General features: G+C 40.4%; 1 long non-coding RNA gene across 1 annotated transcript; it reads left to right on the top strand.

The window, feature by feature from the left end:
• The first annotated feature begins 16,246 nt into the window (after positions 1-16,246).
• On the top strand, positions 16,247-38,072 carry LOC106885906. Its single transcript, XR_001411531.1, has 4 exons — positions 16,247-16,370; positions 19,401-19,491; positions 33,335-33,547; positions 36,382-38,072. It is a non-coding gene; the product is annotated as an uncharacterized LOC106885906 (long non-coding RNA).
• The last annotated feature ends 34,017 nt before the right edge of the window (positions 38,073-72,089 follow it).

Raw genomic sequence — 72,089 nt, 5'->3', positions numbered from 1 at the left:
AACCTTTTGAAATAAATATACGCTCTTCATTTCTAAATGAAAAGCAAAACCAACTGGGAGGAGAGTTTAAATTTGCCTTTTCCCCCTTTTCTGGGAGAAATTCTGACAGTTGGTTCGAGGGGGCCCAAACCTGGGCGAGAAATGGTCACAATTAAGCTAAGAAGCATCTGCCGAGCCAGAGCGTATCCAATGGCAATCAAGCAGTAGTGAAGGAATTTCAAAAAAAAAAAAAAACAAACCCAACTTCCAAACAGAAAAGGGGAGCCAGCTGTGTCCACTGAGCGTGGCGCGCTGAGGGAGAAAGGCTGTGAAACGGGGAGATTCAAATGATGGTGCACGAGTGTACGTGGGGCTGGGGTGGGATGCTGCCCTGGCAGCGGGGAGGGAGGGAGGGAGGGAGGGAGAGCAGGAGTGCGGGCTCCGTCGAGCGGGATCACAAATAATAGATTATAGACATCTGCCTGTTTGATGTGGGTGTGAAATTCTAAATTAGCTAACAAAATGGGGCTTTGTATTAATAACATGCATGCAAGTTAGTCCATAATTTCCCTGAGAGAATGGCCAAGTTAAATAATTAAGCATGCCTCAAAACAGGATTATTATAGGGATTAAGAGGAAAAAATATTGCTGCTAAAATTAAAAAAGGAATGTAGAAACAATGCCTCCAAACCATGGCTGTTGTACATAGCATTTTACATGTTAGTTAAACTAGAAACAGCTGAAAATGAGTAATCTGGATGCATCTATTAACCTCCCTCTTTAGTGAGAAGACTGATCTCTAAAACACTGCACAAAGATCAACTGATGCTGATGTTAATCATTTCTAGAGTGTCTGCCTCTAGGAAGGTTAGAGCATCTTCTCCTAGGGAGAAAAAAAAAAAGAAAAAAACCTGTGTTTCTTAGAGATGCACCAGGTCAGAGTCAATTTTTTTGCATCGATTTGAGTGGATCTGCTGATCATTTTTCATTTCCTCAGACTAACTGTGCATATTCACTGTGTGTTAATTTAACACCTCTGATCTGTGCCACGTACTTGACTATTCACTTCATGTTTTCCCAATGTGTCTGTGTTCTATTATCACATATATTGTTTGTTTTTTAACTGATGTGTTTTTTTCATATTTCAGTGAATCTGAAAACAGCAGTTTTTAAAAATTCCCAAATACGTGGGCAGAAACCAAACAAGATAAATGTGAATCCAAGATGAATTTAAGATAGTTCAAATCACAATTACAGAACAGGTAGATTCGAAAACCATGATGCTCAGGTTATTCAGTCAATGTGCATACTTCCCTGTTCTGGCCACTTCGTCTGTGTTTCTTAGCTCTATCTACTTTACAGTGAGAGAGAAATGCTCACTGTTGTCTTGTACTTCCTACAGAATGGATCATCTACTCACTACAGGTAGTTCACATCCAGTGTTGCAAAGAACAGCAGCAGAATAATTTTCATGTGGTACATTCCTCTGAAAGGAAAATATTTTTAAAGGGTAATAAAAGGGAAGATTTAGTGAAGTCATGGACCAATTAACCTGTAGAAGTGTGTCACTCTCGCTCTCATGTTCAGAAATCGCACTGGAGGTGCTCACAGTTGCTTTAGCATGTTTAACATGGCAGTGTGTGCAATCACGGCCCTGCTGAAGTCCGTGAAAATTTTACCATTTATTTCAATGGAGCCAAGATCCCATGCTATGTTTCCAAGAGCTTTTCTTTCCTTACTGATATAAGACCATAGGCTTTACATTTGCAAAAACAGTTTTATCTGGGGACCAGAGTGGAAATAATGTCAGCTCTAAGTTTTAGACAATGCAATGTTTCCAAAAGAAAAATATCTTCAACTCAAAACAATACTAATTCTGAACATATTCATATGAACATAAATATTTGGTAGTATTTGGCATGAAGACCAATACTTACTTTTCCAAACTGACCCACATGGCCCAAAACCCAGGAAAAAGAAATTATTTGTCTGGTATATCACTATCTCATTGGTAGAGCCCATGCCCAATTCTGCTTTGAGCATGTTCACCATCTACTGAGCCCTGCACTGTGTAGCAGGGGCTCGCATGTGTGACAACTATGTGTTGTGTGCAAGGGATCTAGTGGGGACCAGTTTCACTCTCAGTTGATGTCTCAGGCATCAAAAGAAAGCATAGTCTTTTACCTACCTTGTGACAAAGCTACTCAAACATCAGTGAATAGGACCGTGCGGTCTCATATGCAGGTGCATACACCTGCACCATATACCTGGAAAAGTTTTCCCCTAGAGAGAATGTTTGGTTTCCAAATCAGAAAAGTGTAAGGGAAGAACTCATTCAGCTGCGACCATCTAAAACTGAGGTTTAGTCTGTATTAGTTATCTTGGCTTCCTCTTCAATTAGTGCAGAGAAACAGGAGACAATTCATCCCATCTGCAGCTAACTGTCTAATAGCTGAGAAGAGTCAACCCCTGGCAGTACCCATCTTTCACTAGGGACTCCAATAAATGAGTATTGAACTTCAAGATCTGAGTGGGCCAAATAATTTGTTACTGCACACGTTTAAAGTACTTTGCAAGGTTGTTTCAGGTAGATCTTTTAATATTCTTTGGCAGGTCAGAACAAATCCTCTTTAATTATTGACCAGATAAGCAAGCAAAGTTTTCCGAAAGATAGCATCCTTAGTAAAAAAGTGTTTTCCTTTTGGTTGTGTACCATTGCAAGCCTGTATCACAGGCCCAGAGGTGCCATCTCCTAGCTTGGTTACAATAATTAAGTCAATGTCATATATTATGATTACATTTCTCTATCATAATAGGGTGGAGTTGAGTTAAAAGCCCCAAACAATTAATTTAACTATCCCAGTTCCTAGAGGCTTTGTCTTTGGTATCAGATGCATTCACCTCAGAAAACCTTTATTAATAAAATTGGTTGAAACAGTAGGAACAGGTTACTGCTTCACATGTAAAACAAATTAGATCTATGCAGTTTTACCAACATACAAGAATATACGAAAGCTACTTTTTCTTTCCAATAACCTGTTACAATATATTTAGGCATTTTTATTAGAATCAAATTTTTAAATTACTGAAACTATTATCCCAATATTTCCCAGCAGTGATATTTTCTGGTCAGTGACCACATTTCTGCCTCCAGCCCACGGGACCATAGTGTAGTTTCTCCCTCAAACAAATTGTGTACAATTTCTGGAAAAGTCAACATTCTTATCAATCCTGTTTGCAATGTGGACATACCTGAAGGTCCCAGTATTCCACAGAAAAACTGAAATTGAGCAGTGACTGTCACAGGTAAGTCAAAAGGGGAGAACTGCTACGTTGCCCAGAGGAGAGACATGCAGAAAGTGATGTCCCTTGACAGTGATTGATTAAAAACAAATCCCCCAAAGCTCTAATGTAATTCAATCTCCTACTTCTGGATGGCTGGTAGCAAGCACCTTCTTAGTTATTCACACACTGAGCATGATGCCATAAACCAGGTCGAAAACTGTATTTGTAACAAGATCTTAAACCTGACCTGTCAAATCCAGGGAAGAATTGTCTGTTCATTTTATCTTTTTTTTTTTTTTTTTTTTTTTTTTTTTTTTTTGTATAATGCAAAAGTCATAAGGAGTTCTGAAAATAGAGATCTGGCCCTCAAAGGTACATCTATATTAATAAATAAATCTAGCTGAGACCACATTCAGGCACTGTTCAATTTACTAGTATATATGTAGTCTAAGATTCTAAACACCGAGAAAAATTTCTTTTTTTTTTTTTTTTTTTTTTTTTTTTTTTTTTTTTTTTTTTTTTTTTTTTTTTTTTTGACAGGAATCACCTGTTTCAGTAGTGTGTGAGCACATGTTCAGCCTTTCTGTGACCAAGTTCTTTGTTCCAGGTAGAGCCTGGAGTTAAGTCTGGTTATTGCTACAATCATTTGTTGTTGCACAGTTCCAGTTGTTTGCCACAGAGAGACTTGGGGATGGGATTCAGCTTGCAGATTTAGACTTTAAAATTTGATGTAGCTTTACAGCTCTTCAGCTGACCAAGTGCAGCAATTGAGTTTTAGGTGTGTTTGAATAGCCCTTAGGTTTCCAGTGACTGCGGTGGTATCTTGGGCACCTCCCTCACATATAGAAGCCTAAGTTTAGGTTTCTTAATGTGGATCCAAATTTCTTTTTGGATACTGGGTTGAGATTTGTACAAAGAAAAATTGCCAACATGCTACCTGCTTCTTTGGTTCAAAGGCTTGCGCATGCATTCCTCAAACGACTAATTCTCAGCAGCCTCAGAGTAATTTTGAGTTATTTCTGATGCTGACTTTATGTCTAGCTCCCATTTTTCCATATGGGTATGGACAGAAGATGGAAACTATCTTTTGGATTCAGAAATGCTTGTGATAACAGAAGATTCAGCACCCAGGTTCCTGATGCCTGAAGGAACACAGCCAATGTTTCGGCTCTATTTTAGTTATTTATTTATTTTCCAGATTCATTATCACTCGGTAGTTGCGAGTGGGCAGGAATTTTCCTGTGTGAGACTGGAACGGAGTTCTCACTCCGTGGCTGAACAGAGCTGCACAGTAGGTAAGGACTACAGTGTTCCCCTAAGACTCAAGACTCCAAGATCAAGAGGGATCTTTGTGCCTATTCTCCTTCAGCAGTATGTGTCTTTGAACAGAGACTGGAGCAGCCATTACTTGATAAAAGGCAGTGGAGATGTAGGCAGGGTTGTTTTCCAAAAGACCGGGGGAGAAATTGCTGTTGCTACAGATGATGCTCTTGGTTCCTCAACAAACTAAGCTTGTAAGCACACATTTAGAGTATGCCTGTGTTGATATTTGGTCTATGCCTTTTGCTGTCAATAGAGACACTAAACCACAAGTTATTTTTTGTGGAAGCTTTGCTGTCAGATTAAGTCTTTCAAAGAGGCCCTGTTTTTCAGTTTTGTGCAAGAAAATAAATTCCAGCATTTTCTTTCCTTTCCAGCTCTGCTCTGCAAGTTGGATTTCACAGTAATTCTGAGTAGCTGCTTCTGTGGAGCAGCACCCGTTTAAAGGCCTTACTTTTATGGGACATATTCTGGGTAACCTTCTTATCCCTCACAAGATCTGGCAGAAATGCACATTTTGAAATCCAGCACAGCATTACAGGGACATGGATAGTTCAGAAGAGCAATTCCCAAAGTTACCGTGCTAATGCGACTGCTGTCAGCACTCAGAGTTTCTTGTGAGGTTGCTGGCATTGATCTCATCTGCTTTTTAATTAAAGGCACTGGTCAATATGAAACAACTTTTGACCACCAGCCAGTCTTCTGGAGTATGGTTTAATATCAGTGACTTAAAGTAATACACCCTGTACAACTACAGTAGTGGTAGAACTGGGAAAACAAAAATTAAAAAAAAAATTAGCACAGTGTCATGTAAGAAATTCCAAACCCTGAAGCACCTTGGATGGTGGTGTAAAAATCAATAATGGAACTAGAAATGCTGGATTTGTGTGAAACTGAACCAGAAAATGTATTTCAAAACTTGCTGAAGGGAACAGTCCAACAATAATGGGGAAACGTGGGCGGATGGAACAAGCTTCCCATGTCTCTTTTGTATGTTTCTCTATCAAAATGACAAAGGACCAATTGTCTCCAAGGAATAGTAGTTGCAAGCTTGGAATGCATTAAAAAACGATCAGTAATACTGGGATTGGTATATATGTAAAATGTGCTGTTTGCTCTTTAATTCCAGTGTCCTCATGCTCAAAAGTAGCGTTCAACTTTAAATACTTTGTTCAGTTTGTTTCATTGCTGTGTCAGACCTGGGATAAGTAACATGTTCTTATAGGCTGGGTTCTACAAAGTTAGCACTCCTGCAGTTGCAAGGGTCCTTATTCAGCTAATGGTAGTCCCTAATGGAATTTTACCAGCTGATCTGAATGAATCAAGTTGTAAACTACAGCATCTAAGAAGATGAGAATTTCTGTTCATTTCTGAAATTTGTACCACCATTTGAAATTACATGACAGCGCAGCATTTTGCAACTTTTATTTACCTTTTTCAAATCCTAGTATAGCCAGTTCCTCTAAGAGGGGAATGAATCCACCTTGTGTGTTTTACAAAACGTATTCTTACTTTACAAGGTAATTTTCATTGCAACACCTGCCTATGGCATGCAGTGAAAAACACATACAAAGTCATGGAATCCCAGTAACATCCAAAGGATGATCAGTGAAAAATCGGGACCCGATAAAGTGGTTAATCTGGTTTTAACCAAATTGCAAGTACTGTGTGCTCCCGGTGGTGTTCCTCTGCCTGATGAGCTAGAAGGGACTGGCTGTGTGTAGAGACTGCTGGGGGGTTGTCTCAAAGAGAGGAGGTTTCAGTAACAGCGGTTGGAGTGGGGCTGCAGGCATCGGGCGCCTGTATGTGCACGTGCCAGTAGCTGAGGATCTAAGTGACAGCTACTGGATAGGCTGCGTATCTAAGGAGGGATTAACATTGTATATATCTGCATATACATATATGTTTTCCACTAACAGGCTTTCATCTCGGTCACCCAGAGAGGGAAACAGGATCGGGCTGCTATGAGGTTCTTATTTGTGTGGGTGTTTCCTGTGTACGTTGGTCTGTGTGGCCAGTGGTGTATATATACAGATATATCTAACACAGATTTTATCTTGTTCATCTTAAACAAGTGAGTTTGCCTAGCCTTTTTTTTTTTTTTTTTTTTTTTTGTGAATAGCATCTCTGCTTGAATACTGTAAAAGTTCCATAGAAAGAAGTCAAACATGGAGTTTCAGCTCTGAATCATTTCCAGAAGAGGAAAGAGAAATGTTTGGGGAGCCTCACAGCCATGGGCTTTGATTAGCCTATCTTCTTGTGGCAAAGAAACTGGATCATAAGCCCGTGCTGAAGTAAAATAAAAGCTTAAATTTAAACAGTAGCTGTCCTGGGTTGAAAGCACCGTGAATGAAGTTAGGGTTAAAGAGTCTGTGGGCAACCACAGAAAGCTAAGTGCCATGTTCAGGACTCAGTCAGGATCTACTCTGCAATGAAGACACTTTGGAATTTTATTTTTTTTTGTCCTAAAAGCTCCTCAAAATCCATAAAACTCTGTCATTTCAAGTATATTGATCCAGCGCTGACATGTGTTGTTTATAGAGATTGGAGCAGACACTGACGCTAGCGAAGACAGATCCATATTACTGCCTCGCTCCTGTCCTGTGTGTAACATGTCAGCTGGCATGTGTTATGGTCATGTTGTAAAAACTCACCCTCTTTCCTAGGTCTGACGCTCCTTTGCTGAACAAGACAGTAATATCTTTCCAGGGAACCTACTCCTTGGGATTATACAAGGCTTCAGTGGGCACAAGCAGATACAAGTGTTGTTCCCTTCAGCCTTCTTTTTCACAGCTCTTTTCTCCTTGATGCTTTGGAGTTTTCTCAGAGCTGTTTAACTAGTGCCAAACAAAAGAAAAGACATGGATATCATCATAGCTGATTACATCCTTATGTAGGTAGTCCAGCGTCCTTGAACCAGGGCTTGGTTTTAAATGCTATGGCAAAGCATGCGGTATATCCAGTATGGAACAACTCTGTCAACCAGAAAACATCTTTTTTCTTGAAAGTCATTAATGACTGGCTTATGTAATTATGGTAATGGAAGGTATAACAGGTGGCTATACCCGATTTGGATAGGCGTAGATGCATTACATCAATTTAATATTTAATCTAAGTTTGGTTAACACATGCACTAATTTATGAATGGAAATCAGACAAGGGTTTTGGAAAACAGCCTGGTTTTACCCACATAATAGCTAACCAAATGGCCAACAATAGAATTTTCAGAAATCTTTTTCAGAGAAGTAAAATGTTTTCAGTGGAACAGCATTTACAGAAGTATTTCTTCATAATAGTTAAACATCTTTTTGCTTGTCACATTTGGGAACAAGAGCAGACCAAAAAAAACCTGTCTCACTCAGGTCGCTCCAGCCGTCTTTTCACAGCAAAGCCTCCATGCCCAGTTTCAAAAACCCCAACAATTTCTTTCTCTCCCTCTTTTCATGGAAAATATTCCTCCTTCCCCCCCGCCCCCAAAAATAAAAAGAAAACCACCCCCAAACAGAACGCTAGTACCAAATGATCAATAAAATACTCACCAAAAATGTGTGACTTATTACATTTTATGCTTCATCCTGAAACCATTATAAAAGTTCTTACAACATTTTGGCAGTCGTTTCTAAAAAGCTGCTCTGTATTGGAGAGGGAGCATATGCACCATGTGATATGACATCTGCCACAGTAAGTAAGCTTTTAATTGAATATTTGAGGAAATAAACATGTAAAACCCATGTAACTTGATGTCAAATAAGTTATTGTTGCCTCAAGGCTTTCTTGATTTTTTCCATTTTTATTTTTGGCAGGAAAGTTTGAAATATTGTACGTATTGGAGACAGGAGCACTTCACATACAATCGTCCATCAGGACAGAAAACATAACGTCATATTATTGCTGCTACAGCAGTCTCCCCCAAAAAATCTTGGCAGTTATCAAAGTGGCATTTGGGATCCGAGATTAACAATGTCTCTGCTCACATCTAAATATATATATTGAGTGAAGAGAGGAAGAAAGGGAATTGACACACATTCAATTGACTGCCGTACCAGTACTAGGAAACATCTTTCTTACATTACCGCTCTGTTTCTTTTTTACTCCTGTAACCTTTCACAAGAAGCAGTGAGTTGTTTTCTCTCTACCTCTCTCTTACAAATGCACACGTACAGGCACGGGAAGCTTGTGCAGCTCAAAAAGGAGCAGTGCTGGTCCATTTCTCCCTAACCTCACCATCTTTCATCGCCCCTCCTCTTTGCTTTCCCCTGTGCTGTCCACTGGCTTCAGGTGGAGTGTGTGAGCAGAGCCAAAGATCAGCTCCTCTGCAAGGAACATATCCACCTAGAAAGACCCTCCTAGCTCACTTTTCAACTTTTCCACTTACCTGCAGTAGGTAGTCACTTTTTATGTCCTCAGACACCTGCCAATGCAACATACTTCAGTCCTGTGGTGGGATCGTAGTTTTTCCCACCCATTCAGTATCTGGTGGTGCTGCAGTTATGGGCTATAACTTGAGTAGCCCACGCTGGTGGCACTTGTGGGTCTCCTTAGTGCTGGGAGTTCACTCTACAGGATCCAGATTTCTCTTAGACCCGCCTCCAGTTCACTGACAATGATGTCCAAAGTGACGGTCTGTGCAGCTTCCATCAGCATATTTATGTCCACATGATAAAACTGCACAAGCCCATTTGAATTAATTTAATGGGTAAGATTTTGTGAGACCCAGGTATCAGATGCTGTAGGAAAAAATCCCCAGGGCCTTGATATCTTAAGCCTTATTGTTACTTCATGTGTACTGATCTTACTGTCTTGTAATTCACTTGGGCCAGGTCTTCCTCTCACTCCAGAGTACTATAAACTTGTTTTCTACAAGCTCAGCTGTGAAAGGAGTGAAAGTCTGGACCAAGGGAGTCCCTCTTCCCATTAATTGTTCCCTTCTGCCATAGAATTTCCTCGCCCATATTTGGCATGGATTTATCTTTTACAAGCCTGTGCTACTTATTGGCCACAAACCCAACATCTTCTGGCTGTTTAAAGATCTTGTCTAATAGTTACTCCATTTTTTCATTGAGCTGTGAAGTGAGAGAGCATATTACAAGGCACACAGAGAAAATCATACCGTGATGGTTCGGTAATACCAAAAGAACAACAGACTCACTGCGGACAAGACACATCAAGTATTTACATCAAGGGAAGGTGCAGACACTGATTACAGTTCTTTGGAGCAAGGTCTTAGTCCTGCAGCAAGATCTCAGATGTTCCCAACATGCAGGGTCCCCTCGAGCTTTGGGGCTACAGAAGCTAACGGAGGGGACTCTGCCATGGCTTCAAGGAGGCTTAACAAGATGACTGACTTCAGTTTGAAAATGAGGAGCTTGCTTATTACAGTTCCCTCTGTAGTATTTAATTGGTTATGAAATTCCATCTGTTTTGCTTCACTTCATATTTTCAACTCAGCTGATAAAGCTTATAGCAGAAACATGTGCCGGTTCTGGAAAAGCAATTAGGAGGTCCAGAGGATTTGATAGGTGCGTTGGTGGAGCATGGGATGGTTGGACTGGCAAACATTTGGTTTTTTCTAGGAAAAGGCCATTAATAGGATGCTAAATGGTCCAGTACTGAGACAGACACCTGAGGTTAGGAATTTAGATATGAATACTGATACTGGGACAAATGAACTATGCACTCACCAGGCCCGGCGTTTCAAATCCTTGTCTAATTTAGGCAGCATCACTGTGACTAAAATCAGTTGTAGATTGGGGTTTTTTGTTTCTTTATAGCAAGAGGACTCAGAAATTGACTTTTCCTAAATGAGAGCATGTGATTGAGAAGCAGAGCTGTGTCATGAGGCATGGCCTTTGGCCAGCAACTACACCAGACTGCACCCTCAGGACAAGAGACCTGTTCACAGGACACTGTTCTCTCCTTCATACAAATTACAGACTTCTCTTATCAAGGCTCTCTGTAATGACAGCAAGCCACCACCTGTGAAAGAGGACAGGTACATCCACAAGTAAGGACCATTTATACTTTCTATTGTGTTGGCAACTGGGGAAGAGGTTGGCTTAGCATCACCAGATGCTTGAGAAAACACACACTTAAACCAGGCTTGGCTGTCCAGACATGCAAATGGTCATCAGTGACCTATGTAATAATGGAGGCTGGTCTGGGGCAAGCAGTGTCCTGCTTTGGTGTGAAGTGTCAGTAGGAAGGAAGGAAATAAACAAACAAGGAAGGAAGCAAGGAGAGAAGGAGAACCCGTTTAACCCATTTATTTGTCTTGTGCTTCTGTTGAGCCTGGAACTCAGAGCTACTCTGTAGGTGGGAGGCCATAGGAGGAAGAAGACAATGAATTCAGCCTTCCTGTGGTTCATCTGGGGTCTTATGTGAAATGAGACTAACAGCACTGACAGAAACGTTGTGCTTAGAGATGTGTGCCTTTAGCTGTCTGATAGGTCACTGCAATACAGATATCTCATTACCAGAGGCACCAGAAGGTGAGCCAAAAAAAAATCTTGTCACCAGCCTTAAGGTTATCCTTGAGCTGAGTTGATGCATTGAACAACAGAGTTCAACTGAGTTGAACAACATCTGAAATGTGTTGATGCATTGTTTAGCCCAGTATATATTTTACCAGGTTTATTTGGACCTTTGCATCTGTATATTGATGGTTACTTCAAAGCAATCTATTTCTGCAGGATACAGTTAACACTATCTAGAAGTGTTTGGTCTGCTGCAAAGGACAACGACATTAAAAGCATTAGTTTGTCAGTAAGGAAAACACTGAAATTAATTTCTTCAGAAGCAAATGTAGATGATGTAGTAGAAGCTGCTAATATCCTAACCACAAAATAAATAAAACGGACATCTACCATACTGATAAGTTTAAAGAGCATCTCTCTTAAACATATGCGCACACACACTTTCTTGCATGATACAAGTGTTAATATGCACTTGAGTATCCTTATTTGCCCACTTTTGCATGTGTGGAAGGGTGCAGAAGACTCTGTGTAGCATAAGCAGACAAACAATAGCCTTACCCCTCTTTATTTTCAGGGGCAGTACGAAAAAAAAAATCCTTGTCTGACCCAGTTACAGTTATTTGTCTTTCCAAAAATATTTTCCATATGGAGGTCTCCAAGTCTGAGTGCCATCTGTGAGGACTTCTTGGGTTTCTTTTTCAGAGAAGTCTCTGGAGGAAGCCCAAGTGCAAGACTGGGCTAGGCTGACAAAATTTTTTTTCAGTAAGAAACAAGGACACTTGTGTGCGGTGGGTCCTACTTCCCAGTCATTCATTTTTGGGTAGTTCCTTAGTCAGGACTGCATGGCTCACTGGCAATGCTGTGCTGCAGATGAACCTTGTACTTCTGTAAGAATATATGTAACCATGTGGTTGCTCTGTGGTCTTCAGGGTGGGTGTTTTACAATGGCAATCAGGCTTTGAGTGGGTATCCCATCCAGTCACCCTGGTATAACTCAGCTCTATTGATCATCCCACTGGATTTTCTGCCTTCTGAGGGGCAAAGCTACACAGCTGGAAACACCTGAATTTATTTTTTTGCTTTTGAGGGGGATAGCTTACTAAAGACTTTTGAGAAACAAGAACTGAGTATTGGATTCATGTTTTGGAAAGAGACGGGGAAGTGTCTGCATCCCCAGATACGTGATGTGGTGTGTTGTATTAGCTGGTGGTACATCAGCTCATTCATATGGGATCACTAATATCACAGTGAACTCTCAGTGTTGAGACAAAAAGTCCATGGCTACATTTTGTGGCATTTGAAAAGCCACAAGAGGAGGAGGGAACTACAGTGAGCTTTTAGCAGAACTACCAACAGAGATCTGGACATCCTTAGTGTGATCTCCTGGGATTATGTCAACCTGATTTGCTTCAAAGGCCTGCCAGCTTTTGGAGACAGCAGTACCTCAACTGTGCTGAATGCTGCAGAGATCTGGCACTACAAGTAAGGCCACTGTCCTTCCTGCAGATGTTAAGGGAAGCTGCCACCACCTGCCTATGTGTCCTATCCAAACAGAAAGCTTAATTGTGAACAAATCAAGAAACTATCAAAGGTGGAAGGGAAAGCAGCTACTTCTAGCTTTCCAGCTATGTGTCTTGGGAGTATGAGATTCTAAGACAGAAGGCGGACGGCAAGTCTTGTTTACCCGGCAATGTATTTGTTGGGATGTGGGCTAGCAGCATCCTGCTGCAAAGCGAGAAGCAAGTGTGTTGTTTGAAGAGGAACCGAGGCCCTCCCTTGGCACAAGCCACAGGTATTACTGTCTATCTTTTCACTAACTTTGGATAACACAGTTTTTGTCCTAGTACTTACAGGAGTGCCCAGTTTGTCAGACTCAGAAATGGAGGATGCCACTGCTTTTGACTCTGCAGAAGGATTTTACTGCCCTAGATTCTTTGGGTCCTAAAATGCCATCCTGACTTGGACTCCTACAGCAGGAGGTAAAGATCCCTGGAGGGGAGAAGAAAAGTCCTGGTTAACCAAGTGTCCAATGGCAACTTCTAGTCACCCTGCTGGACATGACTTAGGACCCACCTAAATAGGCAAATATGTAGGTGACGTTGAGCTGACATTAATCCTGGTGCGGTCATGTTGTTGTTACAGCATGGCTGTGCCTTTTCTGCTCCATCACTCTGTCTGTGGCGGAAGGCTTGGAGATACGGGAGTCCTGACACCTGTCCTTCTTATGCAAACTGGGCCCAGCCTCTAAGTGTGCCACCAGCATCCTTTACACTGCCTAACTGGGTGAATTGGTCTCTTCCAGTGGCTCAGTCGCTGTCCCTGGACCAGGACAGCTCTGCACCTCTCTCGCTGCCAAGTGGCCTCTCACAAGGCACACTCACAGCCACAATAAATAATAATGAATTCAGATGGACAGAAAGGTCACACTGATGTCAAGTAGAATGAAAGGGACCCCAGAAATTTGCTGGTTTTTTTCTAAATAATGTGTATGCTGTTTTGCACAAATTAACGCATGCTGGGGCCACAGAAGAGTAATGATTATACTTAATGAGGGGCAATTGAAAGGTATGAAGTAGTTCTTCCAAACAAGTTCTAATCGAAGCTGGAACCATACAGACACTGCGCTCAACAAGCTTTCCTATGAATAATGCACCTAATTACCATCTGCTTTTTCATAACATGGATAAAAATGTGATCACATATAAAATTCTCACTGTGTTTCCTAGGATACAAGGTGATCCTCATTTCAAACTAGCTTGAAAATGGCAAATGAGCAAACTTAATTTTAATAAAAACAAGGAAACTCACACATGTGAAATATAATCTGGGCACTTCTGATTTCATGAAGAAGTGTCTTTGTTTGCTTTTCATACAAAACCCAGTGAAGAACTTGATAGTATAGCATAACAAGGCACTTCATACCTGTGGTTTTGGCAGTCCACGTGGAGTATGGCAGCACTTCTCCTAATGGACAGTATGAGAAAGTTTCCATATTAAACAACAAAACAGTAAACTCTACCAAAAGCTGATTTTTCAACAATGTGAGTCAAAAGACAAGCATAAATGATTTTCATGGTACAGCTTTTTTTAATTACCAACATAGCTAGCTAGCTTTTATGTAGTGACACTAGTAAGTACACTGCTTAGTGAAAACAGGGAAAGCTAAAATTATACTTGTTTTACTTGCATCAGCCTCACAGTGAAGGGACTGTATCACAGAGTAAAGCTTTTTAATAGTGTGATATCTGCAAGACCCCCTGATCCTTATTCTGTAGCAGAACAATGTCTTCTGCTGGATTAAGGAGGTCAACTGGCTTTTTATAATCTGAGCTCCCAGCCCCTCCAACATCTACTATCATGCATAGCACATGCTATCCAGCAGAGTATTCTTGCTATTTCAGTGAGATTCCTCACATGAATTGAATGGGATGATGGAGAAATGAAGATATTGCCTGCCCATCTCCTTGTATTCGCCAGAACAACTTTGGTATTTGATGTGAGAAACTTGAGAGAGGGAGTACAGCCTCTTGGTGCTCGTGGCTTGTAAGCAGCACTAAAGTTTAAGAAACATCTCAAGACTTATGTCTTCTCAGTACCCTATCTGTTTACACAGTAGACAGTGAAGATGTCCAGTGTGATGGATGGATGGGAGTGGCTTCGGACAATATGATTACTCCATTTCACTTTTCTCCATCACTTGAGCCTGACAAACAGCACTAAAAGCAGTTGGCTGGCTACTGTAATGCCCATTTGATTTCAAACATATCTTGTTTACCAGACAAGACATAGCTCTCTCCTGCTCTTAAATTAACAGGAAGTTCAATCAAGCTATTCCCACCCTGAAGACAGGGAACTGCAGCTCTGGCCTTATGGACTTCCACTGCTGCCTTGGGGCCAAGTGGGAGCAGCTGGGAAGAAAGAATAAAACAGAGTTCCCTTCCTGTAAGTGAAGGGAAACTCAGCCCGTGTGCTTTGCAGAGTTTAGGAAATGTTCCAAAAGTCAGAGCTCCTGCTCAGAGACCAACTGTTTCTGAGGCATCCCATGTGATAACTCTTTCCATTCTTTCCATTCTCTCCATTCCCCAAGGTGGAGAGGGAAGGAGGAAATGACAACCCAGCAGGTCTGATGGGATTACATATTCTGCTGAAGGAGTTTGTTCACACTAAAGGCAAAAAGCTCAGCGACAACTGTGACTGTGTGTATCTCTCGGGGAGGTGTTGCAGATAATGCTGAGTCTGGTTTCCTTCCAGCTCTCCTCCTCTCACATTCTTCTGCCCTGAGAAACCTGCCCTTCATGGGTCATTCTGGAAGAGGGCTGAAGGTAGGGCTAATCACGATGGTGAATGCTGACCCTGGCTTCCCAGGACACCAGGGTGCTCTTTGGCTCCCCTCTGACCCTCGCTACGTAAAACGGCGTGAGGCAGGCACAAGATTCATGTGCACACTTCTGTCCTCTTTACAACCTCTTCTTTGCCAAGGACTGTGTATTTGTTTTAGTTAAAGAAGCTTGTGACTGAAAACAGCTGCAGACCAAGTGGAAAAATAACACCTAAAAATAGCCCCAGCCTGAGAGCACAATGTGCATTGATTTTACTATGAAGAGTACAAGAGCAGGGAGATGGTGACTAGGCTGGTATGTTCTAATACGTCTCACCCTGCCATTTTTAGAGTGCATGTAGTAAGCCAGGCAGCCAAGTCAGTCCATGTAGGTATTTGACTGCTTTGGAAGGGTTCCCGGCAGAGCCACTCCAACTACAACAAATTAGTGTGGTATTTTTATAAGCTGACAGTGAGGAAATCACCCCACAATATTACCATGTTCTGCAGAGAACAGAGAATACGTAACTGCTGAATAAGGAAGACAAATTTCTCGCTGATTGTTTGCACTCGAAACATTTTCCTAGAATAAATTATCAAGTAGACAATATAATTTCCTCCTGTCTGCTGTGCTGGGATGGGACCTGAAGCAGAGACCAGTTCTAGATGCAGATCCCAGACACAGGTGCATTAATTTCTCTTACAGTTTTGCCAACTTCAGCCAGCCAAGCCCATGCCACAGCTCAATAGAAATACCTGTTGAGATTCACTACCACAGACAACAGGGGTGCTAACAGAAAGCACAGCTGTGTTAGAGACATCATTGTTATGTTGTGATGGCTATGACTACCCACTTTAGAGTTGGTGGCAGGATCATGTGCTACCCTCTGAGATGGCAGCTATAAAGTCAGGACACTTGTCAACGAAGACCCACCCCTGCATGAACCTGCCCACTGCCCGGCCACCTCCAGGCCTTAAATCCATGGAAGTTGAAGGTGAGTCTTGAAGAATCAAAATGTAAACATTCAAGGGCTGTCCGCTTTATTGGCACAAAGGAAAGAATGCTTGTGCGTGACATGGGCCAGGGATCTGAAACAAAGTGACCTGACCTTGCTGACTAATTATAGAGTGAAGGAAATTAATTTCTGTTTAGGATAGCTGTAATTAATCCATATAGTAAGAACCAAATTAGTGTTGGAAAAGTCTAAATAATTAATAATTGACAAATAAGTGCAATCTGGTCATAGATTTCCATGGAGGAGATAAAGTGTTTGATGGAAATTATTTGCTCAGCTTTACTATTTTTATAAAAGATTTTTTTACTAAAAGCAAAACCAACTGAAACAGAAATGACTGCATGGTTAATGAGTCAGTCATAAGTGATACTGTACTTACTGGAGCTGATTGTGAAAAAACCACCCAAAATGGCAAAACGTGTGCACACAGCAGATAAAATGAAACCATGTGACAACACTTGTACTGTAGGAGAGACAGCTTTAAGGAAAATTGCTGAAGGTAAGTTAAAACTTGTACAATACTACAGATAATATAAGACCTACGGCTAAAACGAGACAAATGCAGGAGTATTATATGTAGCCAGGAAGTTTTTCTGTGTATGATTTGCATGTATGCACATCCCCAGAATTTCCTACAAGGCTTGGAGATTACTTAAATTTAGAAACTATTGCTCTAAACTGTTTTCTATGAAAATGTCATGAAGCCATTGGGTTCCTGTGGTCTTTGATAATGACAGTAAGCAGTGGTTTGGGTTTGTATGAAAGGACCAAGTCCCTTTAAGAAGGTTAATGAATCTAAGAAAAACTTTGACCATGATCTGAGTCTGTGGTAAAACCCAAAGGCATCTGAGTTTCACAGAATGCTAGACTTTATTTGTTAAGAACATCAGAAGAACGCCCCCAGGGAGGCAGCTTCAAAGCTAAGTACTAGAGAAAAAAGGAACAAGGTACAGAGTAGAGTCATGAAGCAAAGGAGAAATGGTTGTCCAGGCAAGGAGGTGGAAAGAAACAAAGGGAGAGCTGCCAGCAGCATTAGAGGCAAGTTAGTGAAAGCTTCATCAGTGACATCTGAATTCAGCGCCCAAGCAAATGAACAGAAACTTCAAACTAAGGCCTGATTTTAAGCCAATAATGAAATTTTAAATACAAGAATAAATTTATTTCTATGCATTTAACTGCAATACAATATGAATTGTTTCTCCCACGCTGCACTAGACACCACACTAACCTGAATATTGAGTAACAAAGTTAATCAAATGCATATACAGCATGAAAATCCCATGTTCTGAACTAACTAAACAGCCCTCTAGAGACTGAGCCTCTGGCAGTATTAATTGGGCACCTAAATTTGTAATCTGCCATTGGATTAATCTACATATAATGTCTTGAAAATGTCTTTTAGGGGTTTAATAATCCTGATGCAAAAAGACAAAAAAGATTAAGAAATCCTCATAAAACAAATCTTACAATCCCAGTACATGAATGCTTTTTTCCCCCTGTCACAGGACACAACAATTTTGCGCCTTGGGAAACTTATCTTGTGTAGGACTATGGGGGGCAGATCAAAGTCCTGTACATATTTATGCACATTGTTCCAAATATACAGTTTCCTATCTTATTTGTCCCACCCTGTAGAACAAGCCCTGGGCTGGACAGCTGTCCAGAGGGGCTTCCCTGCCATGAATACAAAAGAATAGTCTCTAAAAATGCAAAAAAATAAGGCTTGGGTGATGGCACTGGGATGCTGAAAGAAAGCCCTCCTTTGACAGCAGCTACAAAAGCCAGTTTTCACCACTTCACTTCCACAAACTATTGACTCCAGAAGAAGAGTTGCCCTGTGGGCAGAGTTACTCACCAAAGCACCCTGCAAACTGTTCCCCATGATAGTTCCAGGCACACCTGCTCATGGATGCCAGGTCACATCCTGAACTCAGCACCTGATGGAGGTGATGAAGGAACATCAACACCTGATGGAGGGTCCTGTGAACTGAATACCAGCTTTGTCAACCCAGTTTAATTAACTAGGAGGTGGTGAATTTCTGGTGAAGTACTATGTTAATGCTTATTGCTCTGACTTACTAAGACTCAAATTATCTGGTTTCAGATCCTCAAAAGACCTGCAAAAATATTCTTTTTTTTTTTAATTTAGATTTAGCCTGGTCTCCAGTAATCTGTCTCCTCAAATAACTGAATGAAATATGTCTGATACATGCCTCCAAAAATTTTCATGAAGACAAAGAAAACAAGAGTGTTTTTTTCCCTTAATTTCTCTACGCAGTGCTTTTAGGTAAACACTGACGTACACCTTCTGTTGGACATAACTAAATAAATTGTATATATATTTATGTCTTTCAGTTCTTCAGTTCTAGTTCTTCTTTATTATTCCTTAGTCCCACTTTTATTTACCTTTCATTGAGCTCATTCCTACAGAATTATTTCAGATTTGGTATCTGTTTTCTAAAAAATGTCTAACTCCCGTGCTATTTTAAATCACAGTAAATTGCTAGCTTACCTTTGTGGTTTTTTATTAAACTTGCACTTTCTGTAATTTCTCCTCAGGTATCTTTGAATAGTTTTTGTTGTAAGTTGCAGGATTTTTAGTTTGTGTCAAAGTTTGTGCCGAAATTTTAGGGAATTTTTAATCAGGTTCTTTATTTTGCAATAATCAGTCTATTATGACAGTACAATGTCTTCCCTAAGAATGACAAATTGAACCTTAGTCCTTCCCTGTGACCCTGCAGTAGCCCTGGATTTCCTTTGTCCATGCAAAGAAAACAAAACATGCTGCTGAGTATTAACTAGTCCACACATACTTTTTCAGAATTGCTTATCTTTTAGGTGCAACACAGGTCACTGAGATTCCCCATTGTCACAATGTGGAACCAGAGATATGCTGGAGTAAATTTTGAGGGCAGAAAGCTCTTCAGTTCAAAGGGATTAATTTAGTTTCAGCTCTGCTAATTTCAAGACTTCTCAGAATATCTCATCTTTTCTTTTACTTTTTGTCAGTTTGTCAGCTTTTTGTTTGATTCTACTGGGTATACTGAAATCTTCTCAGCTGGCCAACATCCTCTCTGTTACGTTGAGCAACTCAACACAGGTAATACATCTTTGTATCTTCCTGTCTGCAAAGAAATAGGGAATTAAATGTAGTTTTTATAAATGTCATGCTCCTCAGGTGACCTGCCTAAGTTTGCAGAGTTAAGTAAAAGGAACATGTACGGGGAAAAATAAAAAGCACTTCTGAAAATGGAACAAGGGGCTTCTCTAGATGTAACAACCCGGTGAGATTTTTAGGGTTGGCTTAACCTAATTCAAAACTATATTATCCTGAAAAAGAGCCATCCCACATTTCTCTGATCCTGATTGTGTGTTCCTGCCCTTTCCTTTGGATGAGCCCGGCTGATCACAGAGCTGGATGGTGAGTTAGATTAAGACTAAGAGGAGTTGGCACAACTAGACGAGACTACACATTTAATTTTTGGCTGCCTAGTTAAGGTTAAATGGATCTCTGCCCCGAATAGTTGTCTTGCGCTTTTATAAACTGTTAAATAACTGCCATATACAAAAAGTGTCGGCATTTTCAGGATGGGTGAAAGGATTAAAATTTGTAAAGTCATCTAGATTTCAGATTTGTTTGGCATTAAATGTACTATAACAATAAAGTTATTGTTAGTCTTCCACTGAGCACTCCCATTTTGCTTCATAGCCTAATAGCCACCAGAAAAGACATTTGAAAACTTATTGTATTATTATTTATGATACATACAAAGCAAATAAAGAAGAAATGCCACAATAATCATTTAAACATACTCAGTTTTAGCACAGAAAGCAAGATCAAACTAATTAAATCCGTATTATCACTTTCTGTACAAACCACACACTGTTCTAATGTGCTGGAAATTCAAGTCCCATTAAATAAAGACCTGATTGTGCATACATATGTATGTATGCATGAGAGGGGGGATGGAGAGAGGGGAGATGCAAAGAGTCCTTCCATCTCCTGGGACTTGTTGCAAAACCTCTGTTAGCTCCCAGAAGCACTGGGGCAGGGACTTTCATTCCTTTGTGCAGCGTCCAAGTATAAAAACGCGAGGGAAGTAACACTGCTGTTGCTGTTGTTGCCTAAAAGAGGTCTGGTGAGATGGGGTAGGTGAGAAGTAATGAGTGATTTGGCACGCAGCATTCTTCCCTGTTCTGCTCTGAATCTCCAAGAGACATATTGGCTCAGCTGATCAGATTCCTTTAATAACACAGCTTCCTGGTCTACACGTGCTGCTCCTTCTCTGCTCTATAGCCAATGATGGTCATGGCTTGAGGCCACAGACTAACGCTGTGTCTCCAGGAAGAGTGTTGTTTTTAATGTCAATCCAATGTTGTTTTAAAAGAGAGACAAAGAATTAATGCATTTCCTGGGGTCTCCAGCTTTCCTGGATACTTTTCAAGCTGTTTCAGAAGTCAGCATTTGCTAAAAGCTGTCAGTAAGGGCATGACAACACTGCAGCATCTCAGATGCAGCAGCTATGGGGCTAGTTGACAGAACTGTGCTGAAAAATGCCAGCTTGCTCAACTTGAAACATTGCCTTCAAAGGACATCCACTAATATTTGCCATGATGATAGCCAGGTATCAGTCTTGTCCGTTTCCTCATGAGTTTGCCCAAGTGTTTGGGTCGTTGAAAGCTGCTGTGCCCACAGGAATGGGCCGGATCTGCCAGACTGATAGCGCTTGCATTCAGATGGGTGACTGGGCAACTGGTTCTGAAAGAGCACAATAGGTAGAGATATGGCCCCAAAAGATCTGAGATAATACCTTAAAATATTGTTTCCAAGTATTGGGTCAGAACAGCTTTGCTGGCTTACTGCTCCTCTCATGGTTATTTCTCTTGAACATTCTTTCAAGACAGTCACTGGTGACAATTACTGAAACCCATACATTTTAAACCAGGAAAAAAGTGAATTTCTAGTATAGATAGCCCTGATTCAAAGAGATATTTGCATCTAGTTAGGAAATAGGAGGAATTGCATGCAACTTATTAAACTAATAAATTGGATATCAATGAGTTACTTGCATAACCAAAGTTATCCGTTCTCATACCGCGCAGCAGATTTTCTAAAACGGGTATTTTTTCAAAAAACATCCCAAGATGTCATCCCTATGTAATTTGGAAACAAAGTTAACACTGAAATGTATTGAATTATGTATTTGCTATAAGCAGCTTTCTCATTTACAGACATACTTCCTTTCCCCAAACAATTCAATAATAGTGGCAGTGCAGAAAAACACTCATTTACATTAGCTGTATACTTGATACATTTCTGCAATCCAGGGTGGATGACTGTTCAAGGCTAAAAAATTCAGCTCTCTATTATTAAAAAATACCAGTCCTTGCTATAGGAGTTGATGATTCAGTGAGAATTATAATTATAATCAAAGCATAATAGGCATTTTGCGCCCCTTATAATTGCTGCCAAGAAACTATTTATTCAGCTAAAGAATTAAATCTTTGTTTATAAGCTCTTTCTTGTTCACAATAGAAAAAAAAGTGTGTGACTTGGCTCATGAGCAGATACCAGTCTGGCTGTTTTACTAAGAGTGAAAAATAGGCCTTCATACAGAAAGACTTGTGATACTTAAAACAATTATTTATGCATATGTGTTTCTATAAAATCCAGTGTTTAGCTGCAATGAAGCTACTGATTGCTCTTTTCCTTTATTGCACATGAAAAACTGTATGATATGCTATATGTTGTGTATTGCATGCATCTCTGGCACCAGCAACTCAAAAAAACCCATCAAACCTAAACTAAAATCACTCCAGACAGGCATGATCAAAATTACTATGGAAATGTTCCTACATGAACTGAGATGAAAAAGTTTAAAATTATTTTGGAAAAAATGAACAAGGGAGGAAACACTGGAAGCCAAGAAAATAAGAAAAGATATAGATTAACTGGGTCATTTTGCTTGGTCACTTCAACTTTATAGCAACAACAAGGTTCCCTGAAACTAGTTGATGATCTTTCTCAAAGAGATAAAGGGGAGTGAAAATGACACACCAGGTGCTTCTACTTCTCACAAGACAATACCCTAAGAGAAAGACATTTCACACAGCTGTAATCAACTTATATCATCAGGAAAAATACTCTGACTTGGTGTGGAGTGTCTACTGCTGTCTTTACTTACTATCTTCTATAAATAAATAAGTGAGTAAATTCAACATGCAAAGGCTTTTCATTTTAAGAATGCTGGGCAACTTTGTGTAGAGTTTATTGGCTAAAAAATGCAAATCCTCCAAAAGAGCATTGCCAAGTAATTTCTTTTCAACCCAAATGGTTATTAAGACATTCAATTGTCAGTCGGTATCATGGAAACCATAGCTGCATAAAAGGAAAAGACATCAATGAAGATAGCAAGAACATACCTAATGACCACATCAAGGGCTGTACTAGGGCAGAGGATACCTTAGTGGCTGTTCCTTTTCACAGTGTCTGCTAGTAGCTACACTTTTCTAACTAGGTGGGATACCCTGGTTTAACTCAGATGGCTGTACATTAAAAGCAATTCAGCCCTCATATTCATTCTTCATATTGAGGTAAGGGGCCATGGCATAAAGGACACCACATATAATCAATTCTTTCTCTGATAATTTTATTTGGTCAGGGAAAGGAATGCAAAGAATGCCCATCATGACATAGACACAAATGTAACTCACTTTGGCTCAATCTATAAAGTTATGCTTAACAGGGAAAACTTTTATTTTAGGGATCCAAAGTTGCAGTGGCTTGGCCAGCTGCTAAAAGAAACCAGTAATTTGCTGAGAAGCCTATACTTGTCCTAAGTCAAGTGCCTTCACTTGTGTCTTGCATCATATGTGCTTTATATGAAGATAGCTTATTTTAAGGTAACTTAAAGACTTACACTGGCCTAGTGGGAGGTGTTCCTGCATGTGTCAGGGGGGCTGGAACTCGATGATCTTTAAGGTCCCTTCCAACCTGAACCATTCTATGATTCTATGATTATTTAAAATTTCGATGCAAAGTGTTTGAGTGAGTGAGAGAGAATGTGCATTTTATATCCAAGTAAGAACAAAATGTTGTGAGAAAGGCTATTTTGATGTTATTTATTATCCCAGTAAAATGAAGGATGCTAAACGGTCTGCTTTTTATTTCAAGACGTCCTGCTGTTTGGGTCAAATCCTATGTCAAGTCAGTAAGAATTCTCCCCTTTAACTTCAGGAAGATCAAGATTGGGGCAGCCACAGTAGAGTCTTAATAAATGTAAATCTTATTAGAAATACCCTCTTTTATAACAAGTGCCAAGCTGTGCAAAGCTCCAGGCTATGTTACCTTACAACATTGACTGAAATGGCAGAAGAGATTACCATCCCCGCTAATGAATTTTTTTAATTACTCTTTGCAAAGAGGGTGGTACCAAAATGCTAGTGAGAAGCAAATTAATGCTTGAATTGAAATACACTAATAAGGCTTAAATCATATTTAAAAAATTAATTTCTTGTCAGCTCTGTTACTTCCTAAATCAGTCTAGGAAATGCCAAACTTTTTTTTCTTTTATTTTTGTCAATCATTGAGTTTTAGGAAAAGAGTTGCTAGTAATTTGGGAGGACATCTCCTTACCCGTTACAGACAATGGCACAGACATCAGAAATTAAAGCTCCCCTACGTTATCAACCCTGCTTATCACCCCACTAGCTGGGGATATGGTGACAGAAGAGAAGCACATGGGGACTCTTGGATGCTAAGGACCATTCCAGTGGTCTTCACCTTCCCTTGGGCTGCTACTGAGAAATTAAGCTGCCAAGAGCTATGACATGCTTTAAGCTTCCTGCTGACCTCAAGAGATGTGTATCTATAAAAGCAGATGCTAGGACCACAGTAAAGGGACTCAAGCATAGTATACTGCATGTGAGCTATGAGCTGGAGACTACTGTCTCATCTAGTCTTAGGCCTGCCTTGTGAGATGCTGTAGGGTCAAAATGACCACCAGCATAAATGGCTTTCCAGACTCATGGTGCCCAGCCACTAGCCCAAATGGCTAGCGGCTGGGAATTTCAAAGGTCACTGTGTGCAAAATTTTACTGGCAGATGAAATGGCAAGAACTGAGCCAGTGGAACACGGCTTCCTACCAGCCTTCCAATAGACATGTCCTGGAAAATTCAAGTATGCCCAGTTCCCTTACAAAGAATGGGTGGCCAACTGAGAGGCAGATTTTTGCCGGGGAGATATAATAAAGAGGGGGTTTATAATCAAATGTGAAAGTTAATATGATGCTTTCATTTTTAACAAGAAGGCAAGTGAATCAGTGCAGGTTAATCAACTATGAGCCTATTTTTTTTTGCCAAATGTGGAATTAATTCATATTGGAATTTTTAAGGTTTTAATTTCTTTTTATTTTTCTGAATTTCTTCATTTTCTGAATTTTCTGAATTTTTCTGAATTTTCCTCATTTTCAAATATGGACTCAAAGTTCCTAAACTATTTACAATCTGGTTAGAATAAACAAGTATCTATTTTCATTTATCTTCTCCTATGAAAACATTTTGAGTCAACCAAAAAGTCTTTGAAGCCTCTAATCTGTTTTTCTACAGAAAATATAATTCAGCTTACTTGCTCCAAGCTTGCACTCATGCATGCAAGAGTAGAAAATGCTCCAGTATGTTACAAAAATGTACTAAACATATGACTGAAAGAAACAACCACTGCTTAGGTAATGGGTTCAGCTGTGACAAGTTCTCAAAGTGTTTCCACGCTGATATTACATACAACAGAGAACTTCTCTTGTCCAGATCTGAAAAATAATCAGACACAGTTCGTAAGTCAAATCACAGACAGCCCCCCAGAACCATAATAAGACAGTAACAGAAGCAGAATAAATGAATGAGAAAATACTTTCTCCTCTTTCAGTTCCATTAAAAAAATATATATCTAAAATAGATTGCATGTCTCCAGAAAGGATCAACCTGAATCAAACATGAGATCAAAACATCTTATGCTTTGGGAAGGTTTTGTTATTTGTGTTCAGTTGCCTCTTTTTCTGCCATGGCCTCAGATGGTGTCCTTGACTTAAGGACTGTCACACAGAGAGCAGACCAGGAAAGAAGTTCTGGATGTGCTTTGCCTCATGAAGAGCCATGCTAGGCGTAAAGCTGCTGTTCCTGATCCCGTGGCGGGGTCAGGAGCTGGGAACAGCAGACATCCTGGAAGGCGAGGAACTCCTGGGGACTTCTCCTTGGCAAACACCCATATGAGCACTCGGTGTCATCCTGTTGAGAAGGAAAAAAACACAGCAACGAAGCAAGGCAATTAGCCATTCTTTAGACAAAGAATCATTTCAGAAACAAATGAGCACTATATGAAAGGGGCAGTAAAACTCTAGCTTTAGCACCTACACAGCATCTACTAGAAAGAGTGCAGGCAGTAACATCTGTTTTTGAGGAAAGTCCTGGTTTTCAAGTGGCTTCCAAGATTGTTATCCGACCCGTTTGAAAAATGAGACTGCAAAATCCAAAATAATTCTTTAGGAAAAAGAATTATGTACTCTGATTTTGACACTACTATTCTGACTGGGCTTTGACCAAACAGAAGAGAACTTTGGTTTGTAAATGTAGAAATCTGAAACAGAAGTTAAAGTATGATGAATAGCCAAAATCTGGAGAAGGACATACTTGCCGAGATTAATAAAAGAGATAGTTCAGCAAAAGCCAATACTAGGAGTCATTAGCCCAATCAAATTATGCAATAGTTTTCTCTACATGGGATCAGCAAAAGACTAAACTTAATTCCAGCTCAGCAGAGGCAGCCAATCTAATCTTGACCAATTTTATACATGATGACATCATGAGTCATAAATACAGAGGAGAAGAGGAACAAGAGATAATAAAATGGCCATGAGATTATCCAGATCATGAAAAATAACAGAAATAACCTTAAGTAGAAAATACAAGGCCTGCCGAATCATGCTTTAGTATTGTCTACTAGCACATTTCTTCTTATCTCACTCTATACAGTGAACACTAAGAAAGTGGGAGCAAGCAGACAAGATTATGGACTTTCATTTAGCAGGAACATTTTAGAGAATAAGAGCATGTACTCTGTTCTGAACAAAAGATCCCTGTGCTTGAGATAGATATGTGCTTAGAAGATAGGAAACTTAAATTGCCCTTCACTGAATTCCCGTATCAAGTTGCTGAGATGCTCTATGAAGGGAGAAGACCAGGAAGTTAAGTCCTCTGTGCCAAGAAATCTCAGGGAGGTTAATAAGCAGGCAGAGACATCTGTAGAGAGCACTGAGATTCTGATGAGCATCACTGTTCCTCTCAGTGCCCTCCCAGCACAGTGGCTCTGCCCATAGGCTCTCCAAGGCCAACAGAGAACGCTAGGTTGCTCACAAGACAGACAGAAGATCCCAGGCATGAATGCAGACATAGTTATGTGTTAAGCCTACCTTCATTCTGCTCTGAGAAATTAAGGTCTGTTTTCACTCCTTTTCCCTCTGTTCATCCCTGAATCCTCAGGGTGCTAGAAGGACCAACTGCCCCCTCCACGTATGTGCAGGGAGAGCTCAGCAGAGATGGAAGGCTGTTGGGAACCAGGGGGCTGCCAGAGCCAGTCTATGGACAGACATTTACTTAATTCCCATCTTTCCCAGACAAATATCTGAGCGCCACAGAATATTCAGTACATACAATGTTTTGATCGATGTCCCCGTATCACCATTATGGTGTTTATTTCTGCTCATTCTGAATTTGAATGCAAAATGTTCATGAATAAAAACACATATAGAAGTGTTTTGAGGTAACTGTGCTTTACTAAATGAAAACTGCATTGTTGATTCTTACAACTGTTTAATATATAGAGCACTGTAAAGAATCTGGAGGTTCCAGGAATTTTTATTGGTATTTGTTTTGTATGTTACAACAGGTTTTTATAAATGGGTTATATTTTATCCTGCTGGTTCTTTATCTCACTCCTGTCCTTTCCAGAAATTCTAGTTTGTAGATGAAAATATGCAAACTGTATATGATTAACTTTTCTTACTTTGGCAACTTCTGCAGAGAAGTTAACCTCTAAACATGACAAGTTTATTTGTTCATTTATTTATTTTTAAATTCTAATTAGAGAAAGGAAAAGGGTGTCAAGAGTCTTTAGTGATTCACATTTTAACAGCCAGGTTATAATTTATTAATTCCCAACTTATAAAATTTTCACAACCTCTTTCCACAGGAGTCCAAGAGCGACTCAAATTTATTTATTGTTTCTACGTAGGGTGTCATTAAATATTTGTTATCTCCTAAAGTTTGTTGGGAAACGGGATTATTTTCCACATCAAATCACACCAATGCTAATGGGAAAAGCATTAGATGTTGACCCAGCAAATTAAACTGTAAAATATGAGGCTCATTGTTATTATTACATACAGACACATTTTCTGAGCTCCTTATTAAAACCATCTTAATCAAACTCATTGTATTTTAGTCATGTTTTAAAATAATTATGCCAGAATATAAAACACATGAATATATAAAGGGAACAAGTTCCACTTTAATATGTTCGATTTAACTTTTTTTAAAGAATTTTCCAATTGGTCTTCTTTGACATTTAAATTAATCACCTACCAAGGAAAAAACCCACACTGAGAGTTGTTTGTGCTTTTCTAAAAGCTTCCTAAGACACTACTTCTATTATATTTTCCAACAAAAAAGCAATTCTGTATATATGAAGTTCATCTAGAGAATATTTCTGCAAATTCTGATTTCCAACTGTTTGGTTTTTATTATCATTGTTTTGATAAGAATTCAAAAGTATCCCAGCATGGGGTTAAATGTTCTCTCCCTCCAGTGGTTACTCTTACCTGAAGAATTACAGAGGAAACACCCCTTCTCTTCTGGTTCCTTTATGGATCTGCACTCCACAGTTTGCCACAGTGGACAATGCCCTAATTCATTGAAGTCTTACTGATACAAGGTCATTTTTAATATTCTGCCACTAGAAGTAGAATTCCTAACATTGTCTGCAAAGTCCACTTGCAAGTGGACACAGGAAGAGACACTGATGTCTCCATCACCAGTGGAGACAGAGTCAATATAGAAACTGGAATTTAGTGGATGATTCATCCAGCCAAGCATAGATATTTACCTTAGGATGAGAGGGATCATGCCCTGGGTTCTGCTGATTAGCTCTGAGCTGAGTTTAAAGAGAGTCTGAAGTCTGTCTCTGATTGTGTTTGCAGATATCACAGGTCACCTGTGAAATCAGAAGATGTATTCCATGTTGCTACTGGTTTATGTATTGAGTGAGTAGTGAGGGGTGAAAGGCTTTATCTCTTCTGCCTGATTAAAAAAAAACAAAAAACAAAAAACAAAAAAACAAAAAAACCCCACAATTAGTGATAACTAAAATGTTTTGCACCAAACAAGACCCTTAGTTATTTTGTCTTAGGAACCACAGACCAAATGACTACAGCAGATCCAGCTGGTTACTAATCCTATTCCCATTGGAAATGTGGAACTTTCCCCCCCATACCAATTCCTGATCAAAGAATATAAATGATTGACCCTTTCTGTTAACTCACATTTAAAGAACGCAAAGCCAAGAGATTGGTTTCTGTGCCATAAGGTGGACCTCTGCATGTCAGGAAATAGACCGCAGGCTAAGGAACGTCACCACCCTTCCTGATACTCAACACGCACTGCAGCTGGCAAGTTTACCAGCCACAGTGCATCTGGCCTCTCGTTACCAGAGTAACATCCCACACTTGGCAGTGAGTTCTGCCTTCAATGGTCTGGCCATGGCGTTGGTCAGCATTGCTCTGCTCTCCCTGGTGTTGAGATGTCTCTTCATCTGATCAATTGTTCACAACTCTACAGATGCACAAACATCTCGCTTCCAAATCAGGGTGTGAAACATTTGCACTCTAACACTGCCGAAGAGTTATTTGCTGCATTAAAGTGGCACTCCCATTCCTTTCTTACCAAATGCTTCACAGAATTGCTAAACTTTGCTAAATTTGTATCTCTTCTTAAAAATGTAATGTAGATGTGCATTCCCACTTTAAACAGATAGCTCTGCAAGCTAGACCCTTAACTGTGACAAGGTGGAGAATTTGTTATGAATTTTGCCATAGGGTTCAAAATGAGTTCTCAGTTCAAGGCTTGGTTCAGCAGTTCCTGATCAGAAGAAGCCTGTGTGAGAGCCCCATGGGGCAATGGGAGGTCCTGCCTTCCTGATGCTCCCTGTGCAGTTCCCAGGGAAAGTCAGCACTCACCATGGTTTTTAAATCAGTAAGAACTAGTAAGTTCTTCTGTAATTTTCTGTTGAGTAGTTGGTTTTGTGATGTTCTGAAACTGTACACAAAAGCTTTATGCACCCACATGTATGTATTTTTCACTAACAAGTGAAAGAAGAACTGGGTGGAAATTGAATGTTAAACTTCACAGTGGCAATACCAATACAAGAAAAGACAGGAGTCAGCACTGGACCTTGGCTGAGGAGTCAAACCATGAGGTCTCAAAAGCAGGTGTTAAAGAGAAGGTAGAGGAAACAAACTGGGGCATTTGCCTGGACACCGTCCCTACTCTATAAAAATTCAAGTGAAAGATCTAATGGCTGGATCCTCTCACAGCAGGCTGATGGGCATCCAAGAGGTAAAGCTAGGACAGATTCTGTTACGTGGGCATGTTTTTGCACTGTACTCATAACTGGTGGCTTTATAATCCTCTGACCTTCGTGGTAAAAGCTCCAGGAAAACCCTCTGGAATGTAGCCACGTATGTTTGCTGTAGCCACAGGAGCAACTTCTGGCCTGAACACTTGCAGCCGAGGCACCACATGATTCTCCAAGCAGAGTAGGAAAGCATATCCTACTGTTACCCAAAGACCTGAGATATATTTAAAAATTGCACATTGTTTTTGAGAAAATGTGTCCAGAGAGGCTGCGTAATCTCTGTCTGCTTTTGGAAGTTTTCAGAATTTGACTGGGTGAAGCTCTGAGCAACCTGCTCTAATTCTGAAGCTCTAACCCTGGTTTGAGTAGGAGATTGGGCTAGACACCTCCAAAGGTTCCTTCTAATGTAAATTTTTCTATGATTTTATGGCCCTATAGTTCTCTTATTTTGGGGACTAAGGTTGTTCATTGTACTAGACATTTTCCATTAAAGCCATTCCAATTCGTACACTCTGATGCGATGAGACACACCACATCTGCCACATTGCCCAGACTAGCAGTCCCACTCTCAGTGCATGGATAGAAGAACCACCCATTGGCATTTAGCTGAGACATTGAAAAGTACACAAATATCTGACTTGCAAACAGCACTTGCCAAAGTGTCAGCAGCAACTTGACAAGGTATCAAAGTGCAACGCTCAGATGGCCTGGGTCTTAAGAAACCTTTCCCAGAAAGGAACCTTTTACCAAGAAGTGGTTTGACCTGGCGCGGGGTCAGTGACAAGGCAGGCCTGCCAAGGCGTGCTTCACTTGTGGTGACACAGACTCCATGTGGGTCACATGCCCCGCTGGCTCACGCCACCGCCCTGGCCACCATCCCCTCTTCTGTCTGTCACTCGACAGCTCTTGGACAGCCAGCACAGGGTGTACAGGAGGGTTACCAAAAAAAAAAAAAAAAAACTCCCCCCTGGGGTGTTGAAATTCTTGACATGAATTTTGCATTATAGCAAACATGCTGAGCAATATTATTTTAATGTAATTTTGATGTGGTAACTGGGAGGTAAATCCTATTGCCTTGAACAGGGTTTAAAAAAAAAAAAAAAAAAAAATCTCTCATAAAAATAACTCGGGAGACTCCTCACACCAAAGCTGGAAATAGCAGAGAAAGCTCCACCTCCCATGCTGGCTGAGAGGGGCCTGCGCGGTGGGGAGGTACCTCTCCTTGCTAAACCTCCTGGTCATCAGTTTGCATTTCGACTACATTACCGTGGGGCTCCCCGAAGCCGTAGCTGCTCTCTCGGAGGCACTGCGGGCTCGCTAGCGATAGAACAAGGTGATCCAGTCAGCCATTTAGTGCTCACAGCGAGCGGCGCAGGAAACGAGCATCCGCCACACCGGAGACAAGCCGTGGAGGTGGAAGGAGATGGTGGTTAGATGGTGTGCTGCAGTCAGATGTAAAGCAAAGCCTGATGGAGAAGTCCTAGGAGGGAGGGAGGAAGGGGCAGGATGAGAGCGTGGGAAAGAGTAATACGAAAGGAGATGCGAAGTCTTGAACAATTTGTATTAGTCAGACTTGAGAAACAGTGGTATCTGCTGAAATTCAGAACCTGCTCTAAATAGGAAACAGGTGTCGTCTTTGAATGTGCTGTAGGCAGGCTTTCTAGTTCAACCTCGTGGTGCCCAGGAGAAACACTATGATTTTTTTATATCTTACATGACAGGAGACAGAGTGGGCGGTGTGGGGGGAGTGTTGGGGAATCAGGGCAGAAGGAGTGGAAAAATTTGTGTGTGGTTTGCAAGGAAGAAGAATGTGGTTAAGATGAGGTTTTTTCCTTCTTTTTAACCCTATAACAAATCAGGGAGAATATTACTGGCTAAGGATGTTACCAGAGAAGCTAAAGAACGCATTCCTAAGCCTGATTTTTTTTTTTTTCTATAGTTTCAGAAAATGTATCAAAGTGCCAAGGTAACTGATTATTCAGCCCCTGCTTTGGCATTGTACAATACAAACAAGCGCCACACAGCATGGATTGAAGATTCAGAGAGAAAAAGCTGTTGGGGTTTGATAGTGTTTTGGATCTCAGAGAAATCTAAAAATACCAAATACAGCCGGCACATGTGCAGTGCTTTAGCAAGCTGAACATCTGGGAGTATTCTCAAACACTCCCCTTTTGTGTTGGTTGTTACGCTACCAGAGATCAGCAAAGTGTAGATGAAAACTTAGTGGACTTTTGTAGTGCTTCTAAGTTCAAATCCGAAGACATTAAATACAGTAATGGGGAAAATTAATATACGCCAGTTCACAGCCCCCATTTAGTCTAGTCTTAGAGGACACTTGTTTGTGCATCTCTCTAGTGCTGCATCTCTCCAGTTTTCTGGATCAATTATGCTCACTGTGAAAGTATATGCACATTTAAATGTGTACATCGATATTTCCCTCATGGTGTAACTGAGACTTGTGGAATGCTTTGCAAACTCAAAATGAACTTCACGCAATGAAGTAGAAATAGTAATCATGTCACCCACCATTCAGAGACATGACTTTTGTTGACACAGTACTTGCTCTTGATACAGCGATGTCAATGTAAAAAGCTTTCCTGTAACTCAAAAGTGGCAAAATAAAGATCCAGGTCCAAAATAAATAAGGCATGTTTGCTATTCTATAGAAGGAGTTTTGCTATAGACTTCAGTGAGATGAGGATTTCATTCAGTCATTTGATTTTTACTTATTAATTTATATTAAATGATCTTATTCAATAAGACTATTTAAGGGAGTAACTACAGCTGTATATCTCTAGGTGTCATGCACACTTAACAGCTAGGGGCCAAAGAGTATAGCATCTGCACAAGGCTGTTTTTCAAGTCTTAGGCAAATAGCATAAGCTTGGAATCTTCTGGATCAACCAGTAACTTTCCCAGACAGATACATATTAGAAGCTTTTATCAGTTAGAAGGGAATAGGATTGTGCCAGGACTGAACAGCAAAAGGGAAAAGGGTGTGAAATGGCAGCAGCCAAGGCCAGAATCTGATTTAGAGGGCCTGGAGGCTACCCAAAATGAAGGGGGAAAGCCCCCTACTTTTTTTTTTTGTTATTTTTTAATGCATCTTTCAAATTGTTCAGCCAAATGACTGCTATTTTTAAAAAATATATCAATATAGGCTCCATGTTAAACAATGCTATTTAAAAAAGAAAAACAGGGTTGCTTTGAGCTAGTTAAGTGGATCTTCTCTTTGAATTCTGATTTTCTGCACATCCTCAGGTAGGCAGTCAGCACTATCTCCACGAAAATAAACATGTATGGAAATAATACCCAGAGGACAGATCAGCACAACACCCCCAGGGTCACCCTGTGATGGGCTGTAAGTAAACACAGAGCTATGGAGAAGGCCAGCCAAAGAACTTCTGAATAGTCTCCGCTGTATACTTGTTTCAACAATGAAATTACTTCAAATTTCAGAGGGATGAAGACAAGGTAAGAGCATGACAGGGTATCCTGTTTATCAAGGGCTTTGGCTTCCATATGGCTGAAAGGTATTCTAAGAAATGGCGTCATCTTGTAAGATGAAAACAAACCATATTGGACAAAACCATGTCAGTGAATAGTGCCATATAAAATGATTTGACAAGACCTCCACTGACTGACAGAGAAATCCCTGAGGATTTACAGAGAAAACATATACTAAAGGTATAACTTGAAGGATATATTCATTCCACAACCAACATCTTCCACATGCTAAGTAAAAATTTGGTCACCCTTTTCCAGTGATGGATGCTCTTCTTTTGCAGGCTGGCCTGCTTACACAGTCACTGAGAGGCAAAGATAGAGCAGGCAAAGAGATAGGAATACCCACATCCATGCAACAAGGCAAATCTTATATTTGAAGAGAATGCATGTGCAGATTTTTATGTACTCTAATCAGAATCAGCAGGAAATTTGCACAGACCCTGTGAGCCATCACTTAAAGAAATATTTTGATTAGAACATGGCAACTGACAAAGACAATACTTCTTGAAGCTCAAGTATTTTATAACATCAGTTTAGGGTCTGGCAAAGATTGAGCTAAGTAGAGAGGTGCCCTGTGTAGTTGTGTAGGCTACTACACCCAACCCCACACCACAGGACACCACTGGTTGAGTATATTCCCTGGCTCAGTGAAGGTTCTCTGCAGACCTGCATCAATCTTTATAACTATTTTAATAATGTAAATCTAGCTGGGATGGACTTTCCAGTGGTATTTGCCACTGATTTATTGAAGTTAAGAATTTTAATTAAGGTACTCATCAAACAGTAACTGCTTAGAAAAGTCGCTAATTGTTTTTGTGTGTTTGCCCTTGACATGGTGCCTTTGGGCACCATTTACAACGGTTGTTGTAAATGCTCCACAACCACCAGCAGCTATTGAACTCAGACCCAGTGAATCAAAACCACTGAATTCCTCCCACCATCAAAAATGAGGAGGCTCCGCAAAGCTGCTAGGACCAGCCACAGAGCATACATTGGGTATTACATCCTCACACACAAAATGGTGGCCAGGGAGCTGCAGTTTGGCTTTCTCAGTTCCCTTTCCCTAGAATCAAAATAGAAATAAACAAATAACCTTTTCCTTTCTTACCCCTCTGCCCCCAGTAAAGACACCAAAGCGAGATCAGTGTAAAACTGAACAATAAATTAAATGGAATATTTGGGGGGGGATCAGGTGTTCCGCGTCCAGATCATCTTTAAAACCTCAATAGGGAGAGTTACAGGCAAGCTGCAAAAGCTGAAGAATGGCCAGATCACAGGATTTGTAATTAGAGTGAGTACATGGTGCTTCCTCGCTGAAAAAAAAAAAAAAAAAAAAAGAAAGATGAGCAGCTGTCTCAGCAATATTAGAGTCAGCGAGGACTCCCAATGAAATCAGATACTGGTCTGCAGAGAAAGTGAGTACCGTACATCCATCAGGCGGGCATGTGTCACAGCTAGTTGAAGAGAAATGGCTTCTAGAAAGTTAAGCTTCCTCTGAAACCTCAGCACATCTATTAATAAGGGAGAATGAAAAGAAGGCTAGAAAATAAACTAGAAATACAAGCAGTAGTCACCTGAGGCTGCACATGATTAACTTCACTAAAGCACATTACATGCCTCTACAAGGAGAAAAATTCAAAGAAATATTTTATTGCATTAGATAACAGTAAAAATAAGCTGGCGTGGCTCACATGCCCATGTGTAACAGTTTCAAGATTCAGACAATTATCTGGGACCTGATTCTGGTTTTACACCAGTTCTATGTTGGTATAACTGCATTTATATCGGAATAAGTTTCAATGGAGTAATTGCAGACATCCATCAATTTAAACAGACACAGATGCTCCCAAGCTTTTGTCTAAGCTCCGAAAAAATACTAGGGCTTGTCTGAAGAACTAGGACTTCCAAATTTTACCCTGTACAGTGCAAATATTATTTTACTCTCGCAAAGAAATGTCTTTAAGATGGTCAGTAAAGGAGCCTGGGAGCCAGAAAAATAAGCAACGCAGTTTTCAATAGATGCTGACACGAGAGGTCTCAGAGACGGGGAAATTCACACAACTGGCTCTTTTCTCTGTCTGCTCTGCTGCTAGCACTATGCCTCATATCTATTCTGCATGGCAGACCAGCTTCACTCTCACTCCAGGACCCCATCTGCCAGACGTAGCTGGTCACTGCCGTATCGGCAGCTATCCCTTGGAGACAGTAGGGACAACACGTATCTTCCCCTGGCGCATCCCAGCTGAGACCTGCTGTTATCACTGCCCGGCAAACACCGCGGCAGCCAGAGGCGCAGACCTCCCTCCTTGCCTGGCATGCTCTTTCTCTTCATGTTTCCTAAGGTCTCATCACCCTTTCAAGCTGTGACTCAGAGGTCTCCTTTGCTGCCACCTAAGTGGGTCCCATAACGTGCCGACAGCTGCATCCACCTCGTGGATGTCAGAGAGCGGGCGCGAGGGGCAGAGGTGCTAAGAGGTACTCGGGGCCGATGGGCTTCCTCTGAAGCCACACCATGGGGCCAGCAGCGAGCAGCGAAGATGGAAACATCAACCCTTTTTTTTTTTTTTTTTTTAACCACTGTGAACTTTTATTGTGTCTGTGTTTCCATAATGTTTCTAAACAATATTATGACCCGAAAGGGAAACAGAATTAAGTTGAATCTAATTTAAAGTGCTTTAAAAACAGGTAATTGGCAAAGCAGACTAACAAAATTACATGCCTGCGGGACGAGGTGCTTTTATTTCTCTTCAGCAGGGAAACAGACTTCCATGCAGTGCTGTGCCTCTTTTTTCCTCTTGCAGGCAGGAGAACAAGAGAAGTAATAGCATCAGGCAAATGTTATTCTTCCTTTGCCTTGAAACACACACCGCTTCCCAGGCAAGTGAAATTGGTACCGCTCTGCGACAGTCAGATAGCAATTAATCTGTGTTCCCTCCACAGCTCAATCCAATGGGGCTCCCATCTGTCCTCCCTAAAATGCACGGCGGGCTGGGAGCCACAGGGAGATGAGCCGTTCTCGCCGTCCCTTCTCGTGCAGACGGCATCGCTGCGAAGCCTCGTGCAGCGGAGGGGCTGAATGGGCCATTGTAGCCCCTCTCAGTCCCAGGAAAGGAGGACTTTGTCAGCGGGACTGCGCCAAAGAGCTTGGCACTCTCTCCCTTTCGGTTGCATAAGGCAACTGCTTAGAAACTGGTGCAGGGACATAAGCTGGGCTCGAAGGCAGAAAACTGCCCAGGGCTATGACTGGCATAGACAACACTTGTCCTGCAAACAAACCCTTCCACTTGAAAGACAGATGACAACAGAATAAAACACCAGCTCACAACTGTACAAAAAAACCTCACTGACAACTTACATCCTTCCTGTGGGTGCCTAAGACCTGAACTTACTTAAAGATTCACAACCTAGTAAAACTACTGTAGCTCTGGAAGAGAAAGTCAGCATGACAGTCTCGGGGCCAAGGACAGGTGAAGCTCCCTGCAGGTTAGCCATGCGAAAGCCTGGCATTTCACCAAAGCCACCAGCCTAGGCCTCCTCTGCAGCTGCCCAGGACCAAGCAGCAGCACCGTGGCGTGACCCACCTCATGTGGACCACTTCTCTGAAGGTGGTCACCTTTCTCTCACTTCCCGTTGAGAAGTTCAGATTCTGGTCCACATCAGATACCTGATTTTCCATGGCCCAGACTAGGGGAGATGGATCTTTCACCTTCTGCTTGGATCCAAGCTTCTACAGTGAACTTCTCCTCTTACTGCTAGTTTTTCACCAGATCATCATTTTTGGTCCCAATTTGACACACTGACATGGTTCAGTAGCAAAATTTTTTGTAGGGCTTTTTATCAGTTGTTCTTATAAGCAGTACGGATTAATTATATGGTATGAATTTACACTGCATGTCACAAATTTTAGGCTTATGTGTTTCCAGAAGAGCAAGCATTCTGAATTTGCCAGGCAGACAGCTGCCTTCTCACTCACAGGTCCACCCATGTAGTCCACCCAGCCCCAGCAGCAGGCATAGTGTGCCCTCTGTTACAACACCCCAAAGCGGCAGAATTTTCCTGTTAACACAATACGACAACTTCATTTCTAATGATCTCGTAATGCTGTGCTCTAATTGAATTTTTTATTTCTTTTATAGTATTCAATCCTGCAAAAAGAAGCTGCAAGATGAGCTTATAAAGTTTTCTACATTTGTCTGTTTTGTTTATAAAAAGAGTGTATAATGACATATGTTCTTTGAACCAGCTCTTAGCAATTAAAGTTGTTTGCTAATAAAAGTTTGTTGGTTTCATAATACAGACAGAAATGTGTAACTGGGATATACAAGCAAACTTAAACTCATACTTCAGGCTAATCATTTGTGTTCCTCACTTCATCTGTAATGCATTGCAGAATATCTTACAAAAAATAGTTTACACATACAAAGCTACAAAAGAATGCTATTAATATTTAATTAATAACTAGAAGACTCATCACACAGTCCCAGATTTTGTAAATTCGTCTGTATAAAATGTCATAAAGACAGGCAAGCTAGCACATCTACGTTGATAGGCTTGCTTACAGGAACAATTTTTGACAATAAAAGAACTTACTACAGTGCTGGCTTTATCGGTGTGGTACTCTTGCAAAATAAAACGGACTTCAAGAATGCTGAATTTTAACCTATGAGACAAAGTCAGGCTGAGAAAACAGTGTCAAGTGAGAAGTTTGTAAAGAAAATCCAATTGAAAGAAAAGGCTTTTAATGAGGTATTGCAGAGAACGGAAACACCTACATACATCAACCAAGTGAGGATTTTTTCCTTTGTCCAATAAAAGGAGGTCATATTACAAGAGCACACTGCATAATCAGCTGAAGAAAATGCACTAGTTTATTTTCTGCTTGATGAATAATTAACATGCAGTTAATTAAGAGGAAAGATGTATGCTAATACATTCAATAGTAAAGTTTTCAGCTACTCCTATACATGTTTTAGCAAATGAATGTGTGCAAAATAACTTATTTTGCAGGAAAAGGGTACTAGTTGAAAACATCAGCTGTGCTTAAATATAATGCCCATTATATGTTATCGTTTCACGACTAGAGAGAACTTGTAGTTACAGAAAGTGTACTACAAAAACTCTGTATCTTCCTGCACCAAATTACATAAAAGCAAGCAGAATCCGATTGAAATTCAATTAAAAATGAGATAAAGCAGAAGCATAGACCTCGCTTATATATGGGACTTCCTCCAGCTTCATCCTTTGCATTGTCAAAACTCAAACAGACGGAGCAGAAGGAGTGCATTCAGTTCTGAAACTGAAGCCAGAACAACAAGCAGAAGATCCAGGCAATCTGCTGTGTTCCTCACAAGGAGAATTTACAAATAGTGGGAATGTTTTTAATTGTCCGTCTCTCACAAAAAGAAAGGAAAATAGCTTAATGGCAACACAAACTTTTAAAGTCAGACACATCTAGGAGTATTGTTATTACTCCGTGTACAAACAACAGGTGTAAAAATTCAAACACCAAAACCCAACATACTGTAAAATCAGGAGGGGGGGGAAAAAAAGCAAGTCAAACTGAGAGAAATACCAGGGTAGATCTACTTCTGTAAGTAGCCATAGATCCAGTGAGTAATATGGTACAAAATGCTTTCTTAGGAGTTACTGCAGCTGAACAAACTTCTTGTTCACCCTTCTTCCCTACCTGATCCCAAGTAGACCCTACCACACATTTATTCGTGACCTGTGAAAATATTGTCCATGAAAGATGTGGTTTTTATAGACATATGAATTGCAGCTTGTATGCATGCTTTTGGTTCATGTCTTTCAACAGGCAACCGTGAACCTCAGTGTCTTTCTAAATAGGTGGTCTAGGCCCTGAAATTTTATAAAATAAAGCAGATGTATCTAAAATCTGATTTGGTAGTATAAGGTACCAACAAAATGTCCTCTCTGTCCTGTTGGCAATCAGTGTGATTTCCCTTCCTCTTACTAGCTATAATGCAATTATCCCAATGCAACTTTGTGGGGATAGGATAGGTTTCTACCATTTGTAAGTACGTTGGGGTTTGCAGCCATGCTCAGGACAATCTTCCATGTAATAAGCAGGCTCCAAGGTGCTCCACAGCATCAGAAATGGTAGGTACTGACTGAATTTTGATGTGGCTGTAGCACTTACCAAGGAATGGGGAAACAAACTTTTTCCCAAACCCTATTCTGGACATTTATTTTGTCACAGTTATGTTCACATACTGTGACATTCACGTATATGCTGTGGCACAGGGCAAAGCATATGCGACTCATACACAACCGACCTTTTGTGCCCAAGCAAATGCATATTGAAAAGGGAGCAACTATAAAACCTATATATTTAAATGTGAATATTATAATATCATCCTCATAATTATCATTCCCCTTGCTAGTTTCCAAGATGCTCCGGGAGGATCAAAACACAGCTGCTTCCCTACTGAGAATTTTCACACTTATACCAGCCCCAGGTTTGTTTCCGTCCCGGCCAACAGACGGCACGGAGCTGCTGGTCCCTGGGCATGGCAGAGCTCTGACTGTTGACTGTTACTTTCAAAAGAAGGCTAAAAACTGACAGGCTGTTTGAATACAACTTGGGAGGAAAAGGGAAAAGGACTTCACTCAATCCAAATGGTGGTCTTGCAAATCTTGACTGTTTTCCTTTAAGCCAACTCCATCTAGCAATTTTTTCCCTCATTTCTACAAGAACATCAGCATTTGAAACACCAGTGTGGGCTTAAGGAGAAGACGGATTTTCACCATATGAACTGTATGCATAATTTCCAGATAGGAAATGGCACGTTACTTTATTCACATACATTCACATTCATTTATTCACATGAAAAAGAGTTCATATTCTCAGCTATGATTGACATAAGGTACGAAGAGGATTTCTTCTGGAAAAAAAGCAAACAAATTACGAGTAGTAGAAAGCAATAAGGTTGTTTATTAACACTCTTCTATCTTCACCCTCCTGCCCACCCCATCACCCATGAAATGGCATTCCAAATCCTTGACACAAAATGGTAATATATAATATCAACCATACGTTCTCTGCCATTCCCATCTGAACCTCCAGCACTGCAAATGTAGTCATCTTCTTTCCACAGCGGGAAATAGCAAACATTCATACTTGTGCATTACCTTTATTTGGCACTCAAACCCCTGTGAAGCAGAAATTTTGCCATTTAACACAATCCCAGCCTCACAAAATACAGCCTTTCTAAGGATAAAGAAAAGCCTACAGTGTCTGAACAGATTCAAGACACTTTACTAGCATTCTTGCAAGGCTCCTGTTTGATTTGCATGGTGATGGAGGTTAACTACCCTGAGCAATGGGAGGAAATCAAACTATGATCTTATATGCACAAATATGCATAGGTTGAATTTTTTAATTCATTTCCTGGAAGATTATTGGCAATGCCTATAGTAACGCCTATTTTGTTAATTTTAGCTTTTATTACAACCATCTCCAGGAAACAGCAACGTTCCCAGAGATACTCCTTGAGCAGAAAAGAAACTACGTTCCCGGAATACATTTCTTGTTGCAAATTATTTACCTGAGGCAAAAACATTTATCAGCCTTTCTAATTTGGTGGCATAGCACAAGCTCCTGTAGCATAGTGAACTCAACAATTAAGTGGTTGCACTGTTTGGTGTTCAAAAGCATTATACAAGCAGTACTGAACGCAAGGGTAGTTTTCAGCTGTTTACATCGAGGGACAACATTATGCTCATATTACTTGAGCAAGGTCTGGCACTGAATAAAACAAGACTGATTCCTTTCCCATGGTTCGGGTCAGAGATCAGGAAAAGGAATTTAATGAAAAATTTAGTCAAAGTAAAATTCAGCTGCATGTTACAAAGATCTCAAAGTTTATGAAGAATTGCAGGTAACTTCAAAGATTATGGGATAGCTGTGCTGGAATCCCAAGGTGCAAATGCCCACCCACAGCGTGGCACAGGTAGGAGGAGCGATAGCCCATTCTCTGAGGTTCAGTAAACTTGGAGCAATTGTAATTAATCTTAAGTGACTTGTGATGCAGTATCACTGTAGCACAGGGAGGTGTTCCCAGGAGAGAGAAGTAATTTAGTGCCTCGTGGAAAGTGCCCAGAGACATGAGAGAAGTCTGACTTAGCAAATGTCATGGTGCATATAGAATGACTAGAGGTGAGCCAATGTCCTGCTGGTGACACCAAGGACAGGATTCCCTCCTGCCTGTTTGCTAGTGATAGATACAAAGCACTTTCCACTAGTTAGGGAAAATTCCTCCCCTACTGGCATTATCCCCTCCCTCTTTGTTTTATAGATTTTAAAATAAACATGTCAAGGGAGCAAAGAAGTGTTCACATGGCAAGAAAGCTCACAAGGGTCCGTGCCAGCTGGGTCATTTCCATCGAGATGCTTATGGCACAGAGGACTTGTGTGGTATGTCCTCAGGGACAAAACTTCCCAAAGGGATGCAGAGAACAAAGATGGGATGGAGGGAGTGGGCAAGGGCTTCTAAGCTTCCTGCAACAGGCAGTCTGCATACGGATGGCCCACAGGGAAGGCCATCAGGAAGCTCTCTGTGGGTGCCATCGGTGCAGGCAGAACAGCTCAGCACCGTGTGGAAGCAGCCTGAGGTTGAAACGGCAGCTGGGAGGTATTGTTCTGCACTGTGAGAAACTGGGATTAGGTTCTGGCGGGGATTTGGTGATTCATTTCCCCAGAAGATTCTCATTTAAGACGAACAGAAATTTTTTAAAGAGGTAAATGTGTGACGCTTGGTAGAACTTAATTAATTAAAGTTGGCCAGAAGCCAGACCATCTTGGTCTGTGATTGTTTCTGCTTTTGTTAGCTGAGGAACATTAGACTGGTTCAATACTTCCACTGGGAGCACTGGCACACATGGCAGGTGCTCAGGGAAGTGCCGTTTGCAAAAGGGCTCTTCCCTGTGAGTCCAAAATGGATCATGAAAAGACTGAGTAGCGTGGGGAATCACTGAGCCACTGAGCATATCTCCTTTCGGAAGAAATGCTATCTATTATTTACAGTCCTCGTAGGCATGCGGGCTGTAGAACCATGTGGATGAGAGAGACCCAATCCTGCCTTTGAATAGCTTTAAAAGTAAATTTTGACATGTTATAATATGATGTGATAGGACAGGATATGATATGATATGATATGATATGATATGATATGATAGCAAGACAGACAGAATGGGTTTAGGGAAGAAGGGGAGGGAGAAATCAACAAGATGCTCTGTCATTCATGATAAATATATATATGTAATTGTATATATATATACCATAGAATCATATATCATATCACATATGTATGTCTGTTATTTAGCTGTGTAACTTTCACTTCCTCTGTGTGTGTGTCTTTCCTAGCTGAGAGTGCGACGTTCTGCTCCTGAAATCAGTGTCCTTAGGTCCAGGGCCTGCTCATGGTGATCTCTCACCCAGAAGTTTTAGGTTACTGGTATGGCCTCTCATGCGCTTGTGGCAGCTGTCACAATCAGCCACAGAAGTACCTGTATTCCAGCAACATCAGAAGCGATTTAAGTCAAATCATCAAAACCAATTAAAACAAATAACTAGGCATACAGAAGAATGCACTCGGCCTAAGACGCTCTAGTAGACCAAAGCATCTGTGCACCCAGCTGTTTGATGTATGAAGCAGATGTGACAAGATGTTTGGATCTGGTGTTGCTTATGTATCAGGAGATTTGGGATGGATCACAGGCTATAACAAATGTCCTCATTTATCCTTGCTTGTTCCTATGCTATAGCCTATTCCAGGGGACAGACACGTGGCATCCAGAGAACCCCATATATCAGGAACACTGAAATCTAGTATATTTGTTGACAAGTCTCTATAAAAGCCAGCTCAAAGAATAAAAGCTCTTTGTGAAGCTTCTAATTCTTGAAAATGAATTTTTTAACTCTTATTGAGAGCATGTTCAGTAACATGGAATATAACAAAATTATTCTGGGAGTTCTTACACTATTCTTATTCTAAAAAATTCCCACAAGCTTATATGGAGAAGTATTCTGACTCATGGGATTTTATAGTGTGGATCTCCTAATATTTGGGTTTACAATTCAGTGCTACTTTTGGAGTCAAATGCTTTGTGACAATCTCATTCTGCCCTCAACCTCTTACCCTCAGAGTTGCTATCTCTTCTGGTTGCAGAGAAAAGCCTGAAAACATAACCCATATTAAGTCTCAAACACCAGACGGCAAACAGAAATACACAACATTTATTTATTTTATTTTTTTTCTTAATCTCCTGATTTTTAACACTTGGAGTTGGCAATATTGCAACTGGAATTTGGTTTGAATGAAGACTGAGGGCTGAATGCCAGCTTGCATGCTCTCAATCTGAAGAAAAGCAATGCCTGGAAATGCCTGGAAACGAAGGGCCTGATTCACAACTTCCTTCCAGGCAGCTCATGCTGCCTTGCCCTGCTTGAAAGTGTAGATCCAAATATTCATGCATATTCCAAACTAGGTCCAAATCCAAACAGTACAAATAGTCTCTTTCTTTAGAACATGCTAACCTCAGGTCCAAAATGCTTTCACTTCTGTGATAAGTGAAATCTGGTTCTATTTTAAATAAGGTCTTCTCTGCTTAAAAACCATCTTCAAGACTTCTGAAACAGAGTATGTAGAATAATCTGAGGATATCTGTTTAAAAATGTTTTTCCCCAGCTGTGTCTCCTGCAAGTGTTTCCACGAGTAATATTGTGCAGCAGCAACTGAAAAAGCACTGCTTATTCTCTCTGAATGGAATGGCTTCTGAATTCACATACCAGGACTGTAGTGCTTCCTCAAAGCCACCAAACACTGGAATTCAATAGGGAAAGAAAAGCTTGTTCTGCTACATGCAAAAATTCAAGTAACTTTGGTAAATGTAGATATATCTACCAAAAATTTCCAGTCTGTTGGTGTGTCTGCCAATAATTTCATCTCCTCTTTTTGAATAATAAGAAAATTTGCTGATTTCTTTTTTAGTTAATAGGAGATTATATGGGGGGAAAATGCCTTACATCTCCACAGCACCCCAAATCCCCTCTGTATCCAGATACACTAGAGCACCAAGGGGGAAGTGTGTGTATGTGTAGTCCTGTACTATCAGCAGCATTCCTTACACTGCTCAAACAGCACAGGCTTACAATCTACAAAAGGTATTTAGCATCTGTCTGCTTTCAGGTCTATGGGTCTGTTTTGGGGCTCTGGGCCTCAGTGGGCTCTGGTCAGCCATAATAGATGTTTTGAAGAGTAAAAACTGTTGTAGGAATAATTTCCCATTAAGAGTTAACATGAAGTGCTCTTTTTGCAACAAAGGATGTTGTTGACAAGGTGACAGGTTTGATCAGTCACATGAAATGGAACTGGTGCTACAGGTTTTGAGTATCGTCTCCTGACAATCCGTGCATTAAGCCACAATATACTCATATATGGATTTAGTGCCTTCAAGAATCGATGGGAAGAGGATAAAGGCCGTACGACATCTACTCTGAAGGCTCAAATTTGATTGTAGTGATCCATAAGCATTATGCTGGTGCTGTTCTCCATAATGAATAACATAACAATGTCTGGGACTGCTCATCATGCCTCAGAAAGGCTCTTCCTTGTAGCAACAGGTAAATAATGCCAATTTGTCCCGATCCAGTGCATTTCCCAGTGCAATCCCCTTTGCCACTCCTGCAGCACGCTCTTGTGCACAAGCAAGGCATGAGGAGGGACAGGGGCTGGCCACCACTGTTCCCAGAACTGTCTCACTCATTGACTTCCACTGGCAAGCACAAGGTTTCGGCAGCAGAGGCGTATTACCTCAGCTGCCAGTGTCTTGTGTCACTGAAATACTTTCCATCAAAGGGAAACCTCTGCGAAGCAGCAGAGCGCAAGGGCTGGCTGTCAGCTTAAACTTTTATAATACTTAACCCTTTCCCTCCCCCTCCACAGTAGCTGGTCAGATGAAAAAAGGTTCTCTTTCTTTTGGTAAGCGTCCTCCTGCCACAGTCTAGTGCAAATATTTGATACTGTAGAAAATCGGATATATTGGCAGAAGGCTGCACAGGCTCTCTTATGAGTCTATTTTATCTTTCAGTAGCTTGCCTGCCATTTGTGGTCACAGAGTAAGCCTAGTACTACTATAAATTACAAAGTTTGCTGCTGTTTTCTGGAAAGAGATGGAAAATTTTATCAGACTGAGCAGTGAGAGGATGTTTCCAAATCTTTCTGAACCCTAAAGACTCCATCACACCCACCCTTCCCCTTGTGGAAAACTGACAAGGAAGAACCATTCATATATTCATAAACACATCACATCTTTGCATATGCTACAAAAATATGCCTGGACACTGCAGTAAAAACATTGGAGAAAGTACCTTTGTGGGACATGGCTGAAAATTACGCCAATGCAGCTGAAGCAGAGTTATTGGTACTTGTAACTTGTGAAAGCAAACAAAAATGTTTGCTCTCTGTTAAAGAGCCAAGATTTTGATATACTCATTCTTTATCAGTATAAGGTAACTGACGGATTTACCTTGAAAATATAGATGAGCTCACCTCTGCTCCTGATATGTACGGCTATTGGCTGTGTGTCATTTGTGAGCCATGTGCATATCACATGCTCGTGGCACGACAAAGGGAAGACGGGTTCTGCCTCCAAAAGGATGTTTATGTATGTTCTTTCTTGTACAATTTTAGCTATCACGTGGCAGTGGATATCAGAGACGTTACACACGGGACTGAGTGCTTGCGGTTACGCTCCTATCAAAAGACCAGAAGCTGTATCAGAAAAAATTGAGTTGTGATTCCTCACTTCGATAAGTAAGATCAGTAGTTACTCTTGCTGCTGTGCCTCACCAGCGTGAACCATGCTCAGAGAGAGGGAGGCACACAGACACTACACACTGGGCAGGCCTGGGGTCACCCTTTAGGTCCTGAATGCATTTTATTCTCTAATGGTAAATCTAAGGCCTAGCAGGAACTGAGGGGGGCTGGAAAAGACAAGTTTTTTACAAGACAGTTTATAATCAAAGGTACAGAGTTACAGGGCTTTTTTCAGACACGCTTCCTTTTCCCTAGCTTTTGGTTTCAGTTTGTAGTTTCTAAACCATAAATAAATATAAATCAGCTAGTGGTAGAAACATGATTTCACATGGAGAGAATCCTGCATAGAATAATATCATCAGGATGACATGTTTTTAAATAAAAGTGTCTAAAGACATGTATGTAGATCCATTCGTGTTTGGTCACCTAAATAAATGGATTAACCTACAGAGAATTAAGCATGTGTAGTTCTCACTGACTCTCTCAACACTTGTCCATGACTTAGTGGAGATTTCACTGCTCAGTGTTGGAAGCACATATGTGAAAACAGCAGTTTTGATTTTAAAACCCAGACGTCAATTTACAGACAACCAGAAGTGGGGGGTTTTTTTAAAGAAAATTAAGGCGTTTGCTGTAGTGGGGAAAGAAACAGCACTGGAAAAATTAGTAACAGGAAAATGTAAAAGATTTGATTGTGTTGTGATCAGCATATAGAAATTTTGTCTGGTGTGAAGCTTACTCAGTCTCTCTCATGTTGAAATAAGTCTGAAAAGGGAATTAGCGTTAAGAGTAGGAAGTACAGAGAGAGATTAAAAAAAAACTCTGTAAGCTTTCCAAAACATTTAAAACTTAAACAAAATCCACTTCTAGGAGGTTCCATTTCAGTTTTCTTCCCTAACTTAGCTTCCTGCTAAAACTTTCCACTTAAGCATGCTGACAGCAAAGCATGAAATGATTCCTACCTAGCTTCAATCCTTTCTAGGAATTCGTTCTTTGTTGCAAATAAAGGTGTTGTTATATGTGCAGAGGATAACCTATTCCCTACAAAAGCATGTGGGTATCTCAAAATCCTAGGCATATGATTCGAATGAATCAGGCGTCCTGAGTCAGCACACTGAATGAAGTGTTTCTAACCTCTGTAAAGGGCAATTCCCTTCGGTCAAGTTGAGGTCACTAGAGCAATGCAGGGAAACCCATACAGAAAATGCTATTTAGGGGCCACAACTTGCAGGCTTGATTTATGGCTGCAGCACAGTAATCTCCAGAATTTTCAGGGGACTCTTACACTGAAAAACCAAACTAATTATCTGAAAATAACATCTGTTGCGTTCAAGTTCCAAAGCATGCACCTATTAACAAGAAGGATCAGAAAAGCACTGATTATTTACACATCGACTATTTTAACTACCTGGTAGCAGTACAGGAATCGTGATAATTTCCTGATCCCTGCACCCCTCATCACACAACAAGAACTCATGGCTCCTCCAGGAGACACCAGAATAATTAACGTACCTCTGAAACATCTTCACCTTTACCAAATGCAGTAGGACTAAGAACACAGCTTTGCGACTAGACCACGAGTTATAATATGCCAGCCATTAAAAAGCAGGTTTGCCAAATCTACCGCTGAGTTGCTTTTTCTTTGCTTATCTGTGTATCTGCTGTGGTACAAAAGAGCTTTCAAGAACTGGCCTGAAGAAGCATTCTCATTCTTTCTTCCCATAAAAAAGCAGACCTGGCACAGGCACAGTAAATAAAAATAACAAGCATATGATGCCCAAGATGCATGTGAACATTAAGTGACGTTGGCAGCCCCCGCAAATAGAACTCCGGTTAAAAATAGCCTTTGTCTAAATGTGGAAAGTGAGTAAATATAGTAGCAGTTTCAGCTTACTATAGAGGCTTACAGGCTCCAAGTAACAGAGCTTATTATAGAGCATGTGCGTCAGCGAAGGGGAGAAAAGGGAGAAAAGAAAGACGACGCATTCTGCAATTAGTATCTACAATGAGACATAAATTAACTTTCCCCCTCGTTATTTTTCTTCTTGTTTAAAAAACGGACAAAGGAAGGAGCACTTTCATATTGTAACAGTGCTAAAGAGAAAAAAGGGCTGGGAATGAGGAGAAAGCTGAAACTAGCACCAAAAAGCAACAGAGAGCGAGCTTTCTGCACAAAGGATGGTTGCACAGAAAATGAGACATAAAAAGAGACGACAGGCCAGATTTTGATCTCAGTCACTCTGAGACAAATAAGGAATACAGTAACCTGGCTGGAGGGAGCTCTCCTGGATTTGCAGGCACTCATTTGACTGAACATAAGCCGGTGAGCCAACTTTTGAGTTGACTGAAAAGGAAGTGACACCAGTGATTTCCCCTGCCTCTGTGCACTCCTTACTTTCAAGGAAATTTCACAAGTTTCCCGTGGTTTTAGAATTTGCTTCACTGAATCAGTATGTCTGCTTTACCTCGTGTTTCACTTCATAAACAATTTGCACTGTAGTTGAGTCTGGGAAAGCCCACAAACAAAATTTGTGGGATGTTTTACACCTGAGGAAGAGTACTTGCTGTGGAATGCAGGTATACATTAAGTAACATCCTCAGGATGTTATCTCCAAGAGTGACATGGCAGGCATTCTTCAATATTCTTAACATTCCCTTTTAGTTGAATTGACAAAGAAAAGAGGAAACAGTCCCTGTTTTGTGCCTCTGATCTTCTCAAATCAGAGATGAGGGTGGGTAAGACGCTTCTTATTTCTTTCAATGCTCCATTCAATTAAAGTAGAACTCCCCAAACCTCCAAGTCCTGCCCTCATTCATACAGAAAAGGACACTTTTCACAGGGTTCAGCAGGCTTCTGCTTCTTTACAGGGGTTCTTATCTTCTTACTTTGCATTGAGAAGAATGAGGTGACAGTACATAACAGAAAAATAAATGTTTGGGAGTGTTAGATGAGATGCGACATGATATGAAAGTTGTGACCAGCTAAGAGTTGTCAGCAAAGTTGCCTTATCCGAATGGCATGGTAAATAAATGCTATAAATTCCTAAGTAGAGCCCAAATTAGCTTTTGGCATAGTGCATCACTGTAACAAGTAATTTTGCAGCTCCAAGGAATAGCCTTATATGGTTCACTTAAGTAATCTTGCTAAATGAATGTTTAAGTGAGAACCATTTGCCAAACGCAAAGCAAGAACCATATATAACCTCTTACACAACTACATAACACAGCAATGCTGGCTGTTTTCCAAAATTCTGGTTTCTGTACAAATCATATCTTCTAATTCCAAGCAACACCTGAGCCAAAGGAGCTACCTGGAAAATACCAGCATGACTGTTTAGGATTAATAATTTAGCATTTGTCCTGGTCTATCTTCCTCACAGCTGTGAAAAAAAAACCTTTTTTTTTTTTTTTTTTTTTTTTTTTTTTTTTTTTTCCCCCCTCATTTCCAGTATGGCAAAGAATAGTTTTGGCAATCTCCTTTACTTGCATTGTTTTGCCAAGAAAGAAGAAATAAGAAAGGAAGGAAAAGAGAAAACCAATATGCCAGAAGCTTCATTAGTTATCTCAAAAGAAATTCAACCTCCTTCTAGTCGAGTGCATCATTGTTCCAGTATTTGTGCTGTTTCTCTGGTATTCTTGTCTTACAGCCATCAGGGGCCGCACAAAATGTATTCAGGAAAGGCAATTACAACATAAGCTGTGTAAGCTTAATACTGATTGCTTCTCCCTCCCTCCCTCCCTCCCCCCTTGCATCCTCCACCACCTATAAATATGGCAAGTTAAACTATTAGGGATAACTGAAAAAGTTCAGACAGACATGCCTATGTCTATTAGTCATCATTCATGCATTGTAGCAAAATAACCTGCAATAGATGCTGCCTTGTTTCTTGCTAGAGAGTGCTGTTGAGTTCTTGCATTCACAATAAATCTGTTTGGAAGACTGCCCTTAAAGAGTTGCCATGGTGATTATTTTGGTATCACAAAGTAGAAGAAGCTAAAGTACTTACTAGCTGTATCCAAAATCTTGTCTTTTGGGGGAGAAAAAGAGAAATCAGCAGATGGCATTTGTCAGAAATTCGACATTCTGATTATTACCGAAGTAGTGTTTTTGGAGGAATTCTGGGGTTTGAGGTTTTCTGGCCAGAAAAGGGAGAATGAATGGGGTGAGGGGAAGGGAATGGAAAAAAAGAAAGTCACTATATCTGAAATCCCTTTAGTTTGCACTATTACAACAATTTAGGAATAGTCCGTAAAACAGTAGGTGTTAAGTAATGAAAATCTTCGAAAGAGTGTCTTTCCAGACTATTTACTAAGTACTTAACATACTGCAAGGCGAACAAGGGGAAATTGTTATCTCCTAGTGAAAACATCACAGACTTCCAAATGGTTAATTATAGCTCATTTTTGCACCTTTCTTATGATGGGATCACAATCAGAATGTGAGAAATGTCCCAAAGAAATCCAGATATCAGGTCTTTCTAATCTACAGTATAAGCGCCTGAATATGGGTCTTCAAACCGGGGTGTATATTTGATGTGACTGTAACCCAAAAGGTGAATTTAGGCTAATTTAGTGAAATCAGTGCACCACCTCTCTTCAGTACAAAAGCAAGAAAAAAACCCATCAGTTTAGCTGCTCAAATGCCTGATTGCTCAATTGTCTAGTCAACCTGGTGCCTGTATATGGATTTTACACAGATCTAAATTTTAAAGTGCTGCATCAAATTGGGAACAGTATGTGTGCTAGCATGCACTAAGACATGATGTTGGGTGTCTGTAGGGCATTAAGGAGCACGGGCTGGCCACACTAGCACAGTACAGTGTAGTACAGATACCAGCTTGTGTCCTAGAGGCAGCATAGCTACATTAGGCAGGGGCTATGTGGCTCAGGCAGAGTGCCATGCTGACAGGGCTATAATGCTTCTCAGATTTGGAGTTAGCTCAGGTATTGCTGCAGGAGGCTGCCTTGCATGATTTAGGGGAGTCGCAATGTGTCATACAGCTTTTTTTTTCATTCACAAGCCTCTTCTTTTGCTCCTTTTAGCTGTCAGTTTTCCTCTGAGGCAATAGCAGCTTCCACTGCTTCACATACAAAGAATCCAGAGTTTTGGTGAAAAACAGCTTTGTTTACTTTAAACTTTATTTACTTAAAATTGGCCCCTTTCTGGCGAAAGGTGCCAGATGAGCAGCTCCAGGAACTGAAACCCTTTATTCACTCTGGAGCTCATTTGCAGCCCATTGGAGTCAACGACAAGCCTCTAATTGACCGGTTTTCTGGCTCCTGGGTCAGGCCTCCACAGGACCAGCAGCAGCTGTGCAAACTCCCTCACACTCCCTCCCCAGCACACCTCTGAGGGAGAGCTCGGGCCCGAGCACAGGGCCCGGATCAGCCTGAGATCCTACTCAGAAGAGACAGCTGCCGAACGGTAACAGGCCTTCACTCAGCTGGTGACTTGTGTTTCTTTTTCCAAAGAGTTCCAGTGGAGTTTTTGTTGCCTCTGACACATGTTTCCCACCTCTGCCCTGTGTCAGGCACCGGAGTGGCAGTTCAACGCCAGCAAGGTGAGTGGAAGAACAAGCAAGAGTTCATCTCACCTTGAGATGAGCCATGTTCAGCTGCTGCTCAGGACAGCTTGGTCACTGCTGTCCTCTGGGATTGTGCTTGTTTCCCAAACAGCTTTCCATCCCTGTATTTAGGGTTGGGTGGTGCTTTTTTTTACAGTTTTACTGCTGAAAACTGGAACCTGACTCATGCAGGGAAAAGCAAGAGGCAGTAAAAGAACATCAGTATACCAAATTCTCCCCCTTCCCTCCAATTACGGCACTTTGCGGGGTAGGCAGTGGTTTGTTGAAAAGTTTCCACAAAAGCTTTCACAGGACGTGCTCTATTAAAAAAAAACAACCCAAACCCCACCAAAAAAACCCCAAACCCCAAACAAATCCAACCATGACTAAACAAAACCCCAGAAAACATAACCAAAACCAACTTTGCTAGCTTTAGTTTCCATTTAAATATGGCTGCCAAGAAGATTTCAGAAATTACTTCTGATCGCTTTTGACCAAGTAAGTTTGGCTTCAGGTTAGTGACCGGTTACAAAACCTTTCAGCACCTTTTCTGCCTCTGACCCCTCCAGGCCCTGTTGGCATCCTCTCTCCCTGCAGAGCTGAAGAGTGACCCGAGAGTCCTCAGCAAAGCTGGTGACAACTCTTCGCAGGCAAAGGACAGAAAAAGTGAAGATCTATGATCAGAAAGGGCAGAGGGAATAGTATTGCCATGCAACAGGAAACTTGAAAGGGCAGCTGAGGATTGTATCGTAAGAGTGAATCTGAAGATAATTCAAATAAATTGCACAGAGGCTTAACAAAGTAGGCAAAGATACAGTCCTGAGAGGAACACCAAAATTATTTCGCTCAGCTGGTTTCTTCTCTTAATGGGTAGAGAAAATGCAAAGAGGTAGCATGTGCTGGTAATTTATTTTTATTGTTCAAAACTTTTGTTCAGCAGCACATCATCTGTGGCTATAAAAAGAGGCCTATCTGGATGCACTGTATACATGGTTAAAGTTTCCTGCTGTAATAAGAATGCTGTGCCTTAAAGTTTAGCTTCACCATAACTCTCAAAATATTTACAACAATACCTCTCTGCCTCTCATGTTATTACCACCAAGGTTTCCCTGAGGAAAAGATTTGTTTAATAATTGAGTTATAGCAGATGTTAGAATGAATATTGGAATTTTAACCAGGAAAAGTTTTGGAGGGAAAGGCTGAAACGGTACATTAGAAGCTCTAGCAAGTAGTACATGCGGAGCTCAAAAAAGTAACTGAAGAGAGGGAGAGTCAGCCCCGCATTAGGATAAGGACACTCGGTGGGCATTTTCATTCGAGGCAGGGTGTCAGTGTGAGTGACTTGAAGCCCTGGTTAAGAGATAGCTGAAGCCATAGGAAATACTCTGTTGACTTGGCTGGGAGGACATGTCAAAGTCTGATTCTAGAGGTCTCATACATGTTGCCCTTCATTTGGGATGAGGTACTATTGAACAGGGTTTGACAAGAGGCTGGAGAGGATGGAGGCGTGGGGAGGAAGCTGCTGAATGGTACAGCAACAGTGATTATTTTGCAACTATTTTGACCTTAATTTCTTTATTGGATAAACTAACAAAAGAGAACATGGCTCTGCTGATTCTCTCCCTCAGAAAGCTGGTTCTTAATCCTGTTTGTTCACATATTGCTAAATTATCAGTGTGTTCATTTTTATCTCTGTCAGTCTTATTTCCTTATTTCTTGATGTAATGAGTTGTCTAATTACTGCGACATCAATTCCTTAAGGAACTTCAAATAATTACATCTGTGTATTTCAATGACATCCTGAAGAGTTTGGGGGAGGTTTGCTTCAGGCTCAATAGCATCAGGTGCCTCCTGATACATACACTTTCTGCCAAGATCTCCCTTCTTCCCTACTTGCTGAAACATCTAGAAACAAATATATGTCAGTCCTAATTAAAACAATCACCCAAGTACTGGATCTGACTCGGGGATTGTCATTGTAATTCTAAGAGCTGCTTTCTCTGCGTAGTTGTACACAGTGTCTCATTTTATTTGGAATCTTCATGTTTCAGTGAAACCTCATCTCAGTTTTTCCTTCTTTTCATTTTCAAAAAGGGTCAAATTATACAGTTGCTCTTGCTGTAGTTATGTATACTCAAAGGAGCAATAGAAATAGCAATGGGCCAGAAAAGTTTTCTTTGTTTTGTTACAGGATTGGTATAGTTTGTGATGTGTTTTCTCTTTCTTAATGAGGAAGCAGAACCACAGTCCTATTTGCCTTTCACTGAGCCAAGGAAGGGGCATGAGGAGCTGTGTAGAAACCATAGTGGAAGTGGGTCACCACACTGGTCTCCAAGTATAACCACCTCTTGAAAAACAGAGCCTTTTAGTACCACTGTCAACTGAGACACCCAGAACACAGAATACCATCCCTGTATCCTGTACTATCATTTTGCATTAGCAAAGGAACACAGTAGACATGCTGGCTCCCACAACCCCAAATGAGCAGTCACGAACCATCTGAACAACATGCCAGGCCTCACCCTTCCTAACTTCACACATCCATACCTGTGCCAGTCACCTAAACTTTAAAGCAAAAGAGGCATTTCTAGGGTGGATTCACTTAATCCTAATGCAGAGATGTAAAATAATCCAGGCAAATTATACCACAGAAACCCCCTTCTCCCTCTTCCCAGACTATAAAGGGAGTCGAGAATAAAAGCCTAAGTGTTGTAAGGTCTATTTTACTTCTGTTAAGGGCATTCAGGAAAGAGAGGATACTTGGGGGAAGAAAGAAGGGGAGGTCAGTGGTGTAAATGTAGCTAACTGCACATTTGGAAGAGTACACTTAGTATAACCTTGGGCCCTTCTAACTAGAACATTGTACATGGATGGGGGCGGAGGCTTTTTTAAACATTAATGCTCCCTGGCATATGTTCTAAATAAATGAGCGGAATGAAAGAGCATGGAAAAATATTTTGTACTGGGATTATTAATCTCTATGGTATTCAGCCACTTCTTAGCAACAAACATTGCCCCAAGGAATTATTTCAATCAGAACTCACTTCTTGGTCTCCGAGTCCTTTCGGGCATATTTGAATCACACATGGTGCATGAAATATATTTTGGGGCATAACCACAGGGCAGTTTGGAAAGATCTTGGGGATAGTTTTGTACATACACTGTGAGCAGATAGTTTTGTACATACACTGTGAGCAGATAAATTGCATTTAAAGTCACCCAGTTGGAATTCCAATGCTCTGGAGGAAGTTGCTGCTTGGGATCAGCGTGAAACATCTTCCAGCTGAACACTGCTATGTTCTAACAAACAGCATTGTACCCTCAGCAGCAAGGTCCAACTGACACACAGTTCCGTGTGTCGCATGCAAACATGTCTTATCAGATGCATGGTATTTGTGTAAAATCAGTGATTAGAAAAGTTAGGGAGCAGCTTAATGATTGGAAGATGAGGTGATTTCATTCATACTTCAGGGATGGTAATGAACATTTTTTGGCACAGGAAGCAATAGTATATTTTTCCTCATTAAAGTATGTCAAGAGCTTGAGAAGATATTTCGTCCTGCAGAGGGTTGTACAAAAGGCTGCACTGAAGAAAGGGAGGGATTTTATAAATAGATTTTAACTACACATTTGGATAGTAAATTGGAAATTGCATATTCAGTGGCCACTCTAATGGTCACTTACCAGAAAACTACCATGACTCTGCGGCTATTCAGCACATTATGGGATAATACTGCATAGAAAGGTCCCAGTGGATGATGTAGGGAATGAGTCCTAGCAAGGCCCTCAAGCCTCACGCTTCTTTTCTGGCCCTTGAGAACAAAACCTGAGCAAACAAAGGAGACTGGGGTTGTTTGCCATCCTCTCTGCTTCTGTTCCCTTTCTGTGGAAGGGACCTTGGAGCTTGGATTTGCAATAATTTTATTAGCAACATAATATAGGTATTACATGTAATACCCAAATTATATGTAGGTATAGGGAAAGAGGGATCTCTGAAAGGTAAAATGTAGCCAAGCGGAAGTGTTGCTACATGTAGGCCTAACCTTCCTTTTGCTGCTGCCAGGCTTGGTTCCTGCACTGAGCTTTCCACAGCCAGATCAAAGAAACCAATGAATCAAAAAGCATGAATACTTTTCCCCTTAGAGCAACATCATGCCAAAACTTTGACACGCAGCAGGAATGGTGTGAGTGTTTATTCAGAAGCTCATAGTAGTCACAATCCATAGAGATTGTAAATAGGGCCCTTGGTGTCACCTAACTTTCAGAAACTTTTACATTGCAGACACGTGCACCTGAACAAGTCATCTGGGTACTCTTTTTAGCCAGTGGAAAGAAACAGGCATTGCTATTGCATCATTTCTATAGAATGAAATGAATTATGAGCTAAAATGCTAGGAGAGACCAAAAGGAACCTCACCGTAGTCCTGTAAGGCCAGGCAGGATTGTCTGGAGCCAGAGAGCTGACATGGAGACCTACTCTCATGTCTTTGCCCAGAATTATCCTGTCTAACACCAGGCAGTTAACCAAGGCACCTGAGTTCAGAATCTACCCTCCTTCAGAAGCCATCAATGACTGATACCTTCAAAGACCAAGACATTAGGATGGGCTCAGGCATCCCTAGAAATTTCTCCCAATCACACCCTACTTTCCAGCTGAGATTTGTACACCAGAGGCCTCTCATAATGAAAAATACTGGTGCTGTTACTGCTGCTATGCCTTCTGCTGTATGCTCCTTCACCAAGCCCAGAGCCACGGAGCCAAACTGCATCTGCTGTTGCAAGCTGCCCAGCTCCCTGAACCTCTCAGAGCTACCTTTCTGTACTGGGCATCTCACCACTCGCCCAGCTCACCCAGCATGAGATAACGGCAGCACAGCACTCCATTTCAGCATGCAGCCGAAGAGAACAAGATCACATTTCCTGCATAATTGCTATTGTTTTATCCATTTGGTAACTAATTTTCATTGTGTATGCCAAGTTTCAGAGGCCAGTTAAACATTTGGCAACACTAAACAATTAGCAGATTTTAATTTACGTAGCAATAGTCTTTTGGCAATCACACTGACTTACAGGAGAACACATCTTTGCAGTTTATTGATATTACATATATTTCAGACATTTCCTAAAATAAATACTGATCGATTGCTAGAAAGATCAAGAATATTCAGTCATTGCTTCTCAGAATCTATTTCCTGCACCTGGGAAGTCTCCATTAGTCTGCGAACAGTGCTAACACCTATTTTACTTCACTGTGCCTGTCCTGGAATTAAATAAATAAATAAGAGGAAGAAATGTCAATGAAGACATTAATTTTTGTAGTATCTTTTTTCATACTGTGAGGAGATAGCAATTGTTGCTCAATGCCTCTTTCAGAATCAGCTCACATTTTGATCTCCTCCAAAAATAAGAGAGAAATCTATTTTGATTTCAATGTCAGCTGGGCCAACAGGAGATTTTCTTTAGCTGAGATATTAAAAAAATGCAAAAGTTAATACGTTAAATTCTGCTTGTCATTAAGTTCACAACCATTAGAGCTGATAGGTTAAAAATCCTGACTCCTTTGTGGAAAACTCTGACCAAATAAAACATATGGGGAAGGAATGAAATGCAATTTTGTAAATATCCTTCTTTGGTTCTCTTGCAATTAGCTACCTGGAATCGAATTTAAAATATGTAAATATAGTAAAATGTAACTTTTGATCATCATCATCAGGTGTGGGCTATGTAGCACAGACAGCCTGCCAAAAACCGTTTCAAAGACAAAGTTGCAAGTATTCTTCTAACAGGTCTAATCCTTCGTATTAGAGAAGGTGGAGGGAACTTGCTATTTTGATGAGGAGCATTTTTTATCAGAAGCAGCTCACAATGGAAGGGAAGGCAGGCTTTCTTGCTTTCCCTGCTTTTTTCTTCGTTTTCTTTGTTTTCTTTAAAATTAAATGCCAGTAAACTTAATTTTGAAATGAAACAAAACATTCCTCTAAAGAAAAATCTAAGTATAATACAAAAGCTTTGAACTGAACTGTCATTTCTTTTTGAAAGAAAACAATGTAATGAATTTTACACAGATGTTTCAATTAACTGGAACGGATATTTCTTAAAGGAAAAACATCCCCTCCACATTCTTCTTTAGAACTAGTCTGCTAGAAACATGCCTTGCTTTCACTAAAAGGTGTTTGCTGTTCTTGGTATAGAAAAGGAACACTACCCTGACCCTGGCCATTGCCTGTGGTAAGAAGGTATGCAGCTGAGCCTTCTCCACTCCTAAATACCAGGTAATCGTTGAGGGTGGCTGCCAGGTTGTATCCCTTTCTTTTTGAATGTGTTTTTGCAATACCTGGGCACAAAATATCCTTTTTCCTGCTTGTACCCCTTGTGCAAGCAGTGGACAGGAAGGGACTTTTTCCAACTAAGGATTTTGCTCCCCACTAGGGTTGAGTGTGTTTTTTCTCATAGTGCAAGAATTGGAAGGTGACCCGGGAGGGAAAATACCCAGCGAAGTTAGCGGGTGACAGGCTTAAAGACAGCAAAAGAAATCCTTATGGAATGTATAGCCATCAGATATTGGGGAGACAGGCAGAGTAAAAATAATTCAAAGGGAGATTAAAACAAGTTCACTGGGAGCCTATACAGCTATCATATGCTAAAGTGTAGAGACAATATCTGGCCCAAGAAGCTTCCACATTCCTGGTTTCCCGGCAAACCACTGAAAAGTATCTCTCTGTAATTGCCTTGTTCTGCTTCTCTTTCTCTAAACATCTGCTGCAGGCCACTGTCAGAAAATGTGTGTTGGGCTGGCTGGACCTTCGATCTGACCCACTGCAGCAGTTCTTATGGCATACACTAAGGGGACGAGACTATCTCATCCTGCACACCAGCCACAGAAGCTGACAAGATGCAGAAAGGAGTGCAAAGTGAGGCCTAATTAATAGTGATGCAAGAGCAGCTCTGGAGGCACTGTGCCTCCCTAAGACATGACAACTCCCAGAACTGGCAGAGGAGTGATAGGGGCTCTCCACTATCCCTAGAGCATAGCTTGTTGCTTGATGCCATAGTTTAGTACTAAGTATGCAAGTGTATTTTCAACATAGCTGGTGGCAGAAATTGCACTTCTAAGCTGTCTGGTGGATTTATATGCTTAAAGGATTATGAATTATTGCAAACCAGTACCGTTTGCAAAGTTTTGCTTCCTATCCTACAGATCCAATTACTTGAGGGCATATTTGATTGTATATGTAGTTAGAATAGGGGTTTGCTCTGGTTATTTTACATTTTCATTACAGTAAGTTAATACAGAGGCAGACCTCAATCTAACAGAGTCATGCTAAACTTCAGCAGTACTACTTAACTGAGTAAAGCTAAGTATATGAGTAGGTAAAGAATTAAGCACAGACCTCAACAATCAGGCATCTCTAAGGATGGAACCACACCACAAATAAACAAATCTGGAAGGATATAAACCACACCTAATCCTGCTTGAATGGCAACAATTGTTTGTGCCTGAGCCACTCGCACACAACCACATTTGAACAAACAATTTCTGAGATAGGAAGCAGAATCTATTGCATATAATACTGTCCAAGTAAATATAAAAAGACTGCCAGCTTTGCTTGAATAGTCCACCTGGTCTCATCAGGAGTTCAAAAGCAGTGAAATCCATTTGCACAGAGCTGTTCATCCTGGTACTAACCAAGGAGGTGCACGTAGCACGTATCTTGCCATGAAGGTAAAAGAGGAATAAACACACAATGTGAGCCAGGCCACAGAGAGAGACCAGAGATCTGGGAGAATGCAGAGAGACCTCTATTCACCTGCATTCCAGAGAGACTGAAACCTCAAATCCTATCTCAGGGATCAATTACCAGTACCAACCCTGTGCAAAACTTTATATCACAAAATCTCAGCAAGGAGGGACTCATACTCTTCCCAAGGTTTCATATTAGAACTAGCACAGGGCATACCAGTGCAGGTGGAGTGAGCAGGACGTATTCCACTATGTCCACCATGGGTTGAAAACAAATGCAGTAGAAAGGCAGAGCTCACAGGTTTGAGCAACTGTGATAATTTTCACTGAGAAAAGCCCACCCCAAAACCACATAAAAGGAGAAGGAATCCTTTCATCTTGCCAGTAGGACCTACAGGGTTCATTATGGGTCAAGTTTTTCCAAGCTACCATCTATTACCTTTTGGAAAAACTATTATGTGCCGCAACTGGGACAGTTCTCACACAACTGGCACGAGGGGAAATTTTCTCTAATTGTGAGCAAGCAAAGCCATAAAGAGGCATTTTGATACCAATATCATCTTTCTTTTTGTATTCCCAGGTAAGACCCTTAATGCTTTGTCCAGCTACTCAGACCAGATGTACCACTTTTCTAGCCTGCAGAAGCCTCCACCCAACAGGTTTGGTTTTAATTACCTCAACTTGACAGCTATTCAGAGTACCTGTCTTTCTTCACCAGCCACTCACGGAGCTCTGTAAACAACTACAGCATAAATAAATAATGGGTGGTTATAGAGAAGACACACTCTTTTTGGAGAGGCATAGTAATAGGGCAAAAGGCAATCGACACCAGTTTTAACAAGGGAAATTCCAACTAGATTTAAGGAAAAAATCTGCATGATGAGAGGGTCAAGTACTGGATCAGGCAGCCCAGAGAGGATGTAGAACCTTGATCCTTGGAGATACTCAAACACCCACTGGACAAGGCCTTAAACAACCTGCGGTAACTTTGGAGATAGTTCTGCTCTGAGCGGGGTGTTGGACTAGAGACCTCCAGAGGTTCCCTTTTCCCTAAGCAACTCTGTAATGCTACTAAACCCATACCAAATAAATGCACCTTTGTAACTAATTACCAAAGGAGATGTTTTGTTATTAAAGAGAAAAAAAAAAAAAGCAAAAGGAACAAGTTGATGTCCTTTAAAGAGTATAGAAAACTCCACACAATTAGAATGAATACCATTGCTAATGAGGAGGAGACATCATATTAACACACAGATGCAATTGCAGTAAGTCTGTGCTTGTAGTTATTTACACGGAGGTATAATATAGGTGTGCATGACTGACTGTGTGTGGAAACTGTAAATGCAGCAAGAGCTTTGGTTACTTTTGTGAAAGTTGCTGTTCTTTTGCATATGTTCCCACTCCAAACCTAATTTTGCTAAGATACAGACTGTAGCCTCATGCTTTCCCTCATTAAATTATCCAAAAGTCTGGCCATTAGGTAGTCAAAGCACTTTAAACACAGCCTGTCCAGATTCATACTTTAAGAATGTAAAAATAGATAAAATAGTACAGTACAAAACCATGATTTCAGCTGTCATTTGTTCTAATTTTTATGAACATTCAACATAATTCTCCACAGAGCAAGAGCAATTTTGACAAACTGCAGCAAGTTCAGTGGAGGGCCACCAGGACAGATGGGGAGGGCTCGCCAAACCACAGATGAGGAAGATGGGAACTTAAGCAGTGACAGAACCCTCTTGCAGTTTCACTTAATCTGGTGCCCCGACTCTGACAGACTGCCAGTCAAAGCCTGAGTAACTTTCGTAACTGCAGGAGTTTCCTCAGTCATTTTTGTATTTCCTTCCCTGGTTATGTTTCAGATGGAACCTGGTCATTGGCTCCATATCCATTGCTTCTTCCCTGGACGTTACTACCACGGTTTTTACCTTACATCCCTCCTCCCCTACCTGACACATTATCTTTTATCTAAAAGGATTCAGCACAGCCTGGAGAAGGAGCAGGGGAAGCTGCAGCCTCTGCGCACAGTGTCTGCTCCCTAAAGCAAAATCAATACTATGGAAGGGAAAAAAGGTGAGATTTCCCATTATTTAAAGAGGAATTTCTACTCAGATGTGATCAGTCCCTGTTGCTTAGATATAAAATGTAGGTACTGAAAGACACTACTGTAAAACTCCAGGAGCTCTCAAGATATAGAGAGAGTGCCACAAAAAGCAAGAACAAAAATCAAGGGATTGTACACAACTTACTTGCTAAATCTACAGCAAACTGGGAACACTGCCAGACCAAACTGCTCCAATGAAGAGAGGCATTTGCCACAACAAACATTCCACTCCACATCCTGGATCACACAGTTTTAAAAAGACATATTTGAGCAGCAAATAAAATGCAATGACAATATCAAATTTAACATCAGAGAGGAATCTTTTAGTGTCTGCCAGTCCTTTGAGTGTCAAATACAGGGAAAAAACCAGAGAAGCTAAGGCTCCGCTTTTTGCTTTCCACTGTTTATGATGAAATGACTTATTCAGAGGACAGATACTGTGAATATGTGAGCTGTGCTATGACCAGCTGGCCTATTTTGGATTTCAGCCGCAATACACAGATGGAAAGTATGTTTCTAGATTGCATGATTTCTTTTTAAAATCTGCTTTTTTTTTTTTGCCTTTTTTTTTTTAAACAGCAATTACTGAGGTTAAGGATAAAGTATTGCAGTTCCTTTGAAGCTTAAAGGGAGTCCAAAGATCATTCAAACACCATTTTCTGAATGTTTTTCTCCAGACCTGAAAATCTTTTGTAATCCTACTACTGAAATCTCAACACAGGTGACAGAAATTATATGTTGTTTCACAGCTTGCCCTATGGAAAAGGTATGAAAAAAGTCAAAAGATTTCACAGAGAAATATGAAAGCTACCATGTGTATTTGCCGTCTCTGTCAACATAAGCTACATGTAGTTTGGGCAGGAGTCTTTCATTATCAACACCTCAAGCAATATGAGGAACTGCAGAAAATAGAAAGTAGGACCATTCTAGGTGCCTTCCAGCACTGCTAGAGTCAAGTTGTCAAAAACAATCTCTCTCCCTGTGCAAGATCAATTTGCATATAAACTGCACAGGCTGAATCAGTCCTCTCCTCTTACTTGGAATGCTGCGTGGCAGCATTTCTGGATAAACTTCCATTAATCATCCCTGGGTCCCAGCACTCTTCTTTCTTTTAAACGCACATGCAAAGTCTCACAAACTCACTCAGGCTGATGTCGTATTCCAGATTACAATTGCTATACCAATGCCCTATTTATGACCAGTATATTTTACTTTGGTCTTCATAGGGACATATTATCAAACAGGTTTAGTCCCTCCAAAATGTGGTGCTCACATACAACTAAATGAGGATGCCATATGAGATAAGGAAAAGGAATGGTTCCAGGTGTGTCCGTACACCCAGCTGATTTCTACTCTTCCTCCTTCAAGGGGCAGAAAATAAAGCAGCTTCCAAAAACCACGAAGCACAGAATTGTAGCCACGTCTTTCCTACCAGAGACCCACAAATCCCAAAAGTGACAACTGCCCCACAATCTGCACGTGGAGGAAACTGAACATCAAGGTTTGATGAAGGAAGTCAAAGATCCATCTCAGGCCTCAACAAATGAAGAGTAGACCTGGTTATAGAACAGAGAGATGTTTACTTTTGGAACTGACCCCCACTTATATTCAATCCAGGCTTTGTTCCTCTGGTCAGGTAAGGCTTGTTAAAGAAAGATTTTATTCCAATACCCAAGGATTTTCTAAGTGCAATCACTTGCTGGTGAAACAAGCACATAAATAACATGATTTTAATTTACAGGGAAAAAAAGCCCAGTAACTCCCTGCCTTCCCCTGTTCTCCTCTTCTCCACACACAAAGCACTCTAAAGCCACAGGATTTTAGTTCACCCATAAGCAAATCCATGGTTTTGCTCTCTTCTTATACTGACAGGAGATGGTCTTCTGTGACCTGGAAAACTCAGCAAGTTTCTGAACAGATACATCCACATTTCTGGGTTTTTTTTTTTATATGTTCTCCAGGAGAAGCCTACAAACTTATTTGCTCATAGACCTCAGCCCTACCATAAAGAAAAAAATGGCAGCTGCCCCTTTGGACAGACAGGCTCTCTAAAGATCAGAAGACGGGGCATAGCCATAGCGACAAAAAGCAGTATATTTGATCAAGTCATGTACCAAGGAGTACCTTTGCTGTTCGATCAGATTCAACTCTTTTTAAATAATATGACAGAAATTTTGCCTCATGTTGATGCAAATAGGCAGTGTTCCAGATGTCTCCACTGAGAATATAATTTTAAAATGAGGCAAACATACAAAAAGAAAAGCCTCTTGAATAGTTTTAATTTTCTAGAATTTGCCAAGGCTGCTTACTGCTAGGCTACTATCCCTGCAGCACTATTTTCTTGGACAGACAGTCCAAGCCCCCTGGTTTTTTCAAGCCTTCTGACTTGTAAGCATTACGCCCACAGAATAGGCAACAATACGGAATTATTTGAAACGTCAGAACACAACAAAACAATTCACATTTTGAGGATCAGGTGTCAGCTTCTCATAGCAAAGCATTTGCAACAACTCACAACAAAGTTCATAGAAATATTGTCTTTTAAAACTTACAATGACAAGAATTTTCTTTAATTAATTCAGTTTTGTATGAGGGCTTCACATTATTTCATAGGAGTTAAGAGAGCCATTCTATGAAAAGGAACAGTTTCTCAAAAGAGCAAGTCCTCCATCAGAGTCTTTACCCCACATTACCTTATAGATATATCTGTTGATTTTTATGATTAAATTTATTTTTAAACTTCTCAGCAAAACTTTTAGAGGTATTAGAGGCCTAATTGATAGAGTTTTACTAGAGTTTCTCTCTCATAACTAGTACTTCCAGAAATATTAGAGGTCAAGATAGACTGAAATGGTTATATTTTCCTCAGGTTTCTTTAGCAATCCTGATTTTAAGGTTTGAATCAACAATAAGCAAGATGGCCCAGTAAAGGCTGACTCCTTTCTAACTCCTCTTAACCAGGTACAGACACAAGCACTTCAACGTGTAAGAAAAAACAATAGATTGTCCTAGTCTAAAGTACATGTATCAGTAGGTATTCATGGTATCTTCCTTCACAGGACTGAAAGAAGGATTTCAGTCAGCATATCACATTCATCCCAGGTCTACATTCTCCTATTGTTTTCTATATGAGGTTAAATGAGAAACATGGAGAATTAGAAAGAAAAAATAGGGACCAAGAAATTGCCAAGTGTGCAAGACATATTTCATGCTGATGACAGAGCAACCTGTGTTTGCCCTCATCTCTGTATAGGCTGCTCAGGAGCTGTGGCAGGTCCCAGGGAAAGCCTTCAATACCAACTTTACCAATTCTCCCTCCATTGAAAATATGTCTATTAGTCCTGCTGTCACCCCACTGTAAATTAGCCCTAAACTGATATGAACAGATTTACACAAGCACTAATGTTTTCAAGACTTTAAAATATTTGCTTTCTGGAAATTCTTTTATTGCTGAGCATTCAACAGCATAAACCTGACAACCATCGTCAGGACAACATTTGGGTCTTACTGCCCAGCAGACAGGAAGTTAGCAAGGAAGGCCACTTTGTTCTGCGTACAATACAGAAGATGAGACACATGCCAGATTGTGCTCCTGAAGGTTCCCTTTTTGATCCTCACACCCAGATCTCTCCAGTCTCAGGCTGGTGGGTTCTCAGGGGGCCAGTCTTGCCCCATAAGCTCCTCTTTCCTGGCAGCAGTGTTTTGCCTCCCGAGCTGGCTGTCGTGCGGCGCCGTCGGGAGCGCCTGTCGGAAGGTGGCACCATGGAGATACAGTTGGCAGCGATGTCCCCAGGCGGCTCTGCTCCTCCTGCTCGCGATTGGCGCTGAAGCAAAGCCTGAGCTAGACGTTATTTTTCCAATAGGAACACAAAACACTAATCCTGGCTGCTGGTTGGGTAAATTATAAGAATAACTACGTTCCTCATAAAACAAAAGGAAGGAAAAGATGTTGTCACTACCTTCCAGTACTGGGTGGTCAAGATTGGTGACATTATACTTCATCTTGTTGAGAACAGAAGTTGTAGAGATACATATTCTAGCCAAGAAAAAAGCACACGGAAGCCAGAAACCAGGTCAGGTTAGCAAGAACAACCATAAAAAATAGTTTAAGTACACACAGATAAAATTAGAAATGACTATGTGAGATACTTAATGAGGAATATGAGTAATGTCTTGTTATATTTTCTGTAACCATATCAGTGCTAAGGAGATGATCAGAAATGTTTTGGTCTGGTTGTTGAAGAATAATTAACAGTATGGACAAACAAGACTGAGAACATCAGCATGTTTAATTTCTTCTTATTTTTCTTCACTCTTCACAACTGCAAGGCAATGACTAACAGATCAGAAACAAAGACTAAAAGAGGCTACTAGAGCAGGTTACAGAATATATTTGGTTGTTTCCAGATCAGCCATGTCAAAGAAGATTCACCATGGAATACTCAGCCAGACATTTACCACAAGGAGATTTGCTGTTATTTTTGAGAACTCATAGAAGAGAGGGACATGCCAGACTTGAGAAAGACAAAGTCCTGGTTTAATTTGTGAAGGGAGAAGAGAGTAGGGAGGGGAAATCATAGACTTATCTTTACCTCTGTTTTCAGAACGAAAATCTTATGAAAAAAGAAAAAGAATGAAATGCAGTTTCTGAGTAGTTAATTTAGTAGGTAGAATGACAAGATGTGCTGAGAAGAGATCTCAGTAACAGCTTTTGGACCTCTTATGTTGAATATTTTTATTAGAGACCTGGAAGATGGACTGGGAGCCTGCAAACTTAACAAGCACACAATACAAAGCTGGGAATGACTGCAAGAATACAGAAGTACAGGCTTAGAATACAAATGATCTCAACAAAATGGAGAAATGCCTAGAAAAAAGACTGGGTGCAGTTCAATGAGAGCAACTGCAAATATTTATACTTGGGTAGGAAAGAGAAAGTGCACAAAAATGGAGGGAGAATAACAGGCTAAACAGCAGTTTTATGGACATGGATCTAGTATTATAGGAAATCACAAGTTGAATTATGTGTCAACAATGTGATGCCACCATGAAAATGGCAAATTATATAAAGATAACAATGAGGGAAAATGAAAAGAATTGAGCCTTTTGAGAGAAGGGGCATATTTGACAATGATAGAAAATGGATAGCAATAGGTGTCTTTCAATTGAGAATGTGGAAACACTTCTTTTCGGAAAAAAAAAAAAGAAAAATAACAAGGGAAAATAAGAAAGAATACAGACCATAATGGGATAAATGTATGATATCAATTGTTGTCTTAAGGGAATTTAACCAGTTACAATTTCACTCTTATGCTGTATATCAGAGGTTAATATCTGAGTAAAGATAGTTAAATTGGCTTTTTATTATTGAATTATAATCACTTGAGCAATTATAAAAACAGGTGTTGCTGATTGAAATCAATTATTCCTTCACCTGATCACTATACAGCTGATAAGAACTCAAGATTGCTACACAAGTACTCTCTCACTTGTACTGAAGCCTTCTTGAAAGGCATTTATTAAGCCAAGATGCTCTGGAAAGAAACTCCACTGAAGGACAAGGACAAAGATTAAAATCTTCTAAGAAAGAGTGTGCAGGCTGTGGTGTCTGCAGATCTTGATTTGATCATCAAGTAGCCTTGATACTTAGTTGATGTTGTAAAGAAGTGTTTTCAATATGTCTACAGGAATTTTCTCAGGCTTCTAGGTATATCCTTTAATCTTAAATCTTTCAGTCTATGATGTTTGCAAGAGTACGATGTAATACTATGTTTAATGGCTCAGCTAAACAGAAGTTAACGTAGTAGATAGTATGTATTTGCTTCAGCCTTAGCAATAAGATGACTAGAAAAACACCAGGGGGTTTAGAGGTGGCAGAAATATTTTCCACAAGCAGCTGGAAAATAAGCTTGCCTGCAAACCCGGTGGATCTAGCTGCTGCTCTAAATGGAATACTAGTACTTTGTATGAAGTAGCAGGCATTATCTGAAATACTTTAATGGATCAATATAATTCTATATTTGTGATAATAAGGAAAATGTCTACTCTGAGATGTTTTATCTGTCATGTAATGGATGCCCATTCCGATTTTCCCTTCTCCAGAACCTTCCCTGAACTTTTTTCTAAACTGGGATAAATTAAGTGGGACTTCTTTCCTTAATAAGTCGGCTACACATTAGGGTCCATTAGTGCTCGTTAAAATTTTAATGTGAATTCTTAATCATTCTTTCTTATTGATCATCCATCCGATACAAAGTTTTGTATGTTTGTTTCACCATCGTAAATGATGTTATACCTCATGTTTGGCATCACTGACTCAGCAGGCTGTGTATTCTGAGTAAACTTACTTTTATACGGTAAGGAGAAAGTCCGGTTTATTTCTTAATGTGGAAATCTAGTGCCTTTGGTTGCCCAAACATGCATGGAAGTTGGCAATTTGATTACTTCTGTTGTGAAGCTGAGATAAATACAGCATTTTGAAATACTTAGGTTCTTCAGCCTCTAAAAAATAAGTCCAGTTTTAACTCTGGCAAAATCTTACATATTTAATGATCTCTTTCTTCCTATTTGATCCAATTATTTTGTAGATGGAGCAGCAACTACTTCAAATGCAAGCTGTCCCAGCTTTGTCAAGTACAGAATTTATAATAAGGTACCTACAAGTTTTTACAGGAAATCAGAATGCAGAGTTAAAGCCTCGGTGCTTTCACTGCAGTGCTACGTTCTGCCTTTGCTCCCTTTTGTTTGAGGAGTAATGACCTAAGCGTTTGCTCCAACTAAAGCTGTCATGGAGACAGTGCTAAGTTAGAAGTTAACAAGCAGTCTTAGCGCGGTCTGTCCGTCCAGCTGCTTTGGCTTTTGAGTGAAGCAACACTGACAGAAAACTTTCTCAACAGGCTACCGTGAATTCCTCACTCAGTTGATGATCTACGTTGCGCAAAGAAGATGAATGCTTTTGGTACAAGCCAAAATAGCCACTGCCAGAAATAAAAGAATAAAATAGCTTTTATAGAAAAAAATATTTCCTATGTTGGGAAGAATTGCTTTTGGGGCCATAGTTCGTAAAGAGACCTTCCTAGTGGCTTTCTGAACTTCAGCTGACCCCATCTATGCAAATAGGCTCCCAGGAAGATGTAGACAGCTGGACACAGGTTACAGCAGCCTCCTAGAGAATCTTTGTCAAGTCCTCAAATCAGCAGTGGAATCATTAAGGATAAGTGTTACTAGATTTATAAAGAATAAACCTACTAAAAGCAAAATTGGCTCATCTTGTGGAGAGAAATTAAACTTTCAGGAAGCAGGAATGCAGGAAAAAATGTCAGATCTCATCAAAACAATTGATGCACTTTCATGAGAACTTTATATCAAAAACTGCAACTGCATCACTGTCATGCAGCACAGCCATTTATAGGCTTTGAATTCAACTAGTGAAAACTATGATTTAGATAGGTCTTTTTTTTTAAGCATCAGTAAATCATTCATAGTTTCAGACATAGTATTCATAGCAGATATATTATAGAATTTAGAATGGTCTCCATGAGTGGTTGCATACCAAAATTAACAAGTGCAGTCAATACCTTTGATATTTCAGAAAGGTTAAGATTTTTTCAAAGACACTGATTTCTACAGATCATTTTTGGAAATAACTGTTGGTATGTATACTCTATGTGTGCTATTTTTGGTAGTAAAAATTTGAACTACTCTGGATTCATGGATGAAATGGTGTATGTTTCTCTGTGATACCTGTTTTAACATACATCGCCAAATGATGTTTTTCTGCATAAAATTATTTTTATTGAATTCCTATGAAGTATTTCCAAAAATATTCTTTAATATTTCTGTAACACTTATGAATATTTCATCCTGTGAATTACCTAGTGGAAAAAACCCAACACAAACACAAATGTGAATAACATTTTCAATTGAAATGTTTTGATTATTCAACAATTTCAATCATATATCTGAAGGCTGAAAAAACATGATTGTGTGATATTAGGAAAACCTGTCTTAATATTACAGAAAGGAAGAACGTGGCATTTCTTATACTAATCTGGTTAAAAATGAAAAAAATGTAAAAATGTGAAAATGTAACAAAAGATGCTTTGAGCCTACAGAGAAATGCCTCAGTCTTTGAACCCCCAACTGTCTATGTGACTTTGGAAGTAGCCTGCTCGAACCGGCTTTGCCGGTTGGCATTTATTGCTACAGCTTGCCAGCAGTTATCTTTGATTCACTAAGTCACAGTTTCAGGCAGATTCTATGGCCACCAAGCATTACCTGAGAATGTGCTAGCGTATGGAGTCCCAGCAGATGGCATATATCACCATGGTTCCTCCTTACTATGAGACCCAGCACATCTGATAACTTCCACTGTGTGACTGAGCCTTTGTCAGGTTCTCCTGCTTTACAGTAGGTCACAAGAAAAATTGCTTGGGCATCAATGGCTAGAAAATTCAATAAGACTTTTCTAGCTGAAGCTGATATTTTATTTTGTGTTTGTTATTTTTATATACAAAAGTATTCAGTGTTGAAGTAGTAAACTAAAAAAAGATATTGAAAAGTCGAAGTGAAATCCTTGGTTAAAGCAAATTCTGATCATTCAGGCTGTGTAATGCACCACAGGTGAATTCTAATTTCTCACTGACTTCTGTTCAGTCTCACATTTGGGGAAAAAAAAGAGCAAACTGTCACCATATGAGAGACCTAGATGTCCAATTTTGGAAGTGCGCAAGGGCAGTAAATCAGACCAGTGTTGAAAGTGGACATTAACATTTTACCAGATGGCTAGTCTTTAAAAATCTTGCTTGAAACACAAAAAGCTTGAAGCTTTCTTATTTTCTACCTTGAATATTGGGTTTTAGAACAAAATCCTATTGTACTAAAATTCATGCTTTATTTGGTGTCCATTTAGAGAAAAGATTCAACTTTATAAGCACAATTTAAAAATACACACAAAGCAAGATTCCTGAAAACAACTGGTTTTATAACTTACTGATGCTTAAGCATTTCAGTTGATTAAAGTGTGGATATATATAGTATTATTATCAAACAGCAATCATTCATAACAAATCATAGAGGTTTTTCTAATATATAGAACACCTTATCTGTCAGGGCTCTGAGTGCACCAATAGGCCTTAGTGGCCCTGTCCAGCCTGGCCTGGAACCTCCAGCCACATCTTCTTGTGGGCCAAGAAGCTACATCTAAACTCAAGTCTTGGTCTTCATTCCTTCCTTGAGCTGTGCTGTAGGAATGGAATAGAATAGAATAGAATAGAATAGAATAGAATAGAATAGAATAGAATAGAATAGAATAGAATAGAATAGAATAGAATAGATCAGATCTGGAAGGGAACTACAGTTATCATCTCCTTCAACTGCCTGTGCTCAGACACAGCTGGCTCTGACTCCTATAGGCCCTGGACCAGCAGGTTTGCCGCAAGTTTGTCTCTGGCTGTGTCTCCTGAATGGACCTGGTTCATTTTGCTTTGTCTGGGATTATCTGTGGACCTGTTATCAGTACCCTGCTCACCCAGCTCGGGTCCTGTGGGACTGTACCCTGGTCAATAATTATGATAGTCATCAGCCTTGGCTTCTCTCTTTGTCCTCCTTTGTGGTGCAACCTTGCTCCTTTAAGAATCTTCAAAAAGAAGAATATTTGAACCATTCTTTCTCTAAAGAAAAATTCAATTTAAAAATATGTCATGAGATTCATTGTGGAATAAAAATACTTCTTAAAAAATTTAGGCAAGTTAAAGAAACATTATTTGGATTAAGCTTGAAAGATAATTTAACAGTAAGAAATGTGTACTTTTCAGACACTTCAGTCCGTTCTCAAAACTTGTCCATTCTCTTTTTAAGGTCTGGGGAATTTAAAGGAAATTTGATGAAGATTTCAACCTCATCCTTCCACGCTTTAGACCAAAGAGGCAGTAGCTAAAAGTTTTAGTTCTCTTTTTAGTTCTCCTTATCATGGTGCACCAATGTGCAAAAAACAGCTAATCACACGCTGAATAAGAGGACAATTCAGGATGGAAGGGACCTCAGGCAGTTTCTAGTCCAACAAAAAAAAAAAAAAAAGTCAATCATGAGGTCAGACAGGGCTGTATCCAACACGACTGAACCACATCTCTGGGCACTTGTTGCAATGCTTGACTATCCTCATGGTGAAAACATTTGTCCCTATATTCAGTCTGAGCATCTCTTATTTTATTTTAGGCCCATTGTTTCTTGTCTTCCTGCCATCCACCTCCTCAGTAACATC

This window comes from Calidris pugnax, unplaced genomic scaffold (assembly GCF_001431845.1).
Source record: "Calidris pugnax isolate Ruff unplaced genomic scaffold, ASM143184v1 scaffold13, whole genome shotgun sequence".
Taxonomy (NCBI): Eukaryota; Metazoa; Chordata; class Aves; order Charadriiformes; family Scolopacidae; genus Calidris; species Calidris pugnax.
This window is presented reverse-complemented; position numbering and strand designations above follow the sequence as displayed.